Source organism: Desmodus rotundus, chromosome X (genome assembly GCF_022682495.2).
Source record: "Desmodus rotundus isolate HL8 chromosome X, HLdesRot8A.1, whole genome shotgun sequence".
Classification (NCBI taxonomy): Eukaryota; Metazoa; Chordata; class Mammalia; order Chiroptera; family Phyllostomidae; genus Desmodus; species Desmodus rotundus.
This window is the reverse complement of record NC_071400.1, coordinates 57,344,911-57,416,999: the sequence shown is the minus strand read 5'-3', so window position 1 is coordinate 57,416,999 and position 72,089 is coordinate 57,344,911. Positions and strand designations below refer to the sequence as shown.

Sequence of the window (72,089 nt, the reverse complement as noted above, 5' to 3'; positions counted from 1 at the left end):
GCAGCCTCCCCACCTCCAGATCCTGAGAGAAGTGAGTTATTTTATTTCCAGAATCCTTACCTGCATTAGGGACCAGCCACAGAGATGAATGTGTCCACCTACCGACTCAGAGTCTGTAACTGGTGCCAAGATGCCTTACACAGTTCACAAAGAATAAAAACAATAGAAGCAAGCTAACATATGTAAAAGGTATATTCAAGTTTCTGTTCTAGAAACAAAATACCTAATTCATACATCAAGGTAATTTAGCATGTTACATGGAGTAGACTTTTGAAATGGTGGGGCTGCTCTAGAGTAGAATTGTATTCAGAATGCATGCACAAGGAGAGTAAGCCAATAATGCTTTAGCCAACACTGCTGTGTGGCCTCCTGCATTTGGAGAAACAGAGAGTATTTCATCAAGTTCTAGACTATGATCCAAAGACTTAGGTTTGGGCAGGGAGCAGTGAGCTGCTGGATCCAAGTATGTGTGCATCCTGAGCAACTTAATTCCCCCTGACTCTAATTCCCCATCTATAAAATGAAAGAGTGTCATTGAGCTGTCCTTATTTAGGGTTGTAGGACACCCCAGCAGCAAAGCTGGCTGGAAAAGGCCCTGAGAAATGGTAGTATTCTTTGATGGTGTCTAGGTAACCTCAGAAAGAGGCCACAAACCAGGACTGGAAAGCTGCCAGCCTGGTTGTTTTGGGAGATAATAGCCAAGTTACCCCTCACAGTTCTCCTCCCTCACCCCTGTGTCCCATGGATCCAGTCTCCATACTGGCATAATGAGGGTGTGACAAGGCCATGTCCAGAAAGGGCCTTTCTGTTCTCAGTATCTCACATGCTTAGCTGAAGCTCCACCTCCCACCCCCACCACCGAGGTAGTAGAGGATGTGACTTTCCTGGGTTTGGGTAGAGAGACAACTGATTTCCTTTGAAAGCTTGCTGGTAATCTCCATGGTCTTTGCCAAGCCCCAGGAACCAGCTGTGGCCTTGAGCCCAGGTGGTTTTGCCAATATCTCCATTTGGAGCTTTGCTGTCCCTTGCCTACCTCTTATCAGCTTCTGAACAAAAATGATGACCTGCCTGCAGGTGAGCTGGCCAACTGACGTCAACAGTAGGGCCTGATCCACCAAAGTGACTGTGGAAAGCAACTGACAGAGGGCTGGAATGGTACCAATTCCAAGGCTGCTTGTTCTGATCTTATGATATCTTGCAGAGGAAGAAGTAAATGATGGTTCCTTCTAGAGGTAGAAAAAGGGTGATGAGCAGATGGCTTTAACTGCTACTCAGAAAATAATCACTATGGGCTATTTCCTCTGTCCCAAGCACTGTGCTGAGAACTTTATACTGATAATCCTATTTACATACACATGGATCTCACTGGAACCACGACACAGCCAAGTGGGAACAGAAATATTAGGCAATTGAGATAATCACTAGCCTGTGCTTGGGATCAAAGCCAGAATGGCTGCCACCCACCCAGGGACATTCCACCTTCCAGTGTCACTCACTGGGACAGGGTGTGAAGTGAGAGTCAGCTTAGGGACAAGTTCAACTTGGAGAGCACTTATCAAGACATGTTGCAGGAGGGCCTTGGAGGCAGAGTTCCTGGGCTGTGGGTGACTGAACTGAGGGAACCTTGGCTTCATAGAAAGGGCAACAAGAACCAGTTTCAGTGGTGGAGTTTTTCACTCAGCAACCTACAAAATGCCATGACATGTACCATCTCTCTGGAACTTCCCATTAAGTCCAAGAGGTTAGGAGGGCAAAATCCTCATCCCTTTTGTAAAATGAAGAAACTAAGGTTCAGATGGATGTGGTGACTTAGTTTCCCAAAGACCCATACTTGAGGTAGGAGGCTGGATACTGGTCCCCAAAGATATCCATGTCATAGTCTCTGGAACCTGTAAGTGTTGTATTCCAAAACAGACTTTGCAGATGTGATTAAATTTAGGATCTTGAGAAAAAGAGATGATCCTGCATGTTCTGGATTGGCCCTAAATGCCATCCCAAGTCTCCTTATAAGAGGGAGGTAGAGGGTGATTTGACACAGACAAAAAAGAAGGCAGTGTGATGTCAAAAGCAGAGATTGGACTGATAACACTTAGAAGATGAAGGAAGGGTCCACAAGCCAAGGAATGCAGGTGTCAGTAGAAGCTGGAAAGGGCAAAGAAATGAATTCTCCCCTCAGAGTCTCCAATAGCAACCAGCTCTGTTGATAACTTGACTTTAGCCTTGTGAAACTGACTTGAGGCTTAAGCCCTGCAGAAATGTAACAAGAGTAAATTTACATTGTTTTAAGCCATTAAATTAATGGTCATTTTTTACAGCAGCCACAGAAAACTCATACAGGTGGCTAGTGGCAAAGCTGGGACAGAGGGCAGCTCTCTCATGACCCAGACAGATGTAGAAGCCTCCTCTGCTCTTGGCAAAGTCTCCCCAGGGCCTGCATGGGTGGGAGTTGGGAGGTCAACACATGGTCCTCCCCCATCCCATGATTGAGGGCTAGTCAGAGAATCTCTGGCCAGAAGGAAGGTATATTGTTTTGGGAATGGATTGTCACTCCTTCCTTGTCTCCTTTTGGAAGCGGCTTCTTGTCCTGTGCCTACTTCTTGACCTTTTCCCTCTGCACTACACACTGATGTAATGTAGCTCCAAACTATACGTAGGTTTGTGCAACCTGGACCCATGCTCCCTTTGTCTGGGACCCCTTATAATGACCCTCAGACTGGAGGAGCACCAACCTGCTGCCCTTGGTGCACTCCCCTGTAATGTGAGTAATAAACGGCATGTCCGCATTGGTTAGCCCATCAGATGGGTTTTTTTCCCCCCCAGGATATCATGAAAACTTAAGCAGCTCACTGCTTTGGAGCTCCTGTGCTACAATCGGCATCACGAACAAGATGTTTAGGAAAATACCCCTGTCTGGTGTACTGCATGTGATAACTTAATGGGTGGGGGAATCCATGGGTAACCCTGGAATTAGCAGGGGGAATCCCAGAATGGTGCACCAGTATTGGGGGGATGGCACCAGTGTTCCCGCAGACCTTACAGAGGACCTTCAAGGGGGAAAACAAAAGTAGCCAGAGCAAAGGTATGGCAGTTAAAGAGTGATCTTAAGTTAGAGAGAAAAATAAGAACATGAGATTCTAAGTCTAGTCCTAATATCTTCTTGAAAATTTGCATTTGCTTTAGATTTTGTCTTTGTTTCTGTTTTGGAAGGGAGCAGCTTAGGTTGCATTTTAGACTAATTACAATTGTTTTACCAAAGGTCTAGTATATGGGGTAAGATTTATGAAATGTATTCATGAATTCATCAATCTAAAGAACGCTAATTACTGCCCTGGCTGGTGTGGCTCAGTGGATTGAGCACCGGCCTGTGAACCAAGGGGTCACTGGTTCAATTCCGGGTTCGGGCGCATCCCTGGGTTTTGGGATGGGTCCCCAGTGAGGGACATGCAAGGGGCAGTTGCACATTGATGTTTCTCTCCCTCCCTTCCCCCTCTCTAAAAATAAATAAATAAATAATCTTTTTTTAAAAAAAAGAATGCTAATCACTTACATTTAAGTTGGAAAAAAATTGTATGGTTTTAATATTAGAAGTCATACGGCATGGGGATGCAATTTTGAAGGCCAAGGATTGAAAGTGAGTTATTCTAAAGATGTTTATTTCTGAATGGATAACAAAGTTTGTGAAAGTTGCACAGTTTTGTGAAGGTTGTGATTAAATTTGTAAAGAAAAAACCTCAGCCAGGTTCCATTACCCCTTCACCCACCTAATTTCTCTCTGGTGACATTCTTTAACTTGGGTGGGACCTAGAATTGTTTTCATTACTATAACACCGGGTCGTCTATCTGCAACATCTATCTTTTGTCACCGGGTTTCTTTTTTAAAGTATATTTTATTGATCACGCTATTAAAGTTTTCTCAATTTTTTTTCTCTCCTTTATCTCCCCTCCACCCTGCACCCCCCAGCCCTCCAACATTTCCCCCCCTCTTAGTTCATGTCCATGGGTTGTACATATAAGTTCTTTGAATTCTCTGTTTCCTATACCATTCTTAACCTCTCCCTGTCTATTTTATGCCTACTAATTATGCTTCTTATTCCCTGTACCTCCCCCCGCATTCTTCCCCTCTCCCTCCCCACTGAAAACCCTCCATGTGATCTCCATTTCTCTAGTTCTGTTCCTGTTGTAATTGTTTGCTTAGTTTTTGTTTTTGTTTCTTAGGTTCAGTTGTTGATAGTTGTGAGTTTGTTGTCATTTTACTGTTCATAGTTTTTGATCTTCTTCCATTTCTTAGATAAGTCCCTTTAACATTTCATATATTAAGGGTTTGGTGACAATGAGCTCCTTTAACTTGACCTTATTTGGGAAGCACTTTATCTTCCCTTCCATTTTAAATGATAGCTTTGCAGGATAGAGTCATCTTGGATGTAGGTCCTTGCCTTTCATGACTTTGAATACTTCTTTCCAGCCCCTTCTTGCGTGTAAGGTTTCTTTTGGGAAATCGGCTGATAGTCTTATGGGAACTCCTTTGTAGGTAACTCTCTTCTTTTCTCTTGCTCCTTTTAAAATCTTCTCTTTCTCTTTAACTTTTGGCATTTTAATTATGATGTATCTTGGTGTGGCCATCTTTGGGTCAAACTTGTTTGGGACTCTCTGAGCTTCATGGACTTGTATGTCTATTTCCTTTGCCAAATTGAGAAAGTATTCTTTCATTATTTTTTCAAATAAGTTTTCAATTTCTTTTTTTAAAAGATTTTATTTATTTCTTTTTAGAGGGGAAGGGAGGGACAAAGAGAGGAAGAGAAACATCCATATGTGGTTGCCTCTCACCTGTCCCCAACTGGGGACCTGGCCCTCAACCCAGGCCTGTGCCCTGACTGGGAATTAAACCGGTGAACCTTTGGTTCACAGGCTGGCATTCGATCCACTGAGCCACACCAGCCATGGCAGTTTCCAATCTCTTGCTCTTTCTCTTCTCTTTCTGGCACCCCTATGATTTTGATGTTGGTATTTTTAAAGTTGTCCCATAGTTTCCTAAGCCTCTCCTTGTTTTTTTGAATTCTTGTTTCTTCTTTCTATTCTGGGTGAATGTTTATTTCTTCCTTTTGTTCCAAATCATTGATTTGAGTCCCAGTTTCCTTCCCTTCACTGTTCATTCCCTATATATTTTTCTTTATTTTACTTTGTATAGCCTTAACTTCATCCTTTATTTTGTGGCCGTACTCAATCATTCCTCTTAGCATCCTGATTAGCAGTGTTTTGAACTCTGTGTCCGATAGGTTGTCTGTCTCCTCGTCACTTAATTCTTTTTCTGGAATTTTGATCTGTTCTTTCATTTGGGCCATATTTCTGTGTCTCCTCAATTTGGCAGCCTCCCTGTGTATCTGTGTATTAGGTAGAGCTGCTTTGACTCCCTGTGTTGGTCACCTGTTATGTTGTAAGGGACAGAACCTTAGGTATTCACCAGGGCAATGCAACACTCTTTGCTGCTTTGTGGTGCTGTACATTGGATAGGGGTTGGAGAGGAAACAATGTCACTTGCCTGGCTCTCGCCTTGTTTCCAGTCACTTCCCCCACTTCCTGTAAGTGACTGATGCCCTTCTACCTGTTGCTCTGGTGCTGATTCCTAGAGTGGGTGGGTTTGCATACATTCTCAGGTACTGTGGGCACTTGAACAAGACTCTCCTGAGAGACTGGTAGTTTCTTCGGGAGCCCTCATCCCCACTGATTTTTTTAGTCAGAGATTATGAGGCTTTATTTTTATGGCACTGGATCCCTGGGCTGCACAGTCTGCTGGAGCTGGGATTGTTTGCTCCCCAGTTGTCCCTTCCAGTTTTTATTTGCAGCATGTGAAATTGGGACCGCCTGTTCTGCTGTTTTTTGCCACTGCTGTCTCACCACTGCTGCCTCACTGGGTGTGCCACACCTCATCCTCTCTGCCCTGGCTCCCAGTCTCCACCCCTCCTACCTGTCTGGATGAATGTTTCTTCATTAAATCCTTGGTTGTTGGCTGCCCTGGCTTGTGTGGCTCAGTGGATTGAGTGCTGGCCTACCAACCAAAGGGTCACTGGTTCCATTCCCAGTTAGGGCACATGCCTGGGTTGTGGGCCAGGTACCCAGTAGGGAGCATGTGAGAGGCAACCACATACGGATGTTTCTCTTTTTCTCCCTCTCTTCCCCTCTATAAATAAATAAATAAATAAATAAATAAAATTAAAAAAAAATCTCTGGCTGCTGGACTTCCATACAGTTTGAATTTTCTGGCAGTTCTGGTTGTTTTTGTTTTATATTGGTTGTTATCCTTCTTGTGGTTGTGTGAGGAGATGAAGCGTGTCTACCTACACCTCTGTCTTGGCCAAAAGTCCTCAAATGGTCTCAAATGGTGTTTAGTCTTCATGTGTATGGTCTTCATGTGATATATGTTTGTCTGTGCATTACATGTGGTGTTTTTTCTGCCTCCGGATGGCATAAGTAGGGGGTAGTATTTTATTGGCCTACAGATTTTAAGTACTTATGTAACTTAAACAGGATCTTGTGGTCTGGACAAATTTTTTGATGTGAAAACCAGTTTTAAGTTTAATTAATGTCTTTTGAAATTATTACTATAAAAAGTGTGTTGTTTTACAAAAGTTTATATTGTATTCTTTTAAGTTTATTTAACTGCCTTCCCCAAATTTAAATTTTAAGAGACTTTTTAACTGAGAAATGACTTTGAGTTATTCCAGTGGGACCCTAGAATACCTCAAGATCTTGTTTTTCCTCTTTTATAAAAGAAGTTTTTGAAGTAATTTGGTCTATTTAATATGCCTAAAATACACAGGACGCTTTGTAAGATAAAGAAATAATAAGTATGTTCTCTCTGTATACAAATGTTTTTATTATTAAAGTAGATTTTCTAGAAAAAAGTTCTGATAAACTCTCATTTGTAGTTTTAGTTGTTATCTTAAAATGTTGTTTCAGGAGAGCAAATTCCTTCGTCAATTGCATTATACTCAACTCTGTAGCCATGTCATTTAAGTTTTGCCATTTATAAAAAGTCATTGTTTTGCTGTAAAGCATGTACAAAAATATATTCTGTCTTGGAAGGGGTTCATGGAGAGGACTCTGACTTGTTTTGGATTGCATATTTCTAAGAATAGATTTTTGGATCATAACTTGAAATGAGTGAAGATTGCTGGAGCTCTGTGAAATGATTGGATTTACAGAGGTGCTTACAGATGATCAGGATAAACAGAAATTAATTATGGAACATAATAAACTGAAGATAATAGTGGCTTTTATAGCTTTTCATTAAAATATTGCTAATTCTTAATCATTGTTTTTCAGAGATCAGAAAACTTTCTGTCTCTTAAAGAACTTTGGTAAACTATACTTTCATAAACAATACTGAGGCATTTGCATTTTTCTCCCTACCTGATCCCTCTGGAATTTGGAAGCTCTTAATGAGTGAGTATTATTCTTTCCATGACAATATGTTTGTTTGCATAAGTCCAGTAGGAATCTGATTTCTTCATAAAAGAATACATAAAACCAGTTTCTAATTGTGATTGTATTAACCAAGACTTTGGAATGTCATGCCTGAAGGAGGCATGCCTAGGCTCTGGTTGGTATCAGAAAGCCTTGAGGAACTGAGATTGACTTTTGAAGCCAATAAAAGCCCACTGGAGAAATGGCCTGGTACTGTGTTTGGTCATGTGGACCACGGCAGTCTTTCCAGGTAAGGAGTGAAGGTTGCTTTTCTGAAAGATGGCAAGGAGGAACCTTAAGACATGATGGAACCTTTGAGGACTTGAGGAATGTAGGCCTTTACTGCAGGCAAAGCCTAATGGCAGATGTGTATGGACTGACTGAAGCTCAGTCTGAAAGTTCCTTGTATAAGTTCCAGCAGAGCAGTCTTAAAGAGCCTGTATGATCTATTGCTATTCCTGTTGCATTTATGCAAATAATCAGGCCAAATTGAAACTGGACTTAATGTAATAAAAGAATTGCTCTTGATTTGGCTCTTTGATAAAAATGAGGGTAAGTTTAGGGGAAAAATTATGTTTCAATAAAATATACACAATTATGGAAAGTAGAGTATAAATTCAGTGAATTGTCAGTAAAATTTATTTCTCACCTATGAAATAGACTGAGTCTTGAATTTCTCCTTTTTTCTTTCCCACTAGTGTTTCATTATTCCTTCATCCTTTGATTTGGAATTATTGAGAAGTACTGATGCAGTATCAACCTTACAGAATTTGCCTGAGTACCTGATGATATCACCAGAGACATTTAAACTACAAAGAGGATCTTTCAGATTGTCACTACTTAATTTCATTCTAGCAAAAGCCTTGCCATTGGAAGTCTTCTCATCTGACATTCTTGCAGACTCAGAAATGCTTATGATTTGCTGTGTTCATTAACCTTTGTGTTCTTTCTGTTTTCATAGAATGTATACTGTGACCTTGTTTACCTGGTTTCCCTACCAAATTCTTGGGGGTTGTCTGGCTGGATTATGTGGAAGCAACACCTTCCCCCAATGGGTGACAATGTTAGCTGCTGAGAACAACCGCTCAGACTGTTGTGTCTGCACAGAGTTCTCAACTTTGGCCTCTGCCAGCCTGCCATGGTGGATTCACCCTGCAAACAAGACATGCTGGGACTGGCTGCAAGGCTGGAAAACTCCCTCTTTAAACAGTCACTTGAGAAGGTGTTTTCTATCATAAGAGAACAGACTAACCACACCTAGCCATAGCTCACATTTGCAGTTTGGGATGGTGTGGGGTGGCTGTTAGCATTATAGGTAGAAGTACAACAACTCATACCCCTATGTTTTGAATGCAGAAATGGGAGTACAAATGAAACCATGCAACTCAGGAGGTGGATGCCAGCAACCTTGTGTAAGAGTATTATGGTACTGACTGCTATAGACTATTGGTGACATTCCCTCCTCCTGGGTGTCTTTGGCTTCTGTATTGTACTTTTAGTCTTAGGGTGTAGCCTTTACTGTGTATGTGGTATATGGATTCAGTGTGCCAAAATACTCACCACACAGGTCCCCCATCAGAAGAATTAATGCGAAGAATGTGAGGTGGAAGAACAATGTTGGGGTAGAGTGAGGGGTCAATACATGTCCCTTTCCCTTCCCATGACTGAGGGCTAGTCAGCAGTGATCTGGCCAGAAGGAATGTGCATTGTTTTGGGAATGGATTATAACTCACTCCTTACCCCCTTTTGGGAGCAGCTTCTTGTCCTGTGACTGCTTCTTGACCTTTTCCATATGTACTACACACTGATATAATGTACCTCCGGGCCACACTTAGGTTTGTGCAATCTGGACACATGCTGCCTTTGTCTAGGACTGAAATGGGGTTCAAAACAGGGGGTCCCCCAAAATAACAAAGAATATTCCCCACAGCCCATGGTTGGAGGGTGGGAAAAGGGGACAATACTGTGATTAAGATACTTTCCATACCAATGGCTAGTTGATAGCTGTGCCACCACCCCAGGCAAAGGCATACCTGACTTTGGGAGCATTCAGGGACTTGTGACATAGCCAGGGGAGGTGGTGGCCCACCCCAGATGTCCATGCATCATGGAAGACACTTGCCCTGACTAAAGATGCCAGCTGAAAGAAAGTAAAACATACAGGGAACTGACAAAAGTAGCACATTATAGGAGGGGCTGGATACAAGGTCACATAGGAAGCTCCAGGTTAGCATTTAAAATAGGGGTGAGCTGAGAGAGCCGGAGGGATATTCAGCCATGCTGCCTGTAGTGAGGGAAGAGCTATGTCTGCTCCTCTCAGAAGACAGCCGTAAGGAAGGAGTCATGAAATAAGGAGATTCAGCCATGCGGCCTGGGGTAGTAAGGAAGGCAGCCATTCAGCCTGAGGAAAGGATATAAGCAGAGAGCTGATGGAACTGTGTGGGGATCTGGAAAAGCTGATAGAACTATGCAGGAGCATGCTGAACCAAGCATGGATTTGTGAAAGGTGAGTAGAATGCTGAGCTGTGACCAGGAAATGCTGACTTCTACTTCTCTGAAGGACATATGGAGAGACCACTCTCTTGGGACGTGTGCCTCCCTGGACCCCACCATGATCCAGTGTAACATAACACATGCTTTCTTGGACTACTATGTGGAAGCTGAGTATAATGTACCCCAGATCCTGAAGGAAAAAGCTGCTACAAGATGGTGACTCTGAAACCCACAAGTGTACCTTCCAGAGAGGATGGAGAACTGTTTGTGTGGCCATCTTAAGAACAGATAAGGATATGAGGAACTTCTGGGCATGGTTTTGGCTTATAACCTGGTGGGAAGCAGGAGTACTCTCAGCGCCCCCCACCCCAGCCTGAGGTTGGAATCCTGTCATTGAAAACCTGTTTCCCTCAACACTAATTATTGGGTCATACATCAAGGCACAAGAATGAGCCTCAGTTTGCTTGGTTACAGGACCCCTTATAACGAGTCTCAGTCTGGAAGAGGTACAGTCTCTCTTGCACCAATTTGCCACCGTTGGTGCATTCCTCTGTAATGTGAATAATAAACAGCATGTCCATGTTGACTGGTCCACTGGGTGTTTTGGGTTTTTCTTTTTTTCTTTTTTTTTTTTTTTTGAAATATCACAAACACTTAAGAAGCTTACTGGTTTGGTGCTCCTGTCCTGCAGGAATGGAGGATGGGAGGACTTCAGGAGGGGATGATAATGTTTCAGGAGCAGGAAGCTGCTGAGAGCCACTAGCTTAAAGTCCCTTGCTTGAAGCTTGTCATTTGACTTATCTGACCACTTCGAGGAAGGGACTAGAAGCATGGAAGCCACAGCCTGTCATTCCATTGCTGAGTAGATGAGAATCCTGCTGATTGAGACTGCACTAATGACTTCTAGATTCTGTCACTGCCTCCTACACTGAATCCTATGTGCCCCTGCCAACCTGAGGTGACCTCTGTCAGATTCTAGGTTTCTCTGGCACTGAGGTAAGTACAGTTCAGGAGGGAGTTTGGGGCAGCACTTATCCTCTAGTGAGAATGAAAATCATCCATTCCCCTTGGAGAAAGGAGACTGTTGACAACTTTTGGGGGGCTCTTCCCTCCGTTGTGATCTCTACATCAGGACAGAGCAGAGCAGGATGGAGTGAGTTCTACATTCTTCTCTCTTCAATATTGTTTCCTGTGGTCATAGTAGGCAACACTGGAAAGTATAATGGTTGACAACTTAGTGTTGCCTTGTGATGTGGAAATTAAAATTACTAGGAAATGTTGTCATTCTTTCTCTTCTGTCTCCCTTTCTCTGTTCTTACTCCTTCTCTGTTGCTTTTATTTCTTTGTTATTTTAAGTCCTTCAGAATTTCTAGCTCTGAGAATAATTCTTTAATTGAGGCTTGGATTTCAGAACTTTTAAAAACTACTTTGAATCCTTAAGGTGTCTACAAGTTGTTGGGGGACAAAGATTGTGTCTCAATTTCAGCAATGGTGGGATTTGGAAGGGATAAAAATTCAGGGGCCTCTAGCCACCAGAACCACAAAGTCATACAGAGACTGCTCTCACCCCACTGTCACCTTCCACCTTCCCACCTCTTCCTCTCAAGAATGCCCAGTGCCTTTGTTTTGCAAGTTCCAGAGCCTGGACAAGTTTTTTGGTTAATATCTTCATATGACATACCTAATACTCATAGACACAGACAACAGTGGTGAGGCCCAGAGGGAAGTGTGTGGGGGATGTGTGGAGGTCAGCCAAAGCACAGAATGGGGGCATCTGTAATAGTGTCAACAATAAAACATTAATTGATAATTAATTAATGTGCTACTGGAAAAAAAAGAAAAATTAGTTTTAATTTCAAGACATTATTTCTAATGGGCACTTCCATGTCATTTCCTTAGGTTCCTACTATTCCAAACTAAGATCCAGTTAAATTTTGTGAAACTCAAGCTTTGCATTTTGGCAATATGCTTTTCTCTAAATTTCACAATGTAGGGGAAATAGTTTACTTCTACTGAGGATTGATTAGAGTGGAAACATCATGGAGCTTGCCAAGCTAGTCTTTGAAATGTCTCAGCACTTGGCATGTATGTACCCACTGAGCATATTTCAGACATTCTGACCACTTAGATGGTATAACAGGTAACTTTTAAAATGCCCCCTTTATAAGGAGACAGGCAACTACCCCTCCTTCCTCATCTTCAGCAACTGTAAAAGGTACAATTTCTAAAGTACTTCCACAGACTTACTTTGTTTTCCCCATCACCATTATTCTGGACATTATCCAGGGCAATGTCCCTATTCCACTACATAGGTGAAGGACATCTCCAGGGCCTCCCAATCTTCAGAAATTACTGTGTCAACCTTCCTTTGTTCTATAAATGCGGCCACTTAGGCCCCAAAGAGGGAATAGGACAGGAAACTTGCTGATGGCTCAGCAGGACAGGTACTCAGGTCTTGCCCACCCCACTCCTCCACCTCCCTCATTATCCCTCCCTTCCTGGGACTGAGGCATTAGGCCACTGTGTTTGTCTTCAAAACCAGGTGACAGCCTGGGAAGCAGCTATAAGTTCTGCCTTTGAGAAACTGCCAGGGCATGGTAAAGAAAAGGTGTGTGCTTATGAGCTGGGAAATGGCTCGTGTCTTTGGTGATACAACAAATCTTGGGGCTAGGAGGCAGGTCAAAAGTCAGTACAGATGGGCTGGTTTTACACAACAGAGCATGCTATGGATGAGTTGTGGGAAAATCACTGTTTTGTAAATTGAATCTTTACCCACTTCCCTCCCTTCCCTGCTCCAGAGCTCCATCTATTGCAACCTCTGGGAGAACTCCTTTTATGAAGCAAAGGGTCTTCTTGTAATGCAAATCACCACTCTCTAATTGGCCTGCTTTGTCACTCCTGTGTCTTCAATTGCTTTAGGGGGCCAGGTCCCTTTGTCACCAAGAACACCTTTTTATTTTGTTTTGTACAAAACTGGGAAGGTGCCACAGTCAACTCAGACCTCATTGCTGCTGCCTCCAGCCCAGGAGAAGTCCAACCTGGACCATGGAGCAGACCCCCTTGGTCTGCCACCTCCCCTCCCCCAGCCCGTGGAGGTTTGTGTGGAGCAGTTAATCAGGAAGCTGGGAGTGCGGGTGGCACTCTGTACCACCTGGAGCTGTCTCCCACAGAGTGACTGCATGCCCCAAGGCTGAAGAAGAATACCAATTGCATGGTTACTGGTCCCCCTAAGGAGTCCACAACAGGAAATTAAAAGGCACATACACGCTTGGAATAAAGGGCTCTCTTCTTGCAGCTAATCACCAAAATTTGTCACTGGGTTGTCCCCTCCTCCCTTTGGTGAAAGATCATGGTCTTCTGTTCTGTTCCATCATTGCCAGCTAAGAAACATGTAAGGGGGGTGCTAAGCTCTGCATGGGCTCCCTCTCTTCTCTGAACTTTCTCCCCAGACTTTGTTTTTCTCAGCACAAGGGCATTAGTTTTTCATATCTGACGCAGGAGACAGATCAGTTCCAGCCCCAAGACCACACAAGTGTGAGGAGTGGCCCAACATTTCTATGAATGCCTGCAGCAGGGACCTTTGCAGGTTTTGAAAGCAACCACTTCCCTCTCTGCATTTATTTCATACCCACATCAGTTTCACTGCTGCCATTTTATCTCAGTGAAGCGGCCTGAAGTGACAGATTGTTATCAGGGCTCAAACATAGGACTTTAGGTCCAGAACCAGCATGAGGACCCTCTGTGTATCAGGGCCAACTGCCTCTTGCTGGTGTGTGTCTCTGGTGGGCAATAGGAGAGCCCCTTTGCATCCTCTTAGGGTAGTCTGTGCAGCAGCCAGGGCAGGAGCAAGAGCTGGAAGATACCTGTGACTGCTGGGAGAGGCCTAGGAGTCTTTACTTAACACTGTGTCCCAGCAACAAATACTGGCCACACACACAGAAGATGCCTTTCAAAATCTGTTGAAAGCACCCTGGCTGGGTAGCTCAGTTGGTTAGAGCATCACCCTGATATGCCAAGGGTTTGATTCCTGGTCAGAGCATATACACAAATGAACCAGTGAATGCATTAATAACAAATCAATGTTTCTCCTTGTCTCTCTCTCTCTCCTTCCTTTCTCTCTTTAACATCAATAAATTAAAAAAAAAAAAAAACACCTGAAGGAAGTGCCCTGGTTGGTGTAGCTCAGTGGATTGAGTACTGGCCTGCGAACCAAAAGGTCACTGGTTTGACTCCCAGTTGGGGCACATGCCTGGGTTCTGGCCCAGGTCCCCAGTTGGGGGAATGCGAGAGGCAACCAATTGATGTATCCTTCACACATTGGTGTTTCTCTCCCTCTTTTTCTCTCTACCTTCTCCTCTTTCTGAAAATAAATAAATAAAATAAATAAAAATAATATATTTGCTCTAAATTTAAAGAAAACAAAGAAGTTGAGAGAGGAGACTTGGACCTCCTCCAGGACCTCCTCTGGGAGCCTCCCTTTCCCCTGCCAGACTAGTGATGGAGTTGAGTCACCCCATCTCCAAGGACAAGTCTCCCTTGAGTTCTGGAAATTTGATATAAGATGTGGTCTTGCCTCCAGTTATGACTATTGGAATTTAGCTCTTGGAGTGCCCTATAGGGGCCCAACCCAGGAAAAATGCAGGTGGCATTGAAGCAGGGTGCAGCCAAGAGGAGGGCCCCAAGAAGGGATTTGTAATGGGGTCCAGAACTCAAGGTGTCCAGGAAATATTAGAAAAAAATATATAGGATGTCCTCACCCCCACAAGCCTGAGCCAGGGGGGATGGGACACATGAAACAGGGCCATTCAGAGCTGCTTTGGGTATCAACAGCTTTGCAGCTAACCCCTGGCATGGTCATTTAACACATCTATAACCTTTAACTGGTTTCATAGATATGTTAAATAGCTGTGCCCATACTTTGAGCCAGGGGGATGGGAGCGAATTCTACCCAAGATGGGACTGGAAGCAACTGCCCCTGGTTACAGGGCCTGCGTGAGAGCTTGGAGATGATTGGCTCCATGCCATGGGTCCACGTCTGCCTGGACTTACTATGGCAGCCCAGTAAAGCTGGAAGAGTACGGAGATGCTGGCAGGTGTAACTGACTGTAGGAGGAGTCAGAAATGGGGCTGCAAAGGAAGATGGGCACTGGGATTTAAACCCAGGCCCAGCAGCAATAGGAGAGAGAGAACCACGAGGTTCTGAAGCAAGTAGATAGGTAGAGGTCCACGTGGTTCTGATAAAGTGAATAGGGAATAAAAAGGACCACATGGTTCTGAAATGGGAGGAGGACCACGCGGTTCTGAAGGAATGAATAGGGAGGACCATGTGGCTCTGGGGTGCTTCTTTTTGCCATGCAGCTTAGGCAGCAGGAGAGACTTTGCCAGAAAGAAAAGGGGAGAAAGGACTCTTGCTGGGGGGCCAGGAGAAGGTGCCTCATGGCTTTGGATTAACTGGAGATCGCAGCAGCCACACAGCTGATGGTGCCGGGAGCCTGAATCACGGACTTCTACTTCTTTTCCTGAGATACGGTACCCCCAACTGGGCACAGGGAGAGGGAAGGACTGTGTGAATCTGTGGGTATTCTAGAAGACTTTAGTATCTTATTGAAGACATTAAGCCATTACTCTAAGTCTGTGTAACTTTTAAATAAATAATTCCTTTCCTTTTCACCAGTCTCTGGCATTGAGAGACGTCTTTCCTCTGGCAGCAGGCATTTTGAACCTAGCAGGTGTGCGTGGGGTGGGGGGAACCTCCAGAGACAGAAAAGGGGGATCCTTTCTTTAGTAATTTATTGTGTAATCATGAACCACCCCCCCCCCCCCCACCCAGCTCTGTAACAGCATGGCCTGTGATCCTGGGGTTGATAAGAAATCCTAATATTCATACTATAGTGTTTTGAATGGTGTCCCCCAAAAGATGTTCATCTGGAACCTATGAATATGACATTATTTGAAAAAAGGTCTTTGCAGTTATAATGAAATTAAAGATCTGGAGATGAGGTATTCTGGATTATTCAGGTGGGTCCTAAATCCAGTGACAGGTGTCTGTATAAGAGAGAGGCAGAAGGAGATTTGAAACACACAGCGGAGAAGGTGATAGAAGATGGAGCACAGATTAGAGTGATACAGCCATAAGCCAAAGAATGCATGAGGCCATCAGAAACTCGGGGAGGAGAGGAAGAATTCTACTCTAGAGCCCTCCGAAAGAGTGTGGCCCTGCTGACACCTTGATTTCAGACTCTAGCCTCCAGAACTGTGAGAGGATACACACATACATACATATTATAAATTTCTGTTCTTTGAAGCCACTGAGTTTGTAATAATTTGTTATGGCAGCCACAAGAAACCAACACATATACCACAGCAACAATACCAGTGAAAAGAAGAAGGAAGAAGGAGAAGGAAGAAAAGAGAAGAAACCACAAACAGCAGCAAAGCTACCACTTACTGAGCATCTACCAAGGGCCAGGTAGGCACCCTTTTGAGGCTCTCAGAGCACGACCCCATTACTCCATTCCACAGTTGTACCATGGAAGAAAGCCCTTCCCTCAGCCTCCCTGCACAAGAAGAGAGGGAGCCAAAGGTTGGAATCCCAGCAGTGAGACTACAGGCATCCCCCCACCCCAATCCCCACAGGGGGAGATCACAGGAAGGCTGCTGGGAAGCTTTGCCAGAAGTCTGCATAAACTACACACTACAGATGCTAAAGGGCAGGATCAAGGTTCTAAGAGAAACACAAAAAGCACAAGGTCTCTGAGAATTTAGGAGAGACTCCTGGAGGAAGTGGCACTGGAGCTGGCCCTTCAGGGTTGGAACATGGATAATTCAGCTCAGCTACCCCTCCTCAGTCCCTCTAAAAATACCACAGAGGTGGCCCCAGAGGAAAATGGGAGCCTAGTGCATAGTCAGTGCTCTGATGGATCCAGCCCTGAGGTGGGCCTTCTGGATATCGTAGGTTTCTCTCCTGGTACATGTGTCTCAGTAATCATCCAGAAACCTGGGCATGCCACTGAAGCCCCTAATCTTTTTTCTCTCCCTAGCCTCTCAACAATCAATTCTGTCAATTCACTTCCTAAATGTTTGTCTCATGTTGATAGCTTCTCTGCCACTGTAGTCTAGGCCTTGACCCGTCCCAGACACTGATGTGGCTGCTCCTTTCCCTTGTCCCTTCTTTTTTTAAAAAAAAATATATTCATTGATTATGCTATTACAGTTGTACCATTTTCCCCCCCTCACTCCACTCCATCCTGCCCACCCCCTCTCTCCCACATTCCCCCCTATAATTCATGTCCATGGGTCATACGTATAAGTTCTTTGGCTTCTACATTTCCTACACTATTCTTACCCTCCCCCTGTCTATTTTCCACCTATCATTTATGCTACTTATTCTCTGTACCTTCCCCCCCTCCCCCTCCCACTCCCCTGTTGATAACCCTCCATGTGAGCTCCATTTCTGTGGTTCTGTTCCTGTTCTAGTTGTCTGCTTAGTTGGCTTTTGTTTTGGTTTTAGGTGTGGTTGTTAATAACTGTGAGTTTGCTGTCATTTTTACTGTGCCTATTTTTGATCTTCTTTTTCTTAGATAAGTCCCTTTAACATTTCATATAATAAGGGCTTGGTGATGATGAACTCCTTTAACTTCACCTTATCTGAGAAGCACTTTATCTGGCCTTTCATTCTAAATGATAGCTTTGCTGGATACAGTAATCTTGGATGTAGGCCCTTGCCTTTCATGACTTGGAATACTTCTTGCCAGTCCCTTCTTGCCTGTAAGGTCTCTTTGGAGAAATCAGCTGACAGTCTTAAGGGAGCCCCTTTGTAGGTAACTGTGTCCTTTTCTCTTGCTGCTTCTAAGATTCTCTCCTTCTCTTTAATCTTGGAGAATGTAATTATGATGTGCCTTGGTGTGTTCCTCCTTGGGTCCAGCTTCTTTGGGACTCTCTGAGCTTCCTGGATTTCCTGGAAGTCTATTTCCTTTGCCAGACTGGGGAAGTTCTCCTTCATTATTTGTTCAAATAAGTTGTCAATTTTTTGTTCTTCCTCTTCTCCTTCTGGCACCCCTATAATTTGGATGTTGGAATGTTTTGAGATGTCCTGGAGGTTCCTAAGCCTCTCCTCATTTATCCGAATTCTTGTGTCTTCATTCTTTTGTGGTTGGATGTTTCTTTCTTCCTTCTGGTCCACACCGTTGATTTGAGTCCCAGTTTCCTTCGCATCACTATTGGTTCCCTGTACATTTTCCTTTGTCTCTCTTAGCATAGCCTTCATTTTTTTCATCTAGTTTTCGACCAAATTCAACCAATTCTGTGAGCTTCTTGATTAGCAGTGTTTTGAACTGTGCATCTGATTGGTTGGCTATCTGTTCCCTGCTTAGTTGAATTATTTCTGGAAGTTTGAAGTGTTCTCTCATTTGGGCCATTTTTTTTTGTCTTGGTGCTTATGTTACTTAAAGGGGCAGATCCTTAGGTGTTCCCTGGGGCGGAGTAACGCTGGTCACTGCGCTGTGACGCTGTAGGTGGGGGAGGGGCCAAGAGGGAGTAATGGCGCCCGCTCTACTCTCTGCTGGATTTCAGTCACTCCCTCCGCTACCCACAATCAAATTGGGCCCCTCTGGTGCTGGTTCCCGAGTGGGTGGGCTTGTGCACGCCCTAGGCCCCTGTGGGTCTCTCCAACGACCTCTCCTGTGAGGCTGGGAGTTTCTCCTGCTGCCACCCCAACCCCCACGAGTGTTTTCACTCAGAGGTTTCAGGCTTTATTTCACTGCACTGAAGCCCTGGGTTACGCAGTCTGCTTTGCTCCCTGCTGTTCGTCCTGGTTTATCTATGCGCGAATATGGGGCCACTGGGTGCTACCCGCTGCACTGCCTGCCCCATTCTCCACCACTCTGAGTCCGGCCCTCTCGTTTTATCTGTGCGTGAATGTAGGGCTGCAGGGTCTGCTAGTGGTCAGACTGCCTGCCCCATTCGTCCAGCACTCAGCCAGTCTTGGTCCCGCCACAGCAACGTGAGTCTTCTCTGCCCCGGCTGCTGTCTCTGCCCCTCCTACTGGTCTGGATGAATGTTTATTTTTTATATCCTTGGTGTCGGACTTCCTTGCTGTTCGACTTTCTGTCAGCTCTGGTTGTGCGAGGAGGCACAGTGTGTCTACCTATGCTGCCATCTTGTTTCTCTCACTGGTCCCCTTGTCCCTTCTTTGCATGCAAGCATTTCTCCTGCTGGGACTCCCATGGGGCAGAAAAGTATTACCAGGATGGTCCAGTTGTATTAACTACACAGCTTAGTCTTCGTGATGACATGATGGAAGTTGGGAATGAGGTTACAGGGGTAGGGAGGGGAAGGAAATGTTGCCTGTGACTGGTGGATGAAGTAGGTTGTGCTAGCAGAGTGGCTGGCTGCAACTCAGGCCTCTGGTGGTTGAGAGCCAGGCTGCAAAGAGGCTTTCTGGAGCCACATGCTTTCTCACATGGTAATGCTGATGCTCACTGCCCTCCATGAGCACCTTCAGTAGAATGTTGCTTCTTTATTCCTGAAAAACGGTCATTAAATTGTTTTCATCTTGTCAATTACACTAACATTATCTTAAAATAGAGGACACACAGTATTTCGATGGTTGAGAACCTTGACTTTGGCTTTATGTGCTGTTCAGGACATTTGGAGCAGCTGATTATCTTAGCCTGCAATAGCTGAACAAAGTGACAGCTATTTTTAAATCTTTCTTATTAAAATCATTGCAGGAAAAATGACTTTTTATTAAAAGTCCAGAATTCTCTAGTCCTAGCCCTTTGCTGTGTTTTTGTAAAATAATGATTGAGAGGGGGAAATATTTGGGAGCTCAACCATCACATCAGAGCACAGCACAACCCCACACTATATCCTTAGTTGTTTCCTAGCATGCTTATTTGCATGGCTAGCACCTCACTGAGGACCAAGCTGTGATCTTCCAGAGGGCAGGGATTCTGTTCTTTACATGGCTGCATTCCAGCAATGGCTAGTACTTAGTAGGCCTGGCCCCCAGTACATGCCCCATAAAGATCTTTTTTTCTTTTTTACTGAGTAAGTAAATGAATAAGTTCACTGGGAACTCATGCTCAGAGCAGGTCACAAGCTAGTAAAAGACAGAGCTGAGACAGGACTCCCAAGGCTGATGTCAAAGTTCATGCTTTGTCCCCTCCCCCACCATAATGATGGCAGGATGGAATCCTTGAGCTAACACACCCATGGGAGCAAATGTGAAGAGCCTGAGGGAGTGAGAAAAAGCTGTGGACAAAGACAGCAAGTCTCTGTCTCTAGGTAGGATGACAGTGGGGTAGTTTGGTGCCTGGGGAGCTATACTTACAAGGGCCAGTAAGTCATGGAAGATCTGAGTAAAGACTCCAGGGATGTTGTTTAGTTAGGGTTTGAGTACGATGTCCAGCTAGCTGCGGGCTTGGGGGTGAAGCTTACACCTCCAACAGCAAGAGGAGCAGAAAGGAACAGGTCTGGCCTTGGCTAACGGAAGGAAGGAGCAAGCAAGAAACAGGAAGGGATGTGGGGAACATCTGCAAAGACTGTGGCAATCTGAACAGTATCTACACTTATTTCAGGTATTGACAAAATGAATCCCAAGTCTCTACAGCCAGACAACTGCAGGCCTTCAAAGAGTAGGCAAAGGGGATGCCTGAGAGACACTAGACCAGGGATATACTGTAGGAAAGGGATAGCAGAAGAGGCCAGGGCAGGAGCCAGAATCTTTAGATGCCATATTCTGTGCTGGGTGACTCTAGACCTCTTCCCTCCCAACTGGTTTCCCTTCCCTCTTCCCACGTTTTGGAATTGGTTAATTTCCTTGCCAACTAAGAAAGGAAGGAAACAATAATATGTATACATCCTTTCAATTCCATTCAACAAAAATCCATTGTATTATTACCAGGTGGAAGGTGTCAGGGACTCCAGGGCAAATTCAACTCCATCCCCTGGAGGGAAAAAGAGGCACCTGGTTAAGTGAGTTTGCCACCAGGCCAACCATAATCTTGATATGGATCCTGGAGAAGGGACTAGAGCAGAGGAAGGGTGTCATCATCAGCTTTGCCAGGCTGAGAAGGTTACTAGGAATTGGTGGTGTTTAAGCTAAGCCTGGACATGTGTAGAAAAGAATTTAAGATAAGGAAGAAATGAGCAGAAGACTGAGGGTAGAAGAGGGCAGGGTATTCTGTGAGAAAGGGACCAGACTGAGATACAGATGTGTGTGGAGATGGGTGGGGGATGGGGAGAAGAACTACGGAGGTCGGTTGAGTCCACGTGACCCTGAGTGCCACACCGAGCAGTTCAGCATATCACAAGCACTAGGCTTGGCATCAAAGGCTTGTCAGCAAGGGTGGAGACAAGGTGACCTTTGGGAAAACACATTTGGTGGCTGAATGAAGCAATATACATATATCCTCTGTATGGAACATTTTTATTCTTTCTCTCTTTTACTTTTGTTTTCATTTTTTTCTTTTTGGCTGGGGTGTGGCTGGAAGAGAGAAATAACCAACTCAGAGGAAACGCACATTCCAGTCACACAAAAAAATTCAGGTGACATATGGATTGCTCAGACCACAACAGCTGTGTGGCAATAGGACCTGGTCAAACAGTAGCAGCAAGCTCTAGGAAGACTGAGTAGTGGAAATTGTGTGCTTCCCAATGCTTTTTTTGTTTGACTTCTCACGTCTTTATTTGAGAGGCACAGCTAAGCTCACCATTGATACAGCATTTTCACTTCTATGTAGAGTTTAAACAACTGAACACAACAAAAGCTGGCAGTATAAAAGGTGTGGGTGTTCCTTTTTTAAAAAAAAACACCTTTCTGTCTTTTAAAAAAAAATAACTCATCTCCTTTCTTAAAAGACAAGCTAGTATACTGGTAAAAGAAAATAAATAAAATAAATAAACAAGACAAATTGTGTACCCTCATCCTTATTCAGGAAAGAGAGAGGGGGAATCTTGTGTTGTCTACCCCCAACCTGCTCATCCTGACTGGACCAATAAAGAAGATCATGTGGGCATGAGTATCTGGAACTAACATAGGCAAATTGGTGGGAGGTAGAGAGAGAAAAGGGTGCCCAGGGCAGGAAGGGGCAACTAGCATGGTGTTTGCATGCAGTGCCAAGGTGGGAAGCCAGTGTGTGCCCTGAGGGGGTCCAGTGGGAAGACTGTTAGTTATATGTGTGCAAAATGAGGAAGTGCAGGGCATGTTAGACCTCTTGAGGTTTTTCTCCCTTCTGACCTGGCCTCTCATTTTCATCTCTAAGCCTCAGCTTCCCTTATCTGTGGTACAAACAGGTATTCACCCATTCAGGCTGCAGGGGAGAGGAGGAGGAAGGCCAGGAACCAGAGCAAAACTGGGGAGTGACACACAAGCAGGGCTAAACCCCTAGGAGTTACCATAAATACTACCAGGAGATTAGCCAATTCATAGCTATACTGTCTTGCTGTGATTATGTCTCTCTCAGTGTGTGTGTTGTCTCCTTTTTGTCCCCCCACCCTCCCCATCCTGGAAACCTGGTAATCCAACTTCTTGTCATCCTAGTTCTCGCTGTCAACCTCCTGGTGGTGTCAGTTCTTACTTCCTTTGGAGAGGTAGGCCTGGGAACCCAGCTCAGACAGCGACAGGATGCTGGTGCCTGTGCTGACTGCTGGCAGTGAAGGTGACTGCAGTTCCAAGGGTAGTGGGCTCAGGGGGAGGGCCAGAGCCTGCAACTGGAACAGTTGGTGGAGTTGGAACTGCTGTCAAATGGTGGAGTTCAGCTCTGGAGCCATGACCTGCTCAGCTCTCTTGATGGCTCCTGAGACTTGCTGCTGGTGCTTTTTGGAAAAGCAGGGGAGGACCTGGGCACGGATCCCATTCAGCCTCTTCACAATTTTAGCCTGCTTGTGCATCTCAATGTTCAAACCATAGGACATCTGTAGTACATCACATAATGACACTGCATCTCCAAATTCTCGCGGGCCAGTTTGTCACATTTAAGCTTCAGGCTGTGGTACTGAGCATGCAGCAGATAAAACTTGTCTTTGATGTGGTCACAGGAGTCCAAGATGGTGAATTTTACTTGCTGCGGTAGGTGTGATGAGCCAGTATGAGGAGCCTGAATACCTTCCTTGTGGAAACATTGTGTCAGTTGCTGCAAGGGGGCTCCTGTTGTGCCTCAGCTCCGGTGCCTCAGTCTTGTGGTCATTCCTTGTCCAGGCTTGGATCTGCAGCTCTTGAGGCCGCCACCGGGGCAGCCACCACAGCCTCCTGTGCCTCACCTTCACCACTTCCTGGGCCGCTTCTCAATGCTTTTAATGCTCATACTGCAGTACAGTGAATGGTGGCACCCAAGGACATGCCCACCTGAAACTTGTGAATGTGTCCTTATTTCAAAAAGGGGTCTTTGTAGGTATAATCAAGGTAAGGATTTCAAGATCGGATCAGTCTGGATTATCCAAGTTGGCCCTAAACCCAATGACAAATGTCCTAAGAAGAGGAGAAATGCAAAGGAGAAGGGCATGTGAAGATGGAGGCAGAGATTGGAGTGATACAGCCAAAAGCAAAGGACCACCTGGAACTACAAGAAGCTGAAAGAGGGGAGGTAAGGAAGGATCCTCCCCTAAAGCCTTCAGAGAGATCATGGCCCTGCTGACACCTTGATTTCAGCCCCAGTGGTATTGACTGTCTTGAAAGCCATGTATGGTTCTGAAACTGGGAAAGACATTGGTGTTCATGCTGCCTGTTACATACTAAACCCAATAAGCAGAGACAGGGATTGAATCTTTATGGGTGCTTTATTCAGATGTCCGGCAATCTGAGAAGATTGCGGGTTCAAACACTAAAAAAATACCATCTTAACATTTTCTTTCCAAGCCAACCTTTTATAACAGGGGATAAACAAGGTGCCGTGAGGGGTTTTGAAATTCAGGGAAAATTAAGTGAAAGAAACTACAGTATCTAGTCCTGGGCTATTAGCTGTTCTCAGGGATGTGTGGGATGGTTGTCTGTCTCTCCCTGGAACACAATGGCCTGGAAGTCTCCAATCGTCCCCAGGCAGTAATCTTTAGCAGTACCTTAGGAGGTTGGCTCTTTCTCCCAGGAGCCAGGATGGGCCTTATCTGTAGTTTCTGAAACAATAGCTTTAACATATACCTTACTTACTAGGCTTATAACTATTTACCTTAAACTAAAATTTTCCAACTCTTGAGTCCCCTGTCAGTTCCCCATCTGCATCCCCTAGTATACTGTGCATGTTCAGAAGCTAGGGGCCACATCTCAGTCATTGTTGTAGCATCCAACAAAGGCCAGGCATGTACTGGGAACTCAGTAAGCATTGGCTGAGTGCATGAATGAGGGTAATATTCTGGAAATTCACTGATCCATGTATATACAAAGCACAGTCTGTAGATGGATATGCCTTCCATATTCATATAGCTGTTTGTTTTTTGTGTGTTCCTTGTTTGACAGATTATAAAAGTATCACTACTTGCTATTATGTGTAGTGTGCAAAACATTTTGATATTGGAGCAGAAAGGTGACAATGGCAGATAAGGAAATGAGGCCCAGCCCTGTGATTCTTCTTTTCTATCACAGCCTGTTTCTAAGCCAAACTAGAGAAGAACCAAGACAGTCTTCTTCCAGTGCAGCATCGATTCAACCTGGACCCTGATCAGACACTCTTTAGCCAAGGCAGCACACAAAGGCAGGCAGTGGTGGTGTTGGTGGCAACAGGGAATTGGAAGCAGTCTTCCTGCGGACACTCATCACCAGGAGCCAGGGAGGAGCCTAGGAAGCTAGGAAATGTCCAAGGAGTCTCCAGTCCCATCTGGCCACTTCCTCATCTTCAGTTCCCTGGTGACAAGGCTGGTTTGGGAGTGTGGGGATAGTCTAACCAAATAAACCTGTTCCCTAGAGCTTTCCCCATATTCTGTCCAGAGGTGTCTTTGCCCTCTGCCCAAGGTAATAATTTGTAATTTGCTCATTAAGTCTTCCTTACATGTACAGTTCCCAGAAGAGATTCTGAGGACAGGCTTTTGAGAGCTGCTTGAGTCCCTTACAGGTCCCCAAGCCAATGTGCTGGCTAAGGAGAAATGGTTTTGATAAATTGCCTTAAATAATCTGGCAAGTGAATCTCTCTTATTTATTCATTAGGGATATTGCACCTAAATAGCTTCTTTGTTTCTTGGGATTTGTGTCACCAGCCAAGGCAAGACATGGGGACTGACAGGGCTGGGCCTCAGGAGAAAGGGAAGGGTAACACAGGTTGCCAAATTAAGATGTGTTTGCAAAGCCCAGAGATGCACCTGGACTCCCTGGTGTTCCGTAACCTTCCTCTGCCTCCAGTGTCCTCTCTCACCTTGGAGGTGTCCAAGGTTTTTAAGCTCAAGACTGAGGTCCTAGGGGATTTTCCTTGAGCCTCAGAGTCCAAAAGCCAAAGATCTGGAGTCAGGTTGATATCAGATCACCTCTCGGCTTCTTCATGCACCAGCTGAGGGGCCTTAGTCAAGCCCTGTCCTGGCCCACCAGTCCATCAAGGCAGGGATGCTGAGAAGAAAGGCAGCCTCACAAGGCAGTTGGCAGGAAGCTATGACAAGGAGAAGGGAGGCTTGGGACAGGCAGGTGTTGATTCTGCTGTGCCTGTGACCTGTGCCTGGAGTTGCTTGGCTGCTGGGCCCTCACCCAACTGGGCTGGGTGGAAGGAATCACCTCAGGCAAGTGCTTTATGAAACGAAGGCTGAAGGAAGAAAGGTGCCCCTCTAAGGCACTAACAGTTTCCTAGGGCAGGAAAGCTCCCTTAACATATCTCTGCTTGGAATTGTATTCATTTTCTTGTTTGACAAGCTTCCTGTTCTCACCATGTATTTGTTGTGCTGACATATCTGATGAAAGAAAAAAAAAAGAAAAAAATTCTATACAAATTAGCAATATTTTCATTCAGTTTGTTTTATGAGTGAAAGATTTAAACAAAGTATCCAGATTATGTGGATTAATCAGATGATTTAATTTAAAAAACACAATAAATTGCAGTTTGTAGTACTCAGCAGGCTTCGATTTTCTGAAAAGAAGCTAAAGATGTGAACAGTGAACTGATTCTATACATAAATTAGAGCTATCAGATGCAAATGTTTGCCTTTAGATTGTAATGTATGGAGATTTAGCCATAAAGTGTGGGCTGGAGATGTTAATTGTGCTAAACCTGAGCTTTAATCAAGCGCCAGGGCAGAACAGGCCTGGGGGGCAGTTTGGGGCTTCCTTCCCTCCCAGTGTTATCAGTCTAGGTGGAGCAGGCTGAGCAAGCAAGACCATTAAAATTGTCTGCCTTTCCCGAAACCCCCTCCAGGAACTGAAATGCATATTGCTGGGCTCCATTAGCAACACAAAGAGCTCTCCAGGGAGGGGCGCCAGGTTTGGGTTGCTTTTCTCCAGTAATGTTCCGAAAGCTAGTCTTGCTCCAGGAGGAACTCAGTTACATCTACACAAGTCCTTAAACTGTCTCCTATTAGCAAGCTGCAGAGACGGCAGCCAGTGCTCCTAAAACTATGAGCAGGCTGCTGCAAATTGTAAACATGCTTATAGATAAACGTCCCCAAACATCACCATTATAACAGACTAAATACAAGGGTGCGTAAGATACAAACAGGTTGCAGTGGAAACAGCTTAACATTTGGAAGTTTCTAGTTTGCTTTAAAAAAAAACAAACTAGATTTAGACTTTTGATGATGTCCCTAAGTCTGAGCTGGGTTGGAGGCATCCCTTCCCGAAGCTCTGCTGCCCACCCCCAGCCTGGCCCCTTGGTAGCCTCACTCCCACCTGTCATCCCTACTGGGAAGGCAGTGGCAAAATATGGGTAGATTTGATCTGGAATGGCCATCCCTCAAAGAGGATCATCCACTTCCCCTTCCTGTACCAACTCCACAGGGGCCTTTGAGATCCAGAGACTAAGTGGCCTTGGTCTGGCAGCTGCATAAAGGGAGCTGGGCTAGGGTGGTCTGCTCCCCAGGGATGCTTCCAGAGGCTGGGGCCCTGGAGAGTGGATAGTGGGAGAGTGGGATTTTAGGCCTGGGAATGCCACCTTCCTGCAGAGAAGGAAGGAATCCCCGCCTGGCTCTGGCCCCAGCCTGGCTACTTTACCATCTATAGCTGCTGAGGTAGGGGTGAAGAGGAGTCCCAGTTTCTCCAGGTGTGAAATGCTTTTGTGATTTCCCAGCCACATTTTCACAGGCTTTTTCTTGTCTTTTGTTTTTCTTTCTTTCTTTCTTTCTTTTTTTTTTTTTTGCTTATCTTGAGCCTCAATACCAACAGCCCAATTAACATGAAAGAACACAGACCCTGCAGAGCTGTCCCATAGCTATTCTTCAGGCCTCTCAGGGCCACTCTCCAGCCCCCAGCCTCCCACCCCTGACAGTCTTGGAGAGGACTGTGACTACTGATTATTTCTTACTTTCAAGGCTGGAAATGCACCAACTCTTTTTATCTAGAGATTCATGGCTGTCCCTGAGGGTTAAAATATAAATAGCAGTTTCTGAGTACACTAATAAATAGATGGAGCCAAGCAAACAATTTCTCCACTGGCCTCCCAGACCCTCGGTGGACCTGTTGGGGTGGCTGACTTGCTAATGTGCCCACCAGTTTCCCTGGGCATGCTCTTGTTCTGCCAAGGCCAGAAGAGAGCTGGTAAAGTGGGCTAAAAATAACATGAACAAGAGCAGAAAACAACCAGCCACTACCCAGGCAATAGACACTGTCTGCTCACAGATCAGTCATCTGCCCCAAGAACCCACACTCGGTGGTCCAAGAGGAGTTTTATCTCCCACTGAGGTGCGCCCACACTGGTGTTGTCCTGGGGGGAGGGAGGACAAGCTGCAGACTGTACTCTGTGTCATCCTGGTGGTGGGAGAGGACCCTGTCCCTGGAGTTGTGATAAGACTGAAGGGATAGGGACAGAAGGGTCCAAGGCTGGCATGGTCTCCCATCCCTGTGTGGCAGGCAGCCAGTGCTGACCCAGGTGACCCAGGGGGCCTTGGTGCACCTGGAGTCCTGAGCTGGTCAGTCCCTGGGAGCCTATGGGCGGGACAGGAAGGGCTCTTCAGGTCAGCTAGACCCTAGACCCAAGCTGCTGAGAGATAGACTAGACCAGCAGGGGGGTAGGCTGTGCCCAAGGTAACATACAAGTCAGGGCCTACCTGGGGTGTCTGTGTGCTTGGTCAAGACTCTCAGCAGGGCCTCTCCAGATTTCCATAGGCTCTGGAGGACCCAGCAAGTGACATCAAATATCACCAGGAATAACAGGTCTAATGCAGGGCCTGTCATGAGATTTTCTCTTTGGGGACTCATGGCCTGCTCTGGTAATTCTGGTCACCTGCTGAGGTGAAATCCACTAGGCACATGATCCCCAAGAACACAGGACACATCTCAGAAGCAGCTACCCTGGCCTAGAGTTGGTCCTGAAGCTGGCTGACAGGGCATTTACAATGAGTGTCCAGAGAAGCCGTGGGTGACCTCTTCCCTCCCTCCCTCCCTTTCTCCTTCCTTCAGGCTATCAGAGGGCTTGCTCCACCCGAAGTATGAAGGCATTGCCATTTGCAGGCCAGTGGCTTTCCCAGCCTTCACAGGTGCTGGTCTTCTCGGCAAAGGAGAGCAGGCCACATTGGTTGGTGGCCCACAGGCAGGACCAAGCTTAGTGATGGCACTAACAGTGTTTTTTATGTAACCAGTCACAGCTTTAGTGTCAGAATCCCATATTACCACATCATAGAGATAGCTCAACTACGTCCCCAACTACTGCAGAGACACAACCTGCAGTTCAGGCCTCTCCTCCCCACCAAGCTCTCACCTGGCCATCTGAGGGAAGACAGCAGGAAGCAGGAGCCGCAGGACAGAGGACAGGCTTTAGAGAATGAGATCTCCATAGGACGAATCTAAGGATATAGGCACTAAGGCAGGAAGAGGCTGGCCTGGCAGGGGTCCCTGGGCCCCCAGTGGGCAGGCAGTGGGGCCCGAGGACTTCTCCAGGGCAGTGGAGGGACCTGAAGCCCCAGACACAAGGCTCTAGTGGTCTGGAGAGGTTCAGTTGAACCAGAAACCTGGTGGCCAGCATGACAAAGGAGAGGCTGAGGGTGAGAGAGAGAGCCATCACTTCCTTGGGCTCCCAGCACAACCTCATTAGCCCTCCCTCTCTCCTGAGCACTAGAATTGTATATCCAACACCATGCTGGACATATTCATCTGGCTATTCCTTAAGCTCCTCCAACCTACCATGGCCAAACATGAACTTCAGCCTTCCCTGCCCCCCCTCAACAAAAGACCACTGAGATCATGCTTGAAAGAAGTCTGCCAATCTCTGTCTGGAGCCCAGAACTGTCTTCCACATTCCTTCCTGGCTTCACCCCCAGGATGATCCATGGGCTCCTCAATCTTATAGGGCTCTTCAGATGGATCTTTCGCCTTTTACCTGAGATCCAATCTCTCCTCCCCATCTAGCAGTGACACCGCCAGCACCAGCACCAACGCTGATGTCCTGTGGGTCTTGGCCTCCTCTCTCTCCTCCCATCCCCTCATATCTTATCCTTCTGCACTGATGAGATGTTCTGAATTTCAATCTTTTTCAAAAAATTATTTTATTGTTGTTCAATTACAGTTGTCTGCATTTACCCCCCATCACTCCCCTTTGAATTTCAATCTTAAACACATTGATTGGCTTTGCTGGACCTCCCTGGTGTTGGCATCTAGCTTGGACCATGCTACGGTCACACTTTTCAGGCAGTGGAATTCAAAGTATAGAAATAACAAATTAGAGCTCATTTGAGGTGTGCATTTATTTTATTTATCATGACTGCTCCTGGTGATTTCCTAGTAATAGTAGTTTGACCGGCCATAGACCTTTTCCTTAAGCTGGTTTATTTCTGCAGACATAACCGCAGTGTCGGGAATAAGGCCTAATGCCACTAACATACTATGGGCCCCACTCACTTACACCCCAAAAGGAAAGCCCAACTGAGCTTTTTGGAATGGGGGCCTCCCTCTCAGCTGCCTGTGGAATTGACTTCTGTGAAAACTGAGACTTGTTTATGACAAGAATGGTGCCATAATTCATCGGAGCACAGCTCTGTCTTCCTTATTTGCTTTCTGGGAAGTGAAGTTTGGAAGGAATATGGTCTTTGATTTCTTTTTAGCCTACAGGACACATCCTCTTCACAATACAAAAAGATTGGGAGCCAAACACCAGATCCTTATCTGTGAGAAGGCTGCTGTTCTGCATTCCTGAAAGAGCTACTAACATCTAGAAGCAAGTAAGTTCTACAAAAAAACAACAGGGTGATGCAAGCTCTCTGGATTTCCACTCCATTCCTTTTTAACTGCCTCAGTGCCAGATGAATCATCAGCCCTGGGAAGTGAAATTGAACCCAAGGATTTCCCCAGCTATCCGAATGAAACTTTCACTTTTATAATTAGAATCCCAGAATGTCAGGGCTGCAAAGGCCTTTAGGATCAGCTGGCCCATCCCCATCATGGGACTCACAGCCCCATGAACTGGGAGGTTCAGCTTGAGGTTTACCCCCTACTTCTTTCCCTAATAGTGCCCTTTCTTCTATAGCTTCTGCTACTAGTTATTTTCACCACGTTTATATTTTCTGACAGATACAGTAGGTACTCACTACGTCCTTGGTAAAAGGAATCAGAGCTCTTTTGCAGTCTCCCAAGGTACAGGCCTTGGATTAGTTAGCCTTTTCAGTAAGTGGATGTCAAATTTCTTTCTCTAGAGATCCCAACACTTAGAGGAGAACTAACAGCACCACCACCTGGCTTTGAATGCACCTGGCTTTGAATGCTCTGGTGATTTAGTCTCAACCTTATCTGGTACTTTTCTCACCTGGTGTTCTACATTCCTCTATGACTGACAATTACGTTTCCTAAACACACCATTCAATCTCCCACCCTCCCAGCTCCAGCTGTTCCCTCAGACCAAGATGCTATTCAAATCTAGCTGTCTACCAAGACCCTTTTATTTTGTCAAGACCCATCTTCAGGATTCTCTTCTCTGTGAAGCATTTTCAAAGAGAGCTCCAGCAATGTTCTCCCTCCTTCCTCTACAATTTACTCATTTATATCACAGACATTTTCCCTGGCACCCATCATGTGCTAGGCACTGTTCTAGGCAGAGGGGATACAGCAGTGAACAAGACAGAAAAACCTCTGCTCTCACAAAGCTGATATTCTAGTGAGGGAAGAGAGGCAATAAAAGAGACAGCTAAATGATGGAGAATTTTAGAGATGAAGTGAACTTTTCCTTCTGGACTCCCTGGATAGTCTTACCTCTGTGTTGCCCTATTTTTCTCTTCCCTGTGGTGTGGTTACTTTGTTTGCACTTCTGTTACATGATCACTAGGGGGTGAGCTCCATGAGAGTAGGGCCAAGGCCTATTCTGCTCTGCAGTCCCCTCAGCACCAGAGCTACAAAAAACAGTTGAGATAATGTTTGTGAAATGAGTGAGTAAATGAATAACAGAGTGAGTGGATGGATGAGTGAGTAAATGGGTATCAGGAGTGAGTATCTAAGCTCAGAACACTTGTGTGTTTTGACTTTTGAAACAAAGCTTCTTGTTGGAAATTTGGGTGGCTTGAGCGTAGGATTTCTGCAACCCAGGAGAAAAGTCAACATTGGCTCTCATACCACAGAACAAATGAGAGGTGGCTACAAAAACTCAAGATCTCAATTTCATGGCCTGTGGCGTACTTGAGCCTCATTTGACTGTGGACTGAGTCTTACAGGGGAAGATGTATCCAAGGGCCTAACCTTACTGACTCAACTTGTAATGCCCAGGACATAATCACACAGCACCTTTGATTTCTTCTGCAAACATCGATAGTACTCAAAATGAGAAACTTTTGTATTTTCATATAGCAGAAAAAAAGAGTAAATAAAAATTCTTCCTATAATCCATTCTTTATTAAACATGAGCTGGAATTAACTGGTTATTATGTTGCCAAATTCCATTTAACTATTTGCCAAAGATTTTCATATAATTTATAACCCACTGAATTTTATCCTAAGTCTTAATTTTCTTTCATGTTTAAGTGATTATGGGAATTATTTTATGACCTAAAATATGAATGGGCTCTTATTTGTAAAAAAGTATATTTTATTGATTATGCTATTACAGTTGTCCCAATTTTTTTCCCTTTGACCCCCTCCACCTGGTACCCCACTTCCCTCCAGCAATCTCCCCCCCTTAGTTCATGTCCATGGGTTGTGCTTATGAGTTATTTGGCTTCTCCATTTCCTGAATGATTTGACACATATCAGCAGCAGTAGGTGACTGAAAAGAAGGTTGCTACATGTATTTAAATGTACTAGTCCAACAGAAAAAATAGCATTTACAAGTATTTACAAGAATTCAATGTACCCTTTAAATATGCTTTATGGTTTTCCATTAATTGGCCTAGGTTTAACTGTTTTGTTTCTTTTTTCTTTGTTTTTCCTTTAGTTTTGCTCAGTATCTTTTTGTTGCTGTTGTTTTAATTTGTTTTTTTAACCATTGTAAAGGCAGTTGCTTACTATCAAATTGTGTGTTTTAAGATGTCCTATGATCTAACTGGATTCAGACTGCAAAGCAGGTCCAACCAAATGCCCAAAGGGACCCAAATGCAGCTCAAAGTCCTGCTTGAACTCTCAAAAGACCAAAGCCATAGGTGACATGTCACTCTTGAACAGCCTGGCCAAGCAAATCTGTGTGCAGTCAGGACTACTCTAATTCTTTGGAGCATGAACTTAACTTTCAGAATCGAGTGGCACAAAACACACTCCCTGGGTGGAGGGATGGGGAGAAAAGGCATACAACTGTAATTGAATAACAATAAAAATTAAAAAAAAAAAAAAACACTCCCCCAACTACTTTAAGAGCCTCTTTCATCAAACTAGAGTCAGTCCTGGGACTGACTCTCTTAGTTTCTGGACTGGAAAGCTTGGAATCATTTTTCAGTCTCCAACACCATTTGTACTCCACTGATTCATAACAGATTTCCATCAATTCAGCTTTCTCTTGTGAATGTCTCTTGGCTACATTCCTTCCTTTCTGTTTCCACTGCTACCTATTTTATCCAGGACCCTAACCCTAACCCAGGTTTTTCTCAAAAGTGAAAAGCAGGTAAATGGCAGGCAGTCAGGTCTTATGGACCTTCATTAAGAAAAATACTCTGTATCATTTCTAACCTATAAATTATTATGATTCAGGTTTTGTTGTCTGTCTTACTTTTCTAGATTTTGCATCTAGTTTGAGGTCAGGGATCTGAACACATGAAATTGACAAAGGGCTTATATTCCAAATGTATTTTTTAAAATGTTTATTCATTACTCTATTACAGTTGTCCCAATTTTTTCCCCGTCCCCCCCGCCCTCCACTGGTAGCCCCCTTCCCTTAAGCAATCTGTCCCCTTAGTTCATGTCCATGGGTCATGTATATAAGTTCTTTGGCTTCTCCATTTTCTACACTATTATTAACATCCACCCTTTCTATTTTGTACCTACCAATTATGCTTCTTAATCACTGCACCTTTTCTCCCTTTCTCCACCTTCTCCCTTCCTGCTGATAACCCTCCAAGTGATCTCCACATCTACGATTCTGTTCCTGTTCTGTTTGCTTAGTTTGTGTTTTTCAGATTCAGTTGTTGATAGTTGTGTTTGTTGTCATTATAATGTTCATAGCTTTTGTATTCTTCTTTTCCTTACATAAGTCCCTTTAAAATTTCATATAATAATGGCTTGGTAATGATGAACTCATTTAGCTTTACCTTGTCTGGGAAGCATTTTATCTGCCATTTTAAGTGATAGCTTTGCTGGATAAAGGAATCTAGGCTGCAGGTCTTTGTTTTTCATCATGTTGAATACTTCTTTCAGCCCCTTCTTGCCTGCAAAGTTTCTTTTGAGAAATCAGCTAATAGCCTTATGGCAACTCCTTTGTAGGTAACTCTGTTTCTCTCTTGCTGCTTTTAAGATTCTCTCTTTCCCTTTAACCTTTGGAATTATGGCATTATGATAGGTCTTGGTGTGGCCCTCTTTGGATCCAAATAGATTGGGACTCTCTGGACTTCCTGGACCTATAGGTCTATTTCCTTCACCAAATTGGGAAGTTTTTCTTTTATTATGTTTTCAAATGAGTTTTCAATATCTTGCTCCTCCTCTTCTCCCTCTGGCATCCATATGTTTTGGATGTTGGTACATTTGCAGATGTCCCAGAAGTTCTTTATACTGTCCTTTTATTTTTTAATTTATTTTTATTTTTTTAATTAATTACTTAATTAATTTTTATTCAGTTACAATTGTCTGCATTTTCTCCCCTTCCCTCCACCCCACCCCAGCCAGTGCCACCTCCCTCCCCCACCTCCACCCGCCCCCTTGATGCCATCCTTGTGTCCTCCATAGTAGCTCTGATAGACCCCTCTCGCCACTATCCCCTCCTCACTCCCCTGTGGCTATTCTTACAATGTAATAATTTCAACATCTCTGGTTGTATTTTGTTTGCTTTTTTCTATTGTTGATTATGTTCCAGTTAAAGGTGAGATCATATGGTATTTGTCCGTTACCGCCTGGCTTACTTCACTTAGCATAATGCTCCCCAGTTCCATCCATGACATTAAAAAGGGTATAAGCTCCTTCTTTCTCTCTGATGCGTAGAATTCACTTGTGTAAATGTACCATAGTTTTTGGATCCACTCATTTGCTGATGGGCACTTAGGTTGCTTCCAGTACTTGGCTATTGTAAATTGAGCTGCTATGAACATTGGGGTGCATAGGTTCTTTTGGATGGGTGTTTCAGGGTTCTTAGGGTATAATCCCAGCAGCAGAATTGCTGGGTCAAAAGGCAGTTCCATTTTTAGTTTTCTGAGGAAATTCCATACTGTTTTCCACAGTGGCCTCACCAGTCTGCATTCCCACCAACAGTGCACTAGGGTTCCATTGTCTCCGAAACCTCTGCAACATTTGTTTGTTGATTTGTTTATGTTGGCACTCTGACTGGTATGAGATGGTACCTCATTGTGGTTTTAATTTGCATCTCTCTGATGGCTAGTGATGCTGAGCATCTTTTCATATGTCTCTGGGCCCTCTGTATGTCTTCCTTGGAGAAGTGTCTGTTCAAGTCTTTTGCCCATTTTTTAATTGGGTTGTTTGTCTTCCTGGAGTAGAGTTGTGTGAGTTCTTTATATATTTTGGAGATCAGGCCCTTGTCTGAGTTATCATTAGCAAATATGTTTTCCCTTACTGTTGTTGTCATTGTATTTTAATGCTGTTTTCTTTAGCCCTGCAGAAGCTTTTTATTTTGATGAGGTCCCATTTGTTTTTTCTTTCCTTTATGTCCCTTGGTTTAGGGGACATGTCTGTGAGGATGTTGCTGTGTGGAATGTCTGAGATTTTCCTGCCAATTTCTTCCTCTAGGACTTTTGTGGTGGTACTACTTATATTTAATTCTTTTATCCATCTTGAATTTATTTTTGTATATGGTGTATGTTGGTGATCGAGTTTCATTTTTTTGCACGTAGCTGTCCAGATCTCCCAACACCATGTGTTGAAGAGGCTATTATTGCTTCATTTTATGCTCCTGCCTCCTTTGTCAAATATTAATTGACCATAAAGATTTGGTTTTATTTCTGGGCTCTCTGTTCTGTTCCATTGGTCTATGTGCCTGTTTTTATGCCAGTACCAGGCTGTTTTGATTACAGTGGCCTTGTAATACAGTTTGATATCAGGTATTGTGATCCCTCCTGCTTTGTTCTTTTTTCTCAAAATTGCTGCAGCTATTCGGGTTCATTTATGGTTCCATATAAATTTCTGAAATGTTTGTTCTATATCTGTGAAATATGTCATGGGTACTCTAATAGGGATTGCATTGAATCTATAAATTGCTTTGGGTAGTATGGCCATTTTGATGATGTTAATTCTTCCAATCCATGAGCATGGTACATGCTTCCATTTGTTTGTGTCTTCCTTAATTTCTTTCTTCAGTGTTGTGTAGTTTTCTGAGTATAGGTCTTTTACCTCCTTGGCTAGGTTTATTCCTAGGTACTTTATTTTTCTTGTTGCTATATCAAATGGGATTTTTTTCCTGATTTCTGTTTCAGCAGTTTCATTTTTGTTATACAAGAATGCCTTTGATATCTGAGTATTGACTTTGTATCCAGGTGTTTTGCCAAATTCATTTATTAGGTCAAGTAGTGTGTTGGTGGAGTCTATAGGATTTTCCATGTACACTATCATGTCATCTGCAAACAGTGACAGTTTCATTTCTTCCTTTCCAATTTGGGTGCATTTTATTTCTTTTTCTTGTCTGATTGCTTTCGCTAGGACTTCCAATACTATTTTGAATGGGAGTGGTGAGAGACGGCATCCTTGTCTTGTTCCTGACCTTAGTGGGAAAGCTCTATGTTTTTGTCCATGGAGTGTGATGTTGGCTGTAGTTCTCTCATATATGGCCTTTATTACGTTGAGGAATGCTGCCTCTATTCCCACTTTGTTGTGTGTTTTTATCATAAATGGGTGCTGTACCTTATCAAATGCTTTTTCTGCATCAATTGATATGATCATGTGATTTTTGTCTTTGCTTTTGTTTATGTGATGTATTATGTTTATTGATTTACGAATATATGTACCATCCTTTCATCCCTGGGATAAATCCCACTTGAGCATGGTGTATGATCTTTTTAATATATTGCTGGATGTTGTTTGCCATAATTTTGTTGAGGATTTTAGCATCTATGTTCATCAGTGATATTGGCCTGAAGTTTTCTTTCTTTGTTATGTCTTTATCTGGTTTTGGGATTAGAGTGATGTTGGCTTTGTAAAACGAGTTTGGGAGTCTTCCATTTTCTTGAATTCTTTGAAATAATCTGTGGGGGATGGGGGTTAGCTCCCCCTTAAATGCTCTGTAGAAATCTCCTGTGAAACCATCTGGTCCAGGGCTTTTGTGTGTCGGATGCTTTTTGATTACTGTTTCAATTTCATCAGGTGCTACTGGTCTGTTCAGGCTTTCTGCTTCTTCCTCATTGAGTTTTGGAAGGTTATATTTTTCTAGAAATTTGTCCATTTCATCTAGGTTTTTGAATTTTCTGGTATACAGTTCTTCATAGTAATTTCTTATAATCCTTTGTATTTCGGTGGTATCCATTGTAGTCTCTCTTCTTTCATTTCTGATTGTGTTTATTTGGATCCTCTCTCTTTTTTTTCTTGGTGAGCCTGCTTAAGGGCTTGTCGATTTTGTTTATCTTTTCAAAGAACCAGCTCCTGGATTCGTTGATCCTTAAAATTGTGCTTTTAGTCTCTATGTCATTTAATTATGCTCTGATCTTGGTTATTTCCTTCCTTCTAATTGCTCTGGTTTATCTTTTTTGTTGTTCCTCGAGTTCTTGTAGGTGTATGGTTAGCTTGTTTATTTGAGCTGTTTCTGTTCTTTTTAGGTAGGCCTGTATCCTATAAACTTCCCTCTCAGGACTGCCCTTGCTGTGCCCATAGATTTTGGGTGGTTGTGAGTTCCTTTTACTTTGTTTCCAGAAAGTTTTTGATTTCTTCCTTAATCTCGTTCTTGACCCATTCATTGTTTAATAGCATACTATTCAGTCTCCTTGATTTTGAGTGTTTTGGGTTTTTTCCTTGAGATTTGTTTCTAGTTTCAGTCCCGTATGGTCAGAGAAAATGCTTGATATGATTTCAGTTTTCTTGAACTTTTTGAGGCTTCTTTTGTGTCCTATCATGTGCTCTATCTTTGAAAATGTTCCATGTGCATTTGGAAAGAATGTGTATTTTGCTTATTTGGAGGAAAGGCTCTGTGTATATCAGTTAAGTCCATTTCATCCAAGGCCTTGTTCAATGCCACAATATGTTTATTGATATTTTGTTTAGAAGATCTGTACATCTTTGACAGTGGGGTATTAAAATCCCCTACTATAAGTGTGTTGCTGTCAATATCTTTCTTGAAGTCCTTCAAGATTTATCTTATGTATTTGGGTGCTCCTATGTAGGGAGCATATATATTTACAATGTTTATGTCTTCTTGGTGGATTCTTCCTTTGAGTATTATGAAGTGACCATCTACGTCTCTCTTTATGGCACTTTTTTTGAACTCTATTTTGTCTGATATGAGTATTGCTACCCCTGGTCTTTTTTCCTGTCCATTTGCTTGGAATATTTGTTTCCAGTCCTTCACTTTCAGTCTGTGTAGGTCTTCTGTCCTCAAGTGGGTCTCTTGTAGGCAGCATATGTGTGGGTCATGCTTTCTTATCAATTCAGCTATTCTATGTCTTTTGATTGGAGCATTTAATCCATTTACATTTAAGGTTATTATTGATAGGTATTTATTCATTACCGATTCTTTGTACCTGTGTTATTCCCTCTTTCTCTCTTTTCCTTCCTTTCCTTACAGCAGCCCCTTTAGCATCTCTTACAGAGCTGGTTTGGTGGAGGTATATTCTTTTAGACTTCTTTTGTCTGGGAAACTCTTTATTTGGCCTTCTATCTTGATTGAGAGCCTTGCTGGATAAAGTAGTCTTGGTTGCAGTCCTCTGGTTCTCATTACTTGGAATATTTTTTGCCATTCTCTTCTGGCTTGGAGTATTTCTATTGAGAAGTAAGTTGCTAACCTTATTGGGGCTCCCTTGTATGTTACTTCCTTTTTTTCCCTTGCTGCCTTTAAGATCCTCTCTTTGTCTTGGAATTTTGCCATTTTAACTATGATGTGTGTTGAAGTGGGCCTCTTTGGGTTCCTCTGGCTTGGGACTCTCTGTGTTTCCTGGATTTGGGTGACTTTTTATCTCCTCATATTAGGGAAATTTTCCATCATTACTTTTTCAAACAGGTTTTCTATCCCTTGCTGTTCTTCTTCTCATTCTGGTACTCCTATTATATGGATATTATTACATTTCATGTTGTCCTGCATTTCCTTTAATTCCTCTTCATTCCTCTTGCACTTCCTCTTCATTCTTTCCAAGCCTCTTTTCCTTTTCTTGCTCTTTCTGGGTGCTTGTTTCTACTTTGTCCCCCAGCTAGCTGATTCGATCTTCTGCTTCATCAAGTCTGCTTTTATTTCCTTCTACTGTGTTCTTCAGTTCAGAAATTGTATTCTTCATTTCTTCTTGGCCCTTGTTGATAGTTTTAATTTCCTTTTTCATGTTGATATAGTTTGCAGTGAGTTCATTGTACTTTCCCTGTAGTTTTTGGTAATTGTGTGTGAGCTCATTAAAGTTTCTCATAAGCAATTTCTTGGACTCAGTATCTGATAGTTGACTTGCCTGTTTTTCATTTAGCATTGTTTCTGAGACTTCCCCTTTTCCTTTCATTTGGGGATTGTTTCTTTGTCTTCCCATTGTTTGTGAGATTCTTCCTGTTAGCCTCTGCTTCTTAAATTGATCTGTTTTGACCCCCTGAGTTTTTGGTGTTAACTTCTATGGTAGAATACCTGTGAGATTTTTTGTATAGTCTCCTTGATCTCCTGATCTTACTGATCTTGGGCTGTGGTTTCTGTTGGCTCTGTGTATGTCTTTGGTTTTTGGTTCTTGTTGGGTCTTTCTTTGGTGGGTCTTTCCCACCAGCTGGTTATCTGAGGGTCAGTCTGTCCCTCACCTCTTGTCTTCTGTTGTGTAGGTGTGGGACGTTTGTGTTGGAGCTGGTTCTTCTGTGTGTTACAAGGTTTTGAGGCTTTTCTCTTGCTCTTGTTCAGTTGCTTGTTCTCACTATTTAGTTGTATCTCCAGATAGGTCCTGGGTTGAGTCAGTGTGACTTCCATTCCCTCTTTCACCTTCTTCTGTTGTTATCTGTTTGTGATTCCTTTGGCGGTGGGTTTCCTCTTCCAGGAGGAATCCTGGTGTTCCCAGCTTCTCCCCACTCTTTTTTTATGGTAGGCCTTCTCTGGGCTATGGGTGTGTGTGCAGAGCCTTCCTTGATTTGCACTCTCCCTGGTTCCTGTGGTCTCAGTTGCTTCCGAGATGAGGTGCAGATACTCCCATTCACTGGGCACCCTCCCCCAGGTGATGCCTGTAGCCTCAGCTCCCTCTGGGATGAGGTGCGAGCACTCCCTGGTGCATGGTCCCACTCCCGGTTGCTGGGCACCCTGCCCCAGGTGGTGCCTGTAGTCTCAGCTCCCTCCAAGATGAGGTGCGCAGTCCCCTGATGGGTAGTGGGGTGGAGAGGAGACTGGAGCTGTTGCTGCAGGGGAATTCCCCAAAGTGCCCCAGAGGGTCTTTTTGTTTTTGGGAAAAATCCTCCTGCTTGATCCTGTGTCTCCCTTCATACAAGGAAGGGCCTGATCTCTCACACAGCCCTCCTCTCCAGCTAGGCCTGTGGGGTTGTCCAGGTCAGGATTGCACACAGCCCAACTTTCAACTCTCCTCGGCCAGTGCCTGCAGTCTCCCTGGGTTTTCCACTTTGTCCTTATTCCCCTCCCTGCGACTTTAGGCAACCAGTTCTCACAGTGTTGCTCAGGCCTTGTTTGGCAGGGGAGGGGACTGTTAACCTGGCTCTCTCACAGGAGTCCTGCAGCAGGCCCCTCACGGGCGGGCCTGGGGCTGCAGCTGCCCTGGTCCCCGCGTTGGTCCCAGGGACCTTTTTGTCTTGAAGCAATCCCCTTACCTTCTGTTTTCTCAGTGTCCTCTGTACTTTTTGGTCTCCTTTCTTCATAAACGCTGGGCTGCTTTTGGCTGTTCGCTTTGTTTCTCAGTAGAGTGGGTAGGTGTTTCACCCAGGTGCAGGGGGAAGTTAACTCTGCTCCCACCTATCTCACCACCATCTCCCCCTAGATCCTACCCTTTTATTTTTAATTTATTTTCTTCTTGCTGTCTAGTTGAATACTTATTTCCTCCTTATGTTCCAAATCATTGATTTAAATCCAGCTTCCTTCTCTCCACTGGTGGTTCCCTGAAGATTTTTCTTTATTTCACTTGGTATAAACTTCATTTCTTCCTTTATGTTGTTGCCATACTCAGTGAGTTCTTTGAGCATCCTGTTCACCAGTGTTTTGAACTCTGAATCTCATAGTTTGGTTATCTCCATTTTCTTTAGTTCTTTGTCTGGGGTTTTGTTCTGTTCTTTCATTTGGGCCATATTTCTTTGTCTCCTCAATTTAGCAGCCTTCCCTGTGCTTGTTTCTGTGTATTAGGTAGAGTTGCTTTCAGTCCCTGTGTTAGTAGTATGGCCTATTGTAGAAATGCCACCTATAAATTGTATGGGGTGGAATCTTAGGTAATTTCCAGGACAGGGCAACCTGCTTCACCACTTTGTGGTTCTATGTAGAGGGAGGACTGAGAGAGGGGCAATGCAACTGCCTGGCTTCTCACTCTATTTCCAGTCACTTCACCCACTCCCTATATGTGACTGCTGCTCTTCCAGCTGTTGCCCTGAAGCTGAGTCTCAGAGTGGGTGGATTTACATACATTCTAAGACAGGGCAGGCCCTTTAAGTAGGGCCTCCTGAAAATCAGGTGGTTTCTTCCGCAGCCCCAACACTCACTGGTTTTTACAGTCAGAAGCTACAAGGATTTACCTTCCTAGCACTGGAACACTTGGCTGCACAGTCTGGCCTGGCGCTGAAATTGCTCGCATCCTGAGGTATCCCTTCTGATTTTTTGTTTTTGGATTTGTAATTTTATGTTTGTTATTCTGTGTCAATAACAATGTAAAATACATCGATACCAATAAAAAATAAACACTCATTAAGCACTTAGTACTGAAACATATAAGCACATCACATAGCCCATGTCATTCAACGATAACAACAGAAAAATAAACTAGGTACAGCGTAGTAATTTATACACTATTAACTTATTCAAAATAAAAAAACATTTACTCATCAAATAATAAATTAAAGTGACAAAGATGGTAATAACGTAAATGCAAAAATGATCTGTCCTTACTTTACAAATGAAAAAAGAAGCCCTGGCTGGTGTGGCCCAGTGGATTGAGTGCTGGCTTGCGAACCAAAGGGTCATGGGTTCAATTCCCAGTCAGGGCACATGCTTGGGTTGCGGGCCAGGTCCCCAGCAGGGGGTGCGTGAAAGACAGCAGGGGCTGTTTTTCTTTCTCCCTTCCCCTCTCTCAAAAAAAGATAAATAAATAAAAATCTTTAAAAATAAGAGAAAAACACTATTTAAATATATGTAGATCAAGACAAAATGCCAAATTTCATTTATATTTGACAGTGTACTGTATAGGTACTAAGTAGCATGAAAAAAAAGAAAAAGAAAGTTAAATATATTAAAAATCTAGATAAAATTCATAGTGGCAGCTAATAACAGAGTTTTTGGTTATGTATGTAGAAAATTCAAAATAATCTAGAATGAATAAGAGTTTAGCAAAGTTGACCATTTCCCAAGTCAGTTATATTTCTATACAAAAGCAAAAATATTAAATGTAATTTTGGGGGAGGAAATATTTTTCTTTTTTTTTATTGTTCTTTTACCATCATCTCAATTTTCCCCGTTGCTCTCCACTGCCCTACCTGTCGCTGCTCCCACAGTCAATCCCCACCCTGTTGTCCTTGTCCATGGGTCATTTATACTTTCTCTGTGACTAGACCTTTCCCATTATTTCCTCCCTTCTCCCCCTCCCCCCTCCCCTCTGGTCACTGTCAGTATGTTCCTTGTTTCCATGCCTCTGGTTCTAATTTCCTGATTTGTTTGTTTTGTTAACTAGGTTCCACTTATAGGTGAAAGCACATGGTATTTGTATTTCATTGCCTGGTATTTTTCACTTAGCGCAATACTCTCCAGTTCCATCTATGCTGTTGTGAAAAGTAGGAGTTCCTTTTTTCTTTCTGCTGCATAGTATTGTGTAAATATACCACAGTTTTTTGATCCACTCATTTAATAGTGGGCAATTAGGCTGTTTCCAGCACTTGGCTATTGTAAATAATGCTGCTATGAACATCGGGGTGCATAGGTTCTTTTGAATTGGTGTTTCAAAATTCTAAGGGTATACTCTCAGCAGTGGAATTCTCAGGTCAAAAGGCAGTTCCATTTTTAGTCTTCTGAGGAAATTCCATACTGTTTTCCACAGTGGCTATACCAGTCTGCATTCCTACCAACAGTGCACTAGGGATCCCTTTTCTCCACAACCTCTCCAACACTTGTTTTTTGTTGATTGGTTTACGATGGACATTCTGATGGTTGTGAAGTGGTATCTCATTGTAGTTTTAATTTGCACCTCTCTGATGGCTAGTGATGCTGAGAATCTTTTCATATGTCTATAGGCCTTCTGTATGTCCTCCTTGGAGGAGTGTCTTTTCAGGTCCTTTGCCCATTTTTAATTGCATTGCTTGTCTTCCTGGTGTTGAGTTGTATGAATTCTTTTTTTTAACATTTTTTTATTGTTGTTCGATTACAGTTATCTGCATTTTCTCCCCACCCCTCCCACCACCCCAGCCAAACATACCTCCTTCCCCTGCCTCCACCCTCTCCCTTAGTTTTGTCCATGTGTCCTTTATAGTAGTTCCTGAAAACCCCTCTCCCCACTATCCCCTCCCCACTCCCCTCCGGCTATTGTTAGATTGCTCTTAACTTCAATGTCTCTGGTTATATTTTGTTTGCTTTTTTCTTCTGTTGATTATGTTCCAGTTAAAGGTGAGATCATATGGTATTTGTCCCTCATCACCTGGCTTATTTCACTTAGCATAATGCTCTCCAGTTCCATCTGTGCTAGAGAGGATGTGGAGAAAAGGAAACCCTAGTACATTGTTGGTGGGAATGCAGACTGGTGTGGCCACTGTGGAAAACAGTATGGAATTTCCTCAGAAAACTAAAAATGGAGCTGCCTTTTGACCTGAGAATTCCACTGCGGAGATTATACCCTAAGAAACCTGAAACACCAATCCAAAAGAACCTATACACCCCAATGTTTATAGCAGCACAATTTATAATAGCCAAGTACTGGAAGCAACCTAAGTGCCCATCAGCAAATGAGTGGATCCAAAAACTATGGTACATTTACACAATGGAATTATACGCAGCAGAGAGAAAGAAGGAGCTTATACCCTTTGCAACAGCATGGATGGAGTTGTATGAGTTCTTTATATAATTTGAAGATTAAACTCTTGTCCGAAGTGTCATTGGCAGGTATGTTTTCCCAGTCAGTTTGTTCCCTTTTCATTTTGATGATGTTTTCATTAGCTTAGCTGAAGCTTTTTAGTTTGATGTAGTCCCATTTGTTTATTCTTTCCTTTATTTCCCTTCCCCTAGGAGATGTATCAGCAAAAACACTGCTGCATGTGATATCTGAAACTTTACTGCCTGTGTTTTCCCCTAGGACTTTTATGGTGTCATGATTTATATTTAAGTCTCTTATACATTTTGAGTTTATTCTGATGTATGGTGTAAGTTGGTGGTCTATTTTTGTTTTTTTTGCTTGTACCTGTCCAGAACTCCAAACCCTATTAATTGAAGAGGTTATTTTTACTCCATATTATGCTCCTGTCCCCTTTGACAAATATTGATTGACCATGGAGACATGGGTTTATTTCTGGGCTCTCTATTCTGTTCCATTGATCTACTTGTCTAGTTTCATGCCAATACCAGACTCTTTTGATTACAGTGGCCTTGTAATATAATTTGATATCACATACTTTGATCCTTCCTACTTTGCTCCTCTTTCTCAAGATTGCTGAGGCTATTTGGGGTCGTTTTTTATTCCATATAAATTTCTGAAATATTTGTTCTATATCTGTAAAATATGTCATTGGTATTTTAATATGGATCACATTGAATCTATAGATTGCCTTGAGTAGTATGGATATTTTAATGATGTTAATTCTTCTAATCCATGAACACAGTATATGCTTCCATTTATTTGTGTCTTTATTTCTTTCTTTAGTGTTCTGTAGTTTTCTGAGTACAGGTCTTTTATCTCCTGGGCTAAGTTTTTTCCTAGGTACCTTACTTTTCTTGTTGTTATAGGGATTTTCCCCTATCTTCTGTTTCTGATATTTCTTTGTTGGTGTACAAAAAGACCTTCAATTTCTGACTTTGTATCCCTCTGTTTTGCCAAATTCACTTACTCGGTGAAGTAGGTTTCTTTTTTTTAATTTTTTATTTTATTTATTTATTTATTTATTTATTTGTGGAGCCTATAGGATTTTCTATGTACACTATCATGTCATCTGCAAAATTTTAGATATGAAATACAAAAATAGTGGAGATAAAGAAATAAAATTGAAGAAATGCAACAACAATCATATCCAGAACCAACAAGCAAAGGTTGATAAAGATGGGGAGAGAATAAGGCTATTTAAGTATAGGAAAAAGAATGTGAGGTGACTAATGACAAGAAAAAGAGTTTTGAGAGGCTCGAGGGGCAGCAATAGTAAGATTGCAGAATAGAAACAAGCATAGCAAGAGAAAAAAATAGAATTTAAAACAAAAATAAGAAGAGGAGTTTAAGAAGGTAAAATGGAGTAAGAGAAGGGAGGAGGAAAATATAAGATTTGAAATAAACAATAATATTAAAACTTGTGATGTAATAGGCACAGACTCGAAGGAAAATGTTTAAAAAGCTGTGCAGGAGAGAAAATAACACAAATCATGAAGACAACAATGGTGGAATTCATCTCAGTAGAATCCAATGTTTACCACTGTTTCTCTGGATCCACTCCTGGTTATGTCAGATGGTGTCCCAGTCTGGCCCTATGCTGCCTATTCAAGGCTGCAGGCAATCCACAGTCTGTGGTTGTCTCCTTCAGATTTGGCTGGACCTTATTATTCTACCCTGCCAGGATCCATCAGCCCTGGGCCCAAAAGTGGTTCTTTTAATGACTCTGTCATTACGTTCTACCTGCCTCTGGTTTGATCGGGTGGGTGGTAACCCTGGGTCTCTCCTGTGGGGCACTATTCAGTATTCAGGGAAGATGGTGAGAGTGTTTCCCCATCCCCTCACCAGAAGCCTTGGTCTGTTCCAGATTCTTTCCAATACTATATGGTTTCTGGTGAATTTGCTGACTGTTTCCTGTGTGGAGCCACTCTCTGTAAAAGGGTCAGCTCTTTCCTGCTGGGCACAGACAGCAACTCTGCCTAGATGCTGAGGCTGGGTGGGACCCTAAACCCACTTGTTGCACCTGTCTTTAATCTCTCTGCTCTACTGGGTTTAGTTCAGGGATGTCAAACTCATTTTCAACAGGGGCACATCAGCCTCCCAGTTGCCTTCAAAGGGCTGAGTGTAATTTCAACTCCTTAACAGTTAAGGAGTAGTTACATTTATACAGTCCTAAAATTATTTTGGCCCTTTGAAGGCAACCATGAGGCTGATGTGGCCCCTGGTGAAAATGAGTTTGACACCCTTGGTTTAGTGGATCAAGGCTGAAGAAACAATGTAGTTTGTAGTGTTTGGTTAAGGGCCTTTTCAGAGATTTTTCTTCTTTCCCCTGTGGAAATGTACCCAGTAGGATTCTCCTGAGCCTAGCCTCACTGATCTGCAGAGCCTATAATCCTACAGGTGTATATTGGGCTCACCTGTGTGTGAGGGGATCTGGCTGGTTACAGCAAATCTCAGGCATTTAGTTCCTGGACTTCCAGACTCCAGCTTGCCTCTCTATGGCTGGAGGATAGAGCCTGATTTCTGCACTCTGAATAGCCCCCAGCTCACCATCCATGCTAAGTGGGACCCACAGTCCTTCATTGTGCCTCTATTCCTCTGAGTTATCTGTTAGCAGAGCTGCTGCGGACGCTCATGTGTGTCCTGGGTCCCTGCCAAGTCTTAGGTCTTGCCTCGACTTCCCTTTTAAAAGGATTTCTGTGTGTCCCCCACATGCTGTGGCATTGAGCCCTGGGGGCCTATTCTCCATGCATTGTCCCTCCCCCCAAATCACAGAGTCTCTCACCATCAGGGCCAGCCACCACCTGTCAGAGCCTCTGACAGTTTCAGATGAAGTCTCTGGATCTTTCCTGGATGTCATTGGGAAAAACCCCACAGCTATACTATAACATGGGGTGGTGTCAGGGTGCTGCCCTGCTCCCTCCAGAGATTTTCAGCTTAGTGCAGTCCTGCTCCTACCATGCTGTTTCTGGAGCCAGCACCTTTCCAGCTGTTTATCTTCTCCACTTGTGCTCGTGGCTACTGCACTGATCTGCAGCTGCAGCAACTCTGTGGAGCCAAAAGTGCTCATTTGCACTGCAGTAGAGCACTTGTTCTGCTTGAAGAGCCTGGGCCACCTGCTCCTGGTTGCCCTGTAGGCGGGCAGGCTCTTGCCCAATCCCGTGCACTCCCTGTGCTCTCATTTGTGTACGTGCTCACTCACTGATGCTCTCTCTCCCCTTTGGATTTTCAAGTTGATTACTCTCCCTGCTGATTTTTATCCACCACATGTATGCCATTCTGTGTCTCCACATGTCTCTACCTATCTCTGTGACTCTGCCCTTCCTACCCATCTGGATGAATGTGGCTTCTTTAAATCCTTGGTTGTTGGACTTCCATACAGCTTGATTTTCTGATAGTTCTGGGTATTATTTGTTTTGAGATCTAGTTGTAATTCTTTCTGTGGTTGTGCAAGGAGGCCAAGAGTATCTACTTATGCCTCCATCTTGACTGGAAGCCCCCCAAATACATTTTTAAAAGTCCTACATGTTATTAACAGAAAGAGGGACAACCCAATCCCAAACTTGGCAAAAGATTTAATAGGTGATTTACAAGCCAGGGAATACAAATGGCTAATAAATGTATGAAATGTAGTTTGATTTCTGATAATGAGAAATACACATTAAAACCACAATGAGATCCACTACTTACCCACCAGAATGCCTAAAATTAACACGTGTTTGCGAGAATCTGGAGCCCCTGGGGCATTTATATACTGCTGGTTGGGGGGATACAATGGGACGGGCACTTGGGAAAAGTTTGTATTATCCACTAAAGTTGAAGACAGCGACACCCAATGACCCAGCAATTCCACTTCTAGTTATATACGCTAGGGAAATGGGAACATATAAGCGTTAGGACACATGCACAACAACGTTCACAGTATCCAGTGCCTGCAACCACCCAATTGTTAATTGCATTAGAATGGGTAAATAAAGTGTGGTGCATTCATATAAAAAGTAAACTATGAAAATGAATATTGAGGAATCTTAAAAGAACAATATTAAGTGAAAAAGGTTGGATAAAAACGAATGTAGAGAAAGCTTCAATTTTCTTAGAGAATATCTAATAATCCTGAACAAACTGTAGGTAGAAATATGGGTGGTAAAGGCCATTCTGATGAGGTTTCACATGGAAATGAAGGACATGTTATTGGAAATTGAAGAAAAGGTGATCCTTTTTATAAAGTGGCCCAGAAGTTGGCTGAATTGTATTTATGTTCTAGTGTTTTGTGGAAGGTAGGACTTGCAAGTGATAAAATTGAGTATCTAGCTGATATAATTTCTAAGCAAAGTGTTGAAGGTATGGCCTAGTTCCTCCTGAATGCTTATAGTAAAATGTGGGGAGAGATGACTTACTTAAATATGAAATTGGCAAGCAAAACGGAAGCAAAACTTGAAGATTTGGAAAATTATCAGTCCATCCATGGTGTAGAAAATGAGAACAATAAAAGTGAGGCCAAGTAACCCTTAGATAAAGAGATTAGTATGGATGTAAAGTATTGACTTAATCAACTATCTCAACAAAGGCTAGGAATAGAGATGGAATTATACTAACAGAAACTGCCAACTGGGACTAAAGGAGAAAATGAGGTAAAATGAAGGAAGAATGTTGGACTTCTTAGACTCTACAGAACTGGATTATAATGCTATTCAGCTACAAATACTATTCTTCAAAACAAGGGACCTGCAGTTGATTTGGAGATCATTAGGGCAGCCCAACCAGCACAGGCTCAGAGTGTAGGAGGGATAGGTATGTCTGTATTCTACTTAGGTTTCAAAGTTTAGGGCAGCCAAGCCTTGGAACTCCAGCCCAGGAGAACGTCTGTGGAGGCAGAGCACAGACAGAGAGGCATAGTGGTCTTGAAAGGCAGAGCATCAAGCTAAAGAAGATTACAGTATTCTTGAGCCTTATGGTTTATTGTTGTTTGCCTTGTTAAATTTGGGACTCACTTGGGATCCATTTACTCCTTCCTTTTTTTCCTATGTCTCTCCTTTGAAATGTGATTATCTATCTTGAGCTTATCCCACCAGTGTCTTATGTAAACACAGAACTTGTTTGGTTTCACAGGCTCAGGGCTTGAAAAGAAGTTGCCTTAGGGTGAAATGTGTCTTGAGTCTCATTTGTAGGTGATTTAGATTTAGATGAAATTAAGTGGGACTTTGGACTTAGCTTTTACAGTTGATGCTGGAATGAATTAAGACTATTGGGTAGAATGAATGTATTTTGCATATGAGAAGGACATGAATGGGGGGGCAGAAGCAGAATGTTATAGGCTGTTTGCATCTCCCAAATTCATATGGTAAAATATTAACCTCCAAGGTTGATGGTATTAGGAAGTGTGGCCTTTGGGAGGTGATTAGGTCATGAGGGTGGGGTCCACATAGATGAGATTAGTGTCTTTTTAAAAGAGACCCCACAGAGCTTCCTTATTCCTTTCACCATGTGAAGACACAGCTAGAACATTGCCATCTATGAATGTTGCCAGATATCAAATTTGATGGTGCCTTGATCTTGGACTTCCTAGCTTCTAGAACTGTGAAACACAAATGTTTATGGTTTAAGCCATTCATTCTATGGTCTTTTTGTTATAATAGCCCACATGGACTAAAACAATGCAGTTAGATACAGTGGTACTGGGTACTCATTGTTAGTTAGTTCTGGAACTCATGACAGGTACTGAAACTAACAAGTACTGAACAATGAAGCATTTTCTCTTGCTGGGTGGCATCATGACTCATACAAGTTCTAGCAAGTGTGACGAGTCCCCAGCAAGTGGCAAGTGCTGAAACACTTATGTCTTGTCAAAATGTGATGAGTACAGGGTTTGATGAGTTCTGAAGTCAACAAGTACAAAGGTAGGTATGACTGTATTTTCTATTATCTTATTTTAATTTTGTTTCCAAGTATATGCTGATCAAGACTTGTTAACTTGCCCAGATTAGTGTGGCTCAGTTGTTTGGGTGTTATCCTGCAAAGTGGAAGGTCGCTGGTTTGATTCCTGGTCAGGCTACATGCCTGGGTTGCAGGTTCAGTCTCCAGTTGGGGTGTATACAAGAGGCAATTGATCAATGTTTCTCTCTCACATAGATGTTTCTCTCCCTCTCTTTTTCCTTGCCTTCTCCTCTCTCTAGAAATAAATAAATGAAACCTTTAAAAAAGACTTGTTAACTTAATTTTAGGACAACTATATATGGGTCACAAGTCAAAGTTTGAACAGTTCTAGATGCTTCCAGTGCATTCAGCCACCCACCAAGCTCCAGGATCTCAAGGGGTTTTAGAGGCTTGGGCTGATAGCCTACCTCAAAGTGGCTTCCTTTGAGTGTAGACCCTGGGAGGGGTGTTGATTCCCCTGTTCTGGGAACATTCACTTCCTCCCTTCCCCAGGAGGGAGGAGCCCAAGACCCTAAAGTTTGTCCTATCTCACAACACCTAAGACTACAGAATCTATGAAGCCAGGACTCCCCAGGGAGGTCAGTAACAGTGCTCAGTTTGGGCCATTGTTTACAACTTCTGTGACAGGGCAGATGCTGGCAGCAAGGGGTCATAATCTGGGCTGAGGAGCCCCGGGTAAGTGTGTCACTCTGTCTACCTAAAGGATCAGATACTGAGCTTTGTGGTTCAAGGTCCTTTCTAGCTGAAAACCTGACTTTAGCTTTCTTGGTTGGGGAGGCAGAAGAATAATTACAGAGGATTCAAGTGGTCAAATAAAGCAGTGAGGGCTGACCTCAGCCAATGTGGCATGAGTAATGTGATGGTCAGAACATAGTCCCCAGTTATTCAATCAAACACTGATCTGAGTGTTGCTGTGAAGGTGTTTTGTAGTTGAAGTTAATATCTATATTCTATTGCCTTTAAGTAAAGAATACTATTAACTCTTGACAAAGTGGAGTGAGCCTCACATTAGTTGAAGCCCTTCAGAGAAAACAATGAGGTTTCCCAAAGAAGACTGTCTCCAAACTGCATCATCAAATCTTTCCTGAGTTTCCAGCATGCTGACCTGCCCTATAGATTTGGGACTTGTCAGGCCCTACAATTGTGTGAACCAGTTTCTTAAAATAAATCTATTTATTTCTCTATCTATCCATCCATCTCTGTCTGTCTATCTAATCTCCTATTCTTCTGCTTCTCTGTGGAACTCTGAGCCAGGTGATAACTCTGTGGACATTCCTAAGGCACTGATTATAATCCCTCAACAACAGCTTCACAGCTCTTTGGAAGTTTAGGCGACCATGGTTCTCCAGAATTAGTGATTAATATTTAGCTTCACTGTTCCAACATTCCAGCCCTCTTCCCAATGACCTGGAGGTAGCTGGGGAAGATCTCAGGCAGGCGGAGGAGGTTTTCAAGTGTAGGGGCTCCTTTGCCTGAGGTCTCCCTGGCAGGAAAGTGCAGTGAAATGGTCTTATTTCCAAACCTCAGTCTCTTTTTGTGGAAAATGGGAGAGAATTCACTGTCCTGGCTACCTTTGGGACCTGGTGGTAGTGATCAAAATCAGAAATGAGATGACCAGTGGGAAAGCACCTTGGGGAATTGTGGAATCCACATGACACACTTCCACCATTTGGGGTATCAATGGACCCTGGGCACTTTTGCATTTGTGGGCTTTTTCCACAATAAAAAAAATATATTTTGATTGTGTTGGTATAAAGATAAATACAGCAATTCATATTAATATATATTAATTCACACTCATAGTATATGTTAAAATATTTTATTCTTGCCCTGGCTGGTGTGGCTCAGTGGATTAGGTGCTGGCCTGTGAACCAAAGGGTCGCCAGTTTGATTCCCAGTCAGAGCACGTGCCTGGGTTGTGGGCCAGGTCCCCAGTAGGGGGTGTGTAAGGGGCAACCACACACTGATGTTTCTCTCGCTCTCCTTCTCCTTCCCTTCCCTTCTGTCTAAAAATAAATAAAATTAAAAAAATAGAAAGTGATGAAAGAAAATCTTGCTTTCTAAAAAAATATTTTATTCTTTCTAAAAATTCACTTTTTCTTCTGATTTCAAAAGAAATTAAAATATATTCATGAGCCTTTGAAAGTATCATGGTCCTAGTGCCTAGTGGAGAAGTCATCCACAAGGAGGTCTTAGGCTTACTTGCACCAATACTTACTTGCTCTGAGACATATGCCAGCATTGGGAAGAGCTCCAAGAGTGTCCAGACCCTGAGGGAGCAACCTTCTCCCATGGAATAGCTGAGTCAGCACAAAGAAAAGGGTGAATTGGCTGCTTTTATTTTTCTTTGCCATTAAAAATAAGTCTATTGAGTCCCTTGGAAAAATATGAAGTCTTACAATGTAGATGTTCAGTTATGTGGGAAAGAAAAAGGTCCATGAGAATAACAAACACTGCATTTTTATTATTTAAAATTATTGTAATTATAGGTAACTTTACTGAGCACTTATAAGCTGAACATTGGGTTAAGCCTCACTCATTCATCTTCACATGAAAACCATTTTATTTATTTATTTATTTATTTATTCCACAGGTTTGGGGAATATTTTATTTTTAAAATACATTTTATTGATTATGCTGTTGTGGTTTTCCCAATTTTTCCCCCTTTATCCCCCATCTGCCCTGCACCCCCCAACCCTCCAGCATTCTCCCCCTCAGTTCATGTCCATGGGTTGTACATTTAAGTTCTTTGAATTCTCTGTTTCCTATACCATTCTTAACCTCTCTCTGTCTATTTTATGCCTACCAATTATGCTTCTTATTTCCTGTAATTTCCCCCCCAAATCTTCCCCTCTCCCTCCCCACTGAAAACCCTCCATGTGATCTCCATTTATCTGATTCTGTTCCTGTTCTAATTGTTTGCTTAGTTTTTGTTTTTCTTTTCTTTTCTTTCTTTTTTTTTTTTTTGGTTCAGTTGTTGATAGTTGTGAGTTTGTTGTCATTTTATTGTTCATAGTTTTGATCTTCAATTTCTTAGCTAAGTCCCTTTAACATTTCATATAATAAGGGCTTGGTGATGATGAACTCCTTTAACTTGACCTTATCTGAGAAGCACTTTATCTGTCCTTCCATTCTAAATGAGAGCTTTGCTGGATAGAGGAATCTTGGATGTAGGTCCTTGCCTTTCATGACTTTGAATACTTCTTAACAGTCCCTTATTGCCTGTAACTTTTATTTTGAGAAATCAGCTGATAGCCTTATGGGCACTCCTTTGTAGATAACTCTCTCCTTTCCTCTTGCTGCTTTTAAGATTGTCTTCTTATCTTTAATCTTGGGTAACTTAATGATGATGTGCCTTGGTGTGTTCCTTTTTGGGTACAGCATCTTTGGGACTCTCTGGGCTTCCTGGACTTCCTGGAAGTCCATTTCCTTCGCCAGATTGGGGAAGTTTTCTTTCATTATTTGTTCAAATAAGTTTTCAATATCTTGCTCTTGTTCTTCTCCTTCTGGCACCACTATAATTTGGATATTGGAACTTTTAAAGTTGTCCCAGCAGTTCCCAAGCCTCTCTTCCTTTTTTCGAATTCTTGTTTCTTTATTCTGTTCTGGTTGGGTGTTTATTTCTTCCTTTTGTTCCAAATCATTGATTTGAGTCCTGGTTTCCTTCCTGTCACTGTTGGCTCCCTGAATATTTCGCTTTATTTCACTTTGGGTATCTTTCATTTGTTTGTTCATTTTTCAACCAAGCTCAATCAGTTCTGTGAGTGTTTTAATTATCAGGGTTTTGAACTCTCCATCAGATAGATTGGCTATCTCCTTGTCACTTAGATTTCTTTCTGGAGTTTTGCTCTGTTTTTTCATTTGGGCCTTGTTTCTTTGTCTCCCTGCACCTGTTAAGTTGTAAGGGGGCGGGGCCTTAGGTATTCACCAGGGCAGGGTGATCTTCTTTGCTGCGTTCTGGCGCTGTGGGGGAGGGGTCATAGAGTGAACAATGCATCTCACTTGCTGGGCTCTAGCCCCACTTTCCAAAGAACTCCCTTGTGTGAGACTGGGAGTTTCTCTCACCATGGCAACCCCCTACCCACCAGTAGTCCACAGTCAGTTCTGAGTCTCAATTTCCCATTCAGCCAGCCCCGCCCGAGCAGTCTGCCTCCTTGCTTCGGGTTCTCTCCATTTGCCCTTCTACCCTGTGTCATTCGTACTGGTCTGGTTGGTCCCGTTGACTGTTTCTTTAATTCCTTGGGTGTTGGAGTTCCATGCAATTGGATTTTCTGGCACTTTTGGTTGTTTATTGTCTTTAGATTGGTTGCTATCCTCCTTTTGGTTATGCGAGGAAGTGAAGGATTTTTACTGTGCCTCCATCTTGGCTGGAACTCTGAAACCAATTTTAGAGACCAAAAGTTGAGGCACCAGGCTGGAGGGGAGTGGGGAAGTCAGAGGGAGTGAAGGGAATAAAGCAGAAGGGACTAGTAGGGGAAAGGGGTTGAGGAAGAAACCCTCAGGGTTTCCCTGTATTCTCATAATTTGCCCTTCTATAAACAGCTTCTATTGGTAGTTTAATAAACTTGGAATAAAAACACAGAAGATGCAAAAGTTAACATTCTCATTAACACTTTTCAGGAAAAGAGCCTACTCGTGGCTCTAATTTGTTCTCTAAGTGATTTTCATCTCCCCCAGGCCAACAACAGGGGCCATTAAATAGGAACATATTTTGTGTGTTTCCTGCTGTTGAATTGAATGAGGATGTCCCATCTGGAAGTCTCTTGGAAGTCATAGGAATTGTAGCCCTTTCTACCTTACCAAAAGAAGTGATCCAGAGCATGGCTTAGTCCTCTGAGAGAAAACTGCTTTCTGGCTCTAGGGCAGAGAGACCTCAGGGGCTATTGGCTCAGTCTGATGGGCCTGGAGGTGCAACACTGTTGTTAGAAGCATCATTTTACAAACAAGGAAATGATGGCTTGGAGGGTTGAAGTAGGCACAAGAAGCCAGGCAGTGTGATTCCAAAGAGTTTTGACTTTGTCCCTTATTACCTGAGTGGCTATGAGCGGATCACTTCACTCTTCAGAGCTGCCCTTCCCTTGTGCCAGGGATGGGAACCAGCATGGACTATAGACCTGCTATGTACCAGGACTTTCCATATACTGTCTCCTTGAAGTCTAGTGGTACAAAATCATGGACAGACCAGGACGAGCAGGTTCCAAGAGCCCAGAAGTGCTGGAAGGTAGTGTGTGGTACATAGACAATGAATTGCTCAGAACTGGCAGGAAGCCTGAGCATCCCTCAGTGCAGATCCCTCCTGTTGCTTCTGGAACTGGCATTCCTGTTGTTCTCCACCCACTTTTTAAAATTGTGGTTAATGTGTGTGTGTGTTTTAAAGATTTTATTTTCAGAGAGAGGGGAAGAAAAGGAGAAAGAGAGGGAGAGAAACATTGATGTGAGAGAGAAACATCAATTGGTTGCCTCTCCCACACCCCCAACCAGGGATCTGTCATGCAACCCAGACATGTGCCCTGACTGGGAGTCAAACCAGCAACCTTTTGGTTCATAGGCTGGCGTCCAACCCACTGAGCCACACCAGCCAGGGTTCATTGTGTGTTTATCTAAAATCCTCACCCAGGGATATTTTTATTGATTTTAGAGAGAGAAGAAGGGAGAGAGAGTGAGAGAAACATCTATGTGGGAGAGAAACATTGATCTGTGCCCCCTGTACGCATCCCAACCAGGGATCAAACCCACAACCTAGGTATGTGTCCTGTCCTTGGATCGAACCTTCAACCTTTTGGTGTATGGGATGACACTCAAAGCAACTGAGCCACTTGGCCAGGGCTCATTGTAGTTTTGATTTGCATTTCTCCAATGATTAATGATGTTGAACATCTTTTCATATGATTTTTGATTCCCCCCATTTATTGTTTCTAAGATAAAATAAAGCATCCCTATTAGGACCTCAAAGAACCTGCATCTTCCCTGTTGCAGCCTCCCTGTGCCCCACTGCATGCTCCTCTGGCCCTTCACTTCCACTCTGGGTGCCAGCCACACCAGCCTCCCTCTTCGTTATGTGCTGCAGAGCCTGCACACACAAATCTCTCTCTGCCTGCAATAGCCCTTGTCCCCTGACCCACCCCCAAAGGCTGCCTACTCATCCCCCTCCATTTGTCAAACTGCCGGTCAGATCAGGCAGACTCCTGTCTACAGGTGCAAAGGCCCTCATTCACTGCCCCTTGACTCACCTCATCTGAGTGATGGGCATCCTGCTCCTTGCAGTTTCCTGAAAGTATGTCACTGCTGTTGCTCAGGCTCCTAGCTGACTCCTGGGAAAACAGTATGTTTGGGTCCAAAGCAGCAGACAGAAAACTGGATGGAAGGACTAAAGATGTGCAGGTTTCATGCCAAGAGACAGCAGCCCTGTCCAAGGGGCCCAGACCATTTAGTCTCAGGCAGCAGCACATATGAGGCATCCCCAGACTTCTTCTGCTGATATCTTTGAAGTTGATTATTGTCAGCTGGGGTCTATTATGAATCCTGCCCTCAAGGCAGGATAGATGTTGTCAACAATTGACTCATGGATGTAGCTCCCCAGCCTTGACAGCCAGCTGTGCCTGATGACAGAAGGGAGAGAACCCCACTGTGAGAGCCAAGAACCAGAGTTCCAGTCCCAGTCTGTGGTTACCATGCAAGCCAGGGCCCTGGCCTCCCCAATCTGCTTAATACATCAGAACCACCTATAGAGTACTTTTAAAAATGCAGCTGGCTCTTCATCCACATGGAGATTCTGATTTTGTAGTTCTGGCATAAGGCCCAGAACTACAAAGGAAAGGCCCAGGAAATCTGCATGTTATTCAGCTATCCCAGTGCCCCTGATGCTCAGCTTGGCTTGAAGACTGCATGAACTGCTTTGAGGACCCTGTCCATTGCCCCATACTTTTGGTTCTAGGGTTCTAGAATGTCTGTCCATTCCAGTATTCACTGAGTATGTTCCAAGAAGTTCCTTGAAAGAAGAGCCAGCTAACTTTCTGTTCCTTGAGAAACTACTCTGGGCCAAGACCTGGAGGTACCCAGCAGTGGGGTATACTGATCCAGGTCAAGTTGGTTGCTGCCTGAATGCAGGTCCTAGTCTTCTAGGGTGGACATATCTGCCACCTGCAACATACTTTCCCTCTAAGCCACACATTCTTTGACAAGGGCTATAATACTGAGATGCGAACTAAGAGTGCTGGAAAGGTAGAGGGAAATGGGAAAACTCCTCCTGATAAGCATACTAGGAAAGACAGGGTAGTAGGGTGTCAGGCTTTCAGTAATACACTGGGAAGTGTATTGGGGAGGAGATGGTAGGTTATGGCGCTGGCTTGGGAGTATGAGGGTAGAGGTCCAGGAAAATGTAAGAAGCCTGATAGAAGTAGCCCTGTGAAGGAAAACGGAAGGTTCTAGAATATGAGGTGGGAAAGTGGTCATGGCCACATCTTAGAGGACCTTTGATGTTGGGGTGGTGAGGTGGTAGAAGTTGGGGTAGGGGATTGTGTTTGTGCAACTAAGCAGCACAATCTAGCTTTGGATCAGGGAACTCTGGTAGCAGAGCTTTGGGAGCTCAAGGATGTAGCACTTGGTGAGGGACTAAGAATGGGGGGCACACCCTGCCCCTCAACTCAGAGTCTCTCCTCCTCCGGTTTCCCCCATTTAGCAGTACACACCCAAAGACATTGCCTTTCCATTTGAGATAGCCCTAATATCATGAGGCTAGACTTTGGGCTTCCAGCACGCTTGTTTGCCCATCTGCTAGTTTCTTTTTGAAAACAACATTTTAATTTACTTTTCTTTTTATCAAAGTTATACATCATCATCATTTTTAGAGTTAAATAGTTCTTCAAATTTTATTATGAAAAACAATATTTTTCTCCTCCTTCCTCACAATTCTCCATTTCCCAGAGGGAAGAGCTTGCAAGTCTTTCAGCTAATTCTTTTGGTACTTATCTTGGTTCTCTAAATAACATTATCTTATCGCTACTTCTTGATTTTAAGTTTTTGGCATTTTCTATGGACTTACCTACACACACTTCATCCCCCACCTCACACAAGGACGGTTCCTATCTTCACATTCTTCCAATATAGGCATATCATGGTTTTGCTTAGACCACTATTCGGTGTTTACAGTATGGTGGCTAAGTAGACATTATTTGTAACTGAGCCATGAAGTATCACAAATACTCTTCCTTACTGACACAATTTTTTGTTTTTCCTGGAGCTCATAATTACTTTATTTTTCTTTATTTTCTTTCTTTCTTTCTTTCTTTCTTTCTTTATTTTTATTGTTATTCAATTACAGTTGTATGAATTTTCTCCCCATCCCTCCACCCCACCCCAGCCAAACCCAACTCCCTCGCCCCCACCCTCCCTCTTGATTTTGTCCATGTGTCCTTAATAGTAGTTCCTGTAATCCCCTCTCCCCACTGTCCCCTTCCCACTCCCCTCTGGTTATTTTTAGATTGTTCTTAACTTCAATATCTCTGGTTATATTTTGTTTCCTTTTTTCTTTTGTTGATTAGGTGAGATCATATGGTATTTGTCCCTCACCGCCTGGCTTATTTCACTTAGCATAATGCTCTCCAGTTCCATCCATGCTGTTGCAAAGGGTATAAGCTCCTTCTTTCTCTCTCCTGCATAGAATTCTATTGTGTAAATGTACCATAGTTTTTGGATCCACTCATTTGCTGATGGGCACTTAGGTTGCTTCCAGTACTTGGCTATTGTAAATTGAGCTGCTATGAACATTGGGGTGCATAGGTTCTTTTGGGGTGTTTCAGGGTTCTTAGGGTATAATCCTAGGAGCGGAATTGCTGGGTCAAAGGGCAGTTCCATTTTTAGTTTTCTGAGGAAATTCCATACTGTTTTCCACAGTGGGCTCACCAGTCTGCATTCCCACCAACAGTGCAGTAGGGTTCCCTTTTCTCCTCATCCTCTCCAACATTTGTTTGTGGATTTGTTTATGTTGGCCACTCTGACTGATGTGAGATGGTACCTCATTGTGGTTTTGATTTGCATCTCTCTGATGGCCAGTGATTCATTGGGGTGATATTGGTTAATAAGATTACATAGGTTTCAAGTGTAGAATTCTATAATACATCATCTGTATATTGTATTATGTGTTCACCGTCCAAAGTTAAAATTCCTTCTATCGCCATACATTTGACTGAACCCCTGTACCTTTTACTACCTCACCCCACCCAGCTTTTCTTCTGGTAATCACCATTCTGTTGTCTGTGTCTATGTATTTTTGTTTGTTTGTTTTTCTTGTTTGTTCATTTGTTGCTTTCAGTTTTATATCCTACATATGAGTGAAATCATATGGTTGTTGACTTTTTCCTTCTGACCTACTTCGTTCTTGAGATCCATCCATGTTGTCGCAAATGGCACTTTTTAATTTTTTATGGCTGTGTAGTATTCCATTTATGTATGCACCACATCTTTATTCAATCATCTGTCAAAGGACATTTTGGTTGTTTCCATATCTTGGCCACAGTGAATAATACTGCAATGAACAGAAGGGTACATATATCTTTGAGAACAAATGTTTCACAAATTTCAGGTAGATACCCAGGAGAGGCATTGCTGGTGTTACGGGACAAATGACTCAGATGAAGTTCTGGGGTAGTGAAGTGGAGTTTATTTATGCATGCGGACCCAGAGGAGGCAGTCTCCAAATTCTGGGTGCCAAGGTAAGACAGAAGCCTGTTTATATAGGCAGGGGGCTGACCATTACTACTGGTGTGAAAATGTGGGGTGGAGCATGGCGCAAAGCCAGAAGCAGGGGCTTACAGAAGTAGAAGGCGGAAGTTAGCGTGGTGGCTTATGGCTTGGCAAGACTTTCTTAAAATGGAGTTTAGCTTTCCTGTCACATTCCCCCCTTTTGATGCTAAAAGGCATTCTCGGCTCCTTTAGCATCACCATAGAGCTGGCTATAGTCCTGGGCATCAGTAGTCTGCTGTAGTTTCTGGTACTGATGCTGATAATTCTGAAGGGCCAGCACCTTAGCTGCTGCCCTACGAGTGACTGTGGCTTCTAGATTCTGAACTAGGGTCCGTAGGATGCAAGGCCCTAGGCTTATCCCCAGAAGAATTATGAGTAAGGGGCCCAGGAATGGTAGTACCCATTTTAGCCACACCTGTGGGTTGAGTCCTAGACTCCAGCTATCAAGTTCTTGGGCACGCCCTTTTATATTTTCTTTTAGTTCCTTCACCCTTTTTGTTACTATGCTTGACTGGTTTACAAAATAGCAGCATTCTTCCCCAAGGAGTATGCAGGTGCCTCCCTTCTCTGTGGTGATGAGGTCAAGGGCTCGTCTGTTTTGGAGGACTACCTCAGCTAGAGAATTTATTTGCTGTTGAAGGGTGGTTAACGAGTCGGTGACCTTATCCATATCATTGTTTAGTTGGGCTGATAACTGGCAGTAGGTGGAGGCCAACAATCCCATCGCCCCGGCCCCTCTTCCTATTCCTGTAAGTAGGCCTGCCCCTATAGCTATAGTGGCACCTACTCCCCTTTTCTTCCCGGCAAAGTCTCTCCTGCTGCCTAAGCCACATGGCAAAAAGAAGCACTCCAAAACCACATGGTCCTCCCTATTCATTCCTTCAGAACCGCGTGGTCCTCCTCCCATTTCAGAACCACGTGGTCCTTTTTATTCCCTATTCACTTTATCAGAACCACGTGGACCTCTACCTATCTACTTGCTTCAGAACCTCGTGGTTCTCTCTCTCCTATTGCTGCCGGGCCTGGGTTTAAATCCCAGTGCCCATCTTCCTTTGCAGCCCCATTTCTGACTCCTCCTACAGTCAGTTACACCTGCCAGCATCTCCGTACTCTTCCAGCTTTACTGGGCTGCCATAGTAAGTCCAGGCAGACGTGGACCCATGGCATGGAGCCAATCATCTCCAAGCTCTCACGCAGGTCCTGTAACCAGGGGCAGTTGCTTCCAGTCCCATTTTGGGTAGAATTTGCTCCCATCCCCCTGGCTCAAAGTATGGGCACAGCTGTTTAACATATCTATGAAACCAGTTAAAGGTTATAGATGTGTTAAATTACCATGCCAGGGGTTAGCTGCAAAGCTGTTGATACCCAAAACAGCTCTGAATGGCCCTGTTCCAGGTGTCCCACCCCCCACCCCCCGGTTCAGGCTTGTGGGGGTGAGGACATCCTATATATTTTTTTCTAATATTTCCTGGACACCTTGAGTTCTGGACCCCATTACAAATCCCTTCTTGGGGCCCTCCTCTTGGCTGTACCCTGCTTCAATCCCTCCTTTCAGATATACAACCACTTTATAATCATATAAAGGACAATGGACGAAGGTCTCATCTTCTTGTAACTGCTTCCGGCTGGAAATGGACATCGTCCTACCTAACCTTGGGTCAGGGGTGCCCTGAAAGGGGGGGGGTGCAGCACAGAGGGAATCCTTCCTGTAAGGGGAAGGACCTCACAGAATCCAAGTCAGTTGGCTGTCACTGGGAAGTTGCAGGCTCGGTGTCCAAAGGCTGGTATTACTGGACAGTTGGCATCCTCGTCGTATTCTGGAGGTGGCAGATTTGACAAGAGAGTTGGAAAGCACAATTAAATCAAAATCACTGAATAACAAAGGCAGCAACCTAGGTAAAGAATGGCTTATCTGGAGGAAGGTGTACAAGCATGCTACACCTATCCAAAACCCTTGTGGCCCACTACACTTCACTCGGGCTGAGGGGAATATATCAGGGTTTCCCTCCTTTCAGATTTCTGGGCCCTTTCTGTCTGGGCTATTAGGACAGAAAAGGGAAAATCAGCTCTGAAGTGAAGCCCACAGACCACGCGAACCCTTCACCAACCCAACCTCTTAGTTTAACCAAACTGTTGAGTCTCAGGGGGCAATGATGAAGATGGGCTCCTTAAGTGAGGTCTATATTGCAACCAATCGCTCAGGTAATGAGGCCATAGTCCCACGCTCTATGAAAACAGAAGGAAGAACACACAGGTTAATTCACAAAACAATCCCCAAACCAGTCTCTGTGCCTGCGAGACTGTCTTTTGGGAAGGCATTCAGTTGCAAGGCCCTTGCTGCAATGACATCTAACAATGGAAATTTGACAGGTCCTTCATGCCTGTAAATTGAACATCTTCCATGATGTTACAAACCCAGTTTCAACTTTCAAATGAAAACAAACTTTCAAGACGGTTAGCTGCACGATTCTGATATCCAATACTGAGCATTGTGATTTTCCTTAGACCATGATTTTTCTCCTTAAGATCACCTTCATCGTTATTAAAGCGACTACTTTGAGTCCAACTTTTAATTTTGCCTGTTTGTTTGCATAAACATACTAAGAGCAGCCTGGATTGCCTATGATCTTTAAGTTCTCTCCGCTGGAACTCACTCAGGGAACCTTTAGACTGACTTTAGTCTGCCCCTCAGGGCACAGAAGCAGAGCCACACATCTGCCACCTGGCTTCGCCTGTACCAGTTGTTTCACTTAAATCCTTGAGGCTTCCATTGTGCCTGCAGGGTTGTTTTGTTTTTGTTTTTTAGCCATCTCTCAGGAAAGCAACCTTCGTTCCTTCCCTGGAAAGACTGCCACAAACCGCACAATCAACCAAGGTACCAGGCTTCTTCTCATGGGCTTTTGCTAGCTTTGCAAATCAGTCCCAGTTCCTCAGGGCTTCCTGGTGACAACCAGAACCCAGACATGCCTCCTTCAGATGTGACATTCCAGTCGAAGTATTGGTTAACAAACCACCATTAATGACTGGTCTTAATGGTTCTATGCAGAGAAAGTTTATGTCATCACTCACTCCTTCAGAATGCCAAGTTCTGGAGGGATCAGGTAGGGAGAAAAATATCAAGTGTGAAGGAAAATCCTTTTCCTTCTGATATCCTTTCATATACCTTCTTCATTTAATATCTTGCACTTTTCCTTGTTCACTTTCCTACAGAGTGTGAAGTTTTAACCATCCCTGGAATCCTCAGTTTTCTTTTCAGAGCAGATACAGAGCAAAATCCAAAGCACAGACAGAGTTCCATAAGAACAGTACACACGTAGAGGCATCCTCTTGCACCAGTGTGTCCACTGGGGCCTCCTCAGAGACATGCCCTTCAAGTCCAGTCTCTTGGCAGAGACATGCTCCTTTGCCTCAGGCTGAAACATTCATCAGGCCCAAATGACCCTTCCTGGGTCCTGAGTGGCAAAGGCATTCTCCCCAACTGGTTACAGGCGACCTTCACTAGGTCTTGCAGGTGACCCTAACTAGGTCTTCAGGTGACCTTAAATGGGTCTTCAGATACAGGGGGTTTCTGATCAGAAACAGAAGCAAAATGAAACCACATTCCCATAAAACCAGAAAACAAGTAGTTGAGGTTTCCTTTCCTCCAGGTTTAAAACTTTCACAACATTTCTACATATTTTTACTCATCCAGATTTAACCACAATTCACTTTTAATCTCTGTTTCTTTCCCACACTGGGAAGGACTGTTCTTAAACTCAGTAGTTAAACTCAGTATCGGGCAGCCAAAAGTCCCTAACACTATAAGTACCTTCCACTAAAAGTCCCTAGATTCGCAGGGACATCCTGCAGCTTTCTGAAGCTTAGACCTTGAAAACACCCTATAAATCAGATGGTCACCCTTGGACCCCAGTCCATGACCTTCAGAACCAGAGCTATTCCTATCAGAGCCAGTTGCACAGAGAACCTGACTGGTGCAGTGCCCACACAGCAGCAACACACAGCACATGACCTGAAGAGAACCCTTAGCCCACCACCTTGCCCAGGTCCAAGATGGCGGAACTCTCAGGTGACTCATCATCCAAGATGGCAGTGCCCATGCATGACCTGTCCTCTACAGTGGGGCACTCACATGGCTCATCCTCCATTTTACCCAAAATGGTGACTCACCCACATGGCTTGCTATCCAATCCCCAACACTCATGCAGGCTCGGCTTACAGAGCCTAGGGGCTTGCTTCCTCCCCAAACCCGAGTACAAGTTCCCTTAGTGCCACCTGGGCTCACTGAACCTGTAAGTGAGCAGCCAGGGGCAACCTGGAAGCAGCATACCAACCAAACCATTATCCACAACTCCATTATTCCAAAGCAGTGTTCAGAAACAAGTTTTCAACCAAACCATTTCACTTCCCTTCTCTGTTCCCTATTCCACTTCCTTTTCACCTTTCCAGGCAAGATGAAGCGGCCGATGCCCTCAGGAAGGGTGCAGAGAAATTCTCAGAGACTGGGAGAATTCCACAGTCTCACTCTCCCATACCTGAGGGGGTCAGTCTGCCATGGGCAATTATCATCCCTTCGTGGTTGCCAAAAACTGTTACAGAGCAGGCGGAGGGTGGTTCATGATAAATTATTATGGAAAGGATTCCCCCTGACACACACACCTGCTAGGTTCGAAATGCCCACCGCCAGAGGAAAGACATCTCTCAATGCCAGAGACTGGTGAAAAGGAAAGAAATTATTTTTTTGAATGTTACACAGACTTAGAGTAATGGCTTAATGTCTTCAATAAGATACTAAAGTCCTTTCGAATACCCACAGATTCACACAATCCTTCCCTCTCCCTGTGCCCAGTCCAGGGTACCGTATCTCTCAGGAAAAGTAGAAGTCCGTGGTTCAGGCTCCCGGCACCATCAGCTGTATGGCTGCCGCAATCTCCAGTTAATCCAAAACCATGTGGCACCTTCTCACGGCCCACCAGCAAGAGTCCTTTCTCCCCTTTTCCGGGCCTCTCTTTCTGCTGCTTCCTCTCTTATTGTAGACTTTATTAGCGATCTCTATCAGCTGACTGATGTTCATCCCGGCAAAGCCCTCAAGCTTCTGGAGCTTCTTGTGGATGTCTGAGGCCGACTGGGACACAAAAGTTGTATTGACCATTCATTGATTGTCTGGACTCTCCGGATCAAAGGGGGTGTAAATACGGTAGGCCTCCTACAGTCATTCCAGGAAGTCTCCAGGACACTCATCTGGCCACTGGGTGATATTGGCCACCTTGGACATGTTGGTGGGGAGTCTGGCTCTGGCACGGATTCCGCAGAGTAAAGAGTCCGGATACTGAGCCAGGGCCACCCATCCCTCCTCCGTGTCGTGGTCCCAGTCTGGCTGTGCCTCAGGGGCCGCCATCTGGGACCATTGTGCTGGATCTAGGGGTCCCAACAGGTGCTCCTGCCTCAAGGTGGTGGTGGGCCTCCTGGAGAATACGTCAGTGCTCCTCTGTATTGAACAGAGTAAGGAGGAATTGCCAGCAGTCATACCACGTTGGACGGTGGGTCTGCATGATGGATTCCATAAGATCGATCAAGGCCTGGGGTTTCTCTGAGTAGGAGGGGGTATGGTGCTTCCAGTTAAGCAGGTCAGTGGTGGTGAATGGTTGGTAGTAGACCACGGCGCGTCTGGGCTGCTCAGTGCCATTGGGGCCTATGTGTGGTGGGGCCTGGGTCTCCCGTAGGGGCAATTGGAGCCCTTGACATTGTCACAGTCTAGTTGTGACCTGGGAGGCAGGAGGAGCTGCCAGAGCCGCGGGGGACACCGATGGTGGCGGCATGTCTATTTTTGGGGCTGGCTCTTGGGCCCCGGGGATATATGGAGGAGGCAGGGATACTGGTGGCTCCTCTTCTGGGTCCCCCTTAAAAATGGGTGGTCGGCAGGCTTGGGCTACATGGACTTGGGCAGAGGCCTTTACTCTGGGATTCTGGGAGCAACAAGTTCGCCCTGCCCTCCGCTGGCTGCCCATGGTACTGACAGCCTTGGACGTGCACCTGGTGCACTGTTGGAGCCAGCCAGGCATGCCCTGCGCTAATTCCTGCCAACAGTCCACATAGATAAATTGGTCTGGGTGATCTGGCCTCCCTGTAACTACTAGATGTACTGCCCGGTTGATGACTAAATTCAGGGTCCCTTCAGGAGGTCAGCCTACTCCAAATGTCGGCCATTCTGAGGTGCAAAATGTTTCTAATTGACCTGTGTCCATGCTTGGGTCCTGTCCCCTGAACCAGTCAAAGTTCCGCAACATGCAGTCTAGAACAGTGGAGGACCCTCCTCCCATAGTGACTCCTCCAAGGGGTAGGGTATTCACCTTGCCCACCTGGCCTCCCCTCTCACAAGCACTTGGGTCTGTCTCAGCTAAAGCTGCTTGCGTAGAGTTCAGGTTAAACTCCCAGCCGTTATGGCCGTTATGCCGTATGACAGACCGAGGAGCCTCAGGTTAGGGCCCACTCACACTCCATAGGCTGATGCTGGTGGAGCCACAGACACAGTCACACTCTCTCACTCTCACAACCTTCCAGAAGTTACTACATTCCCTCCTGATATGGGGAGCCCTACCTGGGGCCTTTGGCCCAAGAGGTGATCAGTCTCTCCTTCCACCACAAGGGTAGGCCCAGTCTCGGGCTCTGGTCCCAGGGGCACTTACCGGTGCGGAGCCTCTCAAATTCCAGACCAGTTTGCTACCCGACAGCCCAGGTCAAGAGCAGTGTGGTGGGCAGAGCCTGCGGAGCCCGGAGTGTGTAGGACCCAAAATCACCGGGGTACACACTTCCTCTCCACTGCCGGGCCCCACCGGCTGCCTGCAGTCGCCTTCACTGGGGCAATAGCCTGCTCTCCTGAGTCGTTTCCCAGTCAGGGAACCAAATATTATGGGACAAATGACTCAGATGAAGTTCTGGGGTAGTGAAGTGGAGTTTATTTATGCATGCGGACCCAGAGGAGGCAGTCTCCAAATTCTGGGTGCCAGGGTAAGACAGAAGCCTGTTTATATAGGCAGGGGGCTGACCATTACTACTGGTGTGAAAATGTGGGGCAGAGCAGGGCGTGAAGCGGGAAGCAGGGGCTTACAGAAGCAGAAGGTGGAAGTTAGCGTGGCGGCTTATGGCTTGGCAGAACTTTCTTAGAATGGAGTTTAGCTTTCCCGTCACAATGGGACAAGTGGTAACTCTAGTCTTAATATTTTGAGGAACCTCCATACTGTTTTTCATAGTAGCTATACCAGTTTACATTCGCACCAGCAAAGAATGAAGGTTACTTTTTCTCTACAACCTTTCAAACACTTGTTATTACTTGTCTTGTGGATAATAGATATTGTAACAGGTATGAGGTGGTATCTCATTGTAGTTGTATTCATTTATTTACAGAGACAGAGAGAAAGAAGCATCAATTTGTTATTCCACTTATTTCTGCATTCATTGGTTGAGTCTTATATGTGTCCTGACCAGGGATCAAACTAACAACCTTGACATATTGGGATGACATTCTAACCAACTAAACTACCATATTTTTCAGACTATAAGACACACGAGACCATAAGACATACTTAGGTTTTAAAGGAGGAAAATAGGGGAAAAAGCCCCACTCCACCCCCCCACCCAGTGAGCCAGGTAAGCTATATTCGGAGTATAAGATGCACCCCAACTTTGCTCCCAAATGTGGAAGGGGTGTGAATCTTATAGTCCAAAAATGGTATCTGGTCAAGGCCTCAATATAAGGTGTTTTTTTTTAAATTTTTATTGTTATTCAATTACAGTTGTATGCCTCTTCTCCCCATCCCTCCACCCCACCCCAGCTGAATCCAACCCCCTCCCTGACCTCCACCCTCCCCCTTGATTTTTGAACATGTGTCCTTTAGAGTAGTTCCTGAAATCCCCTCTTTCCACTGTCTGCACCCCACTCCCCCTGGCTATTGTTAGATTGTTCTTAACTTCAATGTCTCTGGTTATATTTTGTTTGCTTTTCTCATCTGTTGATTATGTTCCAGTTAAAGGTGAGATCATATGGTATTTGTCCCTCACCACCTGGCTTATTTCACTTAGCATAATGCTCTCCAGTTTCATCCATGCTGTTGCAAAGGGTATAAGCTCCTTCTTTCTCACCCGCTGTGTATAATTCCATTGTGTAAATATACCATAGTTTTTGGATCCATTCGTTTGCTGATGGGCACTTAGGTTGCTTCCAGTACTTGGTTATTGTAAATTGTGCTGCTATGAACATTGGGATGCACAGGTTCTTTTGGATTGGTGTTTCAGGGTTCTTAGGGTATAATCCCAGCAGCGGAATTGCTGGGTTAAAGGGCACTTCCATTTTTACTTTTCTGAGGAAATTCCATATTGTTTTCCACAGTGGGCTCACCAGTCTGCATTCCCACCAACAGTGCACTAGGGTTCCCTTTTCTCCGCATCCTCTCCAACATTTGTTTGTGGATTCGTTTATGTTGGCCACTCTGACTGGTGTGAGATTGTACCTCATTGTGGTTTTAATTTGCATCTCTCTGATGGCTAGTGATGCTGAGCAACTATTCACATGTCTCTGGGCCATCTGTATGTCTTCCTTGGAGAAGTGTCTGTTCAAGTCCTTTGCCCATTTTGTAATTGGGTTGTTTGTCTTCCTGGAGTGGAGTCGTGTGAGTTCTTTATATATTCTGGAGATCAGGCCCTGGTCTGAGGTATCAATAGCAAATATTTTTTCCCATACTGTTGGTTCTCTTTGTAATTTGGTGCTGTTTTCTTTAGCCATGCAGAAGCTTTTTATTTTGATGAGGTCCCATTTGTTTATTCTTTCCTTTATGTCCCTTGCTTTAGGGGACGTGACTGTGAGGATGTTGCTGCCTGGAATATCTGAGATTTCCCTGCCAATATTTTCCTCAAGGACTTTTATGGTGTTACAACTTATATTTAAGTCTTTCATCCATCTTGAGTTTATTTTTGTGTATGGCGTTAGTTGGTGATCGAGGTTCATTTTTTTGCACGTAGCTGTCCAGATCTCCCAACACCATCTGTTGAAGAGGCTGCTTTTGCTCCATTTTATGCTCCTGCCTCCTTTGTCAAATATTAATTGACCATAAAGACTTGAGTTTACTTCTGGGTTCTCTGTTCTGTTCCATTGGTCTATGTGCCTGTTTTTATGCCAGTACCAGGCTGTTTTGATTACAGTGGCCTTGTAATACAGTTTGATATCAGGTATTGTGATCCCTCCTGCTTTGTTCTTCTTTCTCAAAATTGCTGCAGCTATTCGGGGTCGTTTATGGTTCCATATGAATTTCTGCAATGTTTGTTCTATATCTGTGAAATATGTCATGGGTACTCTAATAGGGATTGCATTGAATCTATAAATTGCTTTGGGTAGTATGGCCATTTTAATGATGTTAATTCTTCCAATCCATGAACATGGTACATGCTTCCATTTGTTTGTGTCTTCCTTCATTTCTTTCTTCAGTGTTGTGTAGTTTTCTGCATACAGGTCTTTTACCTCCTTGGTTAGGTTTATTCCTAGGTACTTGATTTTTCTTGTTGCTATATCAAATGGGATTTTTTTCCTGATTTCTGTTTCTGCAGTTTCATTGTTGGTGTACATAATGCCTTTGATTTCAGAGTATTGATTTTGTATCCAGCTGTTTTGCCAAATTCCTTTATTAGGCCAAGTAGTGTTTTGGTGGAGTCTACAGGATTTTCCATGTACACTATCATGTCATCTGCAAACAGTGACAGTTTCATTTCCTCCTTTGCAATTTGGATGCCTTTTATTGCTTTTTCTTGTCTGATTGCTGTGGCTAGGACTTCCAATACTGTGTTGAATAGGAGTCGTGAGAGAGGGCATCCTTGTCTTGTTCCTGATCTTAGTGGGAAAGCTCTAAGTTTTTGTCCATTGAGTATGATGTTGGCTGTAGGTGTCTCACATATGGACTTTATGATGTTGAGGAATGCTCCCTTTATTCCCACTTTGCTGAGTGTTTTTATCAGAAATGGGTGCTGTATCTTAACAAATGCTTTTTCTGCAAATAATGATATGATCATGTGATTTTTGTCTTTGCTGTTGTTGATGTGATGTATTATGTTTATTGATTTGCGAATATTGTATCATCCTTGCATCCCTGGGATAAATCCCACTTGGTCATGGTGTATGATCTTTTTAATGTATTGCTGGAAGCAGTTTGCCAATATTTTGTTGAGAATTTTAGTGTCTATGTTCATCAGCAATATTGGCCTGAAGTTTTCTTGCTTCGTTGTGTGTCTTTGTCTGGTTTTGGGATTAGGATGATGCTGGCTTCATAAAAATACTTTGGGAGTGTTCCATCAGTTTGGATTTTTTCGAATAGTCTGTGAAGGACAGGGGTTACCTCTTCCTTCAATGCTGTGTAGAATTCTTCTGTGAAACCGTCTGGTCCAGGGCTTTTGTGTGTTGGAGTTTTTTGATGACTGCTTCAATTTCGTTTGCTGTTATTGGTCTGTTCAGGTTTTCTGCTTCTTCTTCATTCAGTTTTGGAAGATTATATTTTTCTAGAAATGTAATTGCATTTCACCTAGGTTTTCAAATTTCTTGGCATACATTTCTTCATAGTAATTTTTTACAATCCTTTGTATTTCTGTGGTATCAGTTGTAATCTCTCCTCTTTCATTTCTAATAGTGTTTATTTGGGTCCTTTCTCTTTTTTTCATGATGAGCCTACTTAAAGGCTTGTCGATTTTGTTTCTCTTTGCAAAGAACCAGCTCCTGGATTCATTGATCCTTAGAATTGTGCTATTAGTCTCTATGTCATTTAACTATGGTCTGATCTTGGTTATTTCCTTTCTTCTGCTTGCTCTGCGCTATCTTTGTTGTTGTTCCTCCAGTTCTTGTAGGCGTAGGGTTAGGTTGTTTGTTTGAACTGTTTCTAACTTCTTAAGGTAGGCCTGTATTGCTATGAACTTCCCTCTCAGGACTGCCTTTGCTGTGTCCCATAGGTTTTGGGTTGTTGTGAGTTCATTTTCATTTGTTTCCAGAAAGTTTTGGATTTCTTCCCTAATCTCGTTCTTGACCCATTCATTGTTTAATAGCATGCATGCTATTCAGTCTCCATGATTTTGACTGTTTGAGATTTTTTCCTTTGGGGTTGGTTTCTAGTTTCAGTCCCTTCTGATCACAGAAAATGCGTGAATGGTTTAAATTTTCTTGAAATTGTTGAGGCTTGCTTTGTGTCCTGCCATGTGGTCTCTCTTTTGAAAAAGTTCCATGAACAGTTGAAAAATGTGTATTTTGCTTCTTGGGGATGAAAAGCTCTATATATTTCAGTTAGTCCATTTCCTCTCGGGTATTGTTAAGTGACACAATATCCTTCTTGACATTTCATTTGGAAGACCTGTGCATTTTTGATAGTGGGGTGTTAAAGTCCCATACTATAATTGTGTTGCTGTCAATATCTTTCTTGAAATCCTCCAAGATTTTCTTTATGTATTTGGGTGCTCCTATGTTGGGTGCATATATATTTACAATGTTTATGTCTTCTTGGTGGATTCTTCCTTTGACTATTATGAAGTGACCTTCTGGGTCTCTCTTTATGGCCCTTCTTTGGAAGTCTATTTTGTCTGATATGAGTATTGCTACCCCTGCATTTGTTTCCTGTCCGTTTGCTTGGAAAATTTGTTTCCAGCCCTTCACTTTCAGTCTGTGTAAATCTTTTGTCCTGAGATGGGTCTCTTGTAGGCAGCATATGTGTGGGTCCTGTTTTCTTATCCATTCAGGTATTCTATGTCTTTTGATTGGGGCATTTAATCCATTTTCGTTTAAGGTTATTATCGATAGATAGTTTTCATTGCCATTTTTTCCTACCTGTGTTCCTCTGTCTTTCTCTTTCCCTTTCTTTCCTTAAAGCAAACCCTTTAGCAACCTTGCAGAGTTGGTTTGGTGGGGGTGTATTCTTTTAGACTTCTTTTGTCTGGGAAACTCTTTATTTGGTCTTCTATCTTGATTGAGAGCCTTGCTGGGTAAAGTAGCCTTGGTTGCAGGCCTCTGGTTCTCAATACTTGGAATATTTTTTGCCATTCTCTTTTGGCTTTGAGAGTTTCCATTGAGAAGTCAGTTGCTAACCTTATTGGGGCTTCCTTGTATGTTACTTCCTTTTTCTCCCTTGGTGCCTTCAAAATCCTCTGTTTGTCTTGGAACTTTGCCATTTTAATTATGATGTTTCTTGCAGTGGCCCTCTTTGGGTTCCTCTTGCTTCAGACTCTCTGTGTTTCCTGGATTTGGGTGACTTTTTATCTCATCAGATTAGGGAAATTTTCCATCATTACTTTTTCAAACAGGTTTTCTATCTCTTGCTCTTCTTGTTCTCCTTCTGGTATTCCTATTATATGGATATTATTACGTTTCATGTTGTCCTGCATTTCCCTTTTTACCTCTTCATTCTTTC

At 43.7% G+C, this 72,089-nt stretch overlaps 1 pseudogene; it reads right to left on the bottom strand.

The window, feature by feature from the left end:
- Positions 1 to 22,524: 22,524 nt before the first annotated feature.
- On the bottom strand, positions 22,525 to 59,314 carry LOC112296295 (TLE family member 5 pseudogene; annotated as a pseudogene).
- Between the last annotated feature and the right edge of the window lie 12,775 nt (positions 59,315 to 72,089).